General features: G+C 41.9%; 1 protein-coding gene across 1 annotated transcript; it reads left to right on the top strand.

The window, feature by feature from the left end:
• The first annotated feature begins 28,740 nt into the window (after nt 1–28,740).
• On the top strand, nt 28,741–37,653 carry LOC129653632 (pregnancy-associated glycoprotein 1-like). Its single transcript, XM_055583373.1, has 9 exons — nt 28,741–28,841; nt 29,913–30,063; nt 31,048–31,165; nt 31,264–31,382; nt 32,581–32,774; nt 33,698–33,814; nt 35,490–35,631; nt 35,716–35,814; nt 37,504–37,653. The coding sequence occupies exons 1-9, from the start codon at nt 28,741–28,743 to the stop codon at nt 37,651–37,653; spliced, it is 1,191 nt and encodes a 396-aa protein (XP_055439348.1).
• Nucleotides 37,654–72,089: the final 34,436 nt, after the last annotated feature.

Consider the following 72,089-nt stretch of genomic DNA (forward strand, 5'->3'; position numbering starts at 1 on the left):
ATGACCAACCTAGATAGCATATTCAAAAGCAGAGACATTACTTTGCCAGCAAAGGTCTGTCTAGTCAAGGCTATGGTTTTTCCTGTGGTCATGAATGGATGTGAGAGTTGGACTGTGAAGAAGGCTGAGCACCAAAGAATTGATGCTTATGAACTGTGGTGTTGGAGAAGACTCTTGAGAGTCCCTTGGACTGCAAGGAGATCCAACCAGTCCATTCTGAAGGAGATCAGCCCTGGGATTTCTTTGGAAGGAATGATGCTAAAGCTGAAACTCCAGTCCTTTGGCCACCTCATGCAAAGAGTTGACTCACTGGAAGACTCTGATGCTGGGAGGGATTGGGGGCAGGAGGAGAAGGGGACATCAGAGGATGAGATGGCTGGATGGCATCACTGATTCGATGGACGTGAGTCTCAGTGAACTCCGGGAGTTGGTGTTGGGCAGGGAGGCCTGGCGTGCTGCGATTCATGGGGTCGCAAAGAGTCGGACATGACTGAGTGACTGATCTGATCTGATCTGATCTGAATCTATCAGATCATAGACTTTCAAGGGACTTGTGATCTATACTGTTACTGTGTACTGTGGCTTAGGTCCCAAACTTAGATTGGTAGTCAAAAAAGCACCTAGCCTCGCTAGAAATAGAAAGTTTGAAAGGTAGATGGAGCTCCGGCTCCAAGGACATCTATGAGGTTAAAGGTTACTCAGATTGAGACCACAATGGGTGTTTTCCTTTGGTAACGCTGGCTCTTAGTGGACCGGAGGAAGCTCTTAATACTGGTGTGGTGATGCTTGGAAAAAACATTTAAGTTTTATGTTCATATCCATCTTATTGTGGTCAGGAATATACTCAGGGTCGTGAACAGGCACTCAGGTGATGAATGATTCCCCCAGCGGTCTTAGCTTGGGAGGCATTCTGGAAGGTTACTCTGATTACACCCCGGGTGACATCAGAGACAAGCAAGATTAATGGTGAAGAGCTGGATGTCAGGTAGGGATGCTATCAGGTCTACCCCTGGTATATCCTTACCCCGTCTCAGTGGTAGAACCTGGAGGGATGAGGACAGCGCCTGCATTGGTAAGGGACAGACTAAGTCCGACCAAGAAGGAAAAGCTTTTGGTGTAAAGTCTGTGTACACCTCCATCTAGAGCAGGAAGGGACACCTGTGATAAAAAGCTGGCCCTGGTCGCTTTTTTTCTCTCTTACAGATGGGAACTAACAACTCCAGCCTCACTCCTTTGAGCTGTATCCTGAAAAACTGGGATAGATTTGATCCCCAGGGCTTAAAGAAGACACACCTGGTCTTCCTATGTGATACTTCATGGCCACGGTATCCATTGGAGGATGGCAAATGGTGGCCAGTTAGAGGGTCTCATAAGTATAATACTGTTTTACAATTAGACCAGTTCTGTAAGGAACAAGGGAAAAGTGATCTTAAAAGATAGATTTCTCACTCAGCGGGCTCCGGATATCCTCTGTAAGCTATTAAAACAGGCGTGGACCAAATCAGTCTTTAGATACTCTGTTACAACTGTCTCAGGCAGTCTATTATGGTAAGGAATATGAGGAAAAGAAAGAAAGGCAAAAAAAGACAAAGGAAAAGGCAGAAGCCTTCACAATGGCTATGAAAAACTTTCTTAAAACAGCCTGAGAAAGATGCCCAGAGGGACCTAGGTAAAAAGGGATGGGCTTGCTATTACTGTGGAAAGGAGGGGGCACGTGGGAATGCCCTCAGGCATCTAAGCAGCCCCCAGCTCCATGTCTGGTCTACAAAGGACCACACTAGAAGAGAGACTACCCCCAGAGGCGTAGGTCTCTGGGGTTGGACTCTCAAGAAAATCAGGACTGAAGGTGCCTGGGGGTCCCCACACAAGCTCCCATCCTAATTACACCTGAGGAACCCCGGGTATTAATAATTGTGGGGGGCCAGTCCATCGATTTCCTTTTAGATCCTGGGACAACTTTCTCTGTGCTTAGTGAAGCCCCTGGCCCACTTTCTTCCCGATATGCTTCCATAATGGGACTGTCTGGACGAGACAAAAGGTACTATTTCAGTTATTCTTTATCTTGCAACTGGGATTCTGTGCTATTTTCACACGAGTTTCTGATCGTACCAGAATCTCCTTCACCCTTTTTGGGGACGGATATACTGAGCAAGGTCCATGCCTCAGTTTTCATAAATATGGAGCCCTCCCTTTCTCTCCCTTTAGTTGAACAAAATGTAAATCCTAGAGTATGGGCTGATGGAAAATCTGTGGGTCAAGCACAAAATGCTATTCCTGTAGTTGTCAAGCTCAAAGATCCACACTTATTTCCACATAAGAAGCAGTATCCACTGAAAACTGAGGTTAAGGAAGGGTTAAAACCCTTCATCAAAAATTTAAAGGAACAGGGGCTATTAATTCCCTGTAACAGTCCTCACAACACTCCTATTCTGGGTATAAAAAAATCAAATGGTAAATAGAGACTAGTTCAAGATTTATGTATAATAAATGAGGCTCTAGTTCCTTTTACACCCAGTGGTGCCTAATCCTTATACTCTATTGTCTGAAATTCCTGAATGAGCCAAATATTTCTCAGTAATTGATTTGAAAGATGCGTTCTATTCAGTGCCTTTGGCGGAGAATAGTCATTTTCTATTTGCCTTTGAAGACCCTACACAGCCAGCTTCTCAGTTAACCTGAACAGTTTTGTCCCAGGGATTTCGTGACAGTCCTCACTTATTTAGACAAAGTTTGTCACAGGATCTACAAAATTTTAATAGCTCTGAAGTGGTGGTGTTACAATATGTAGATGATATTTTGCTCTGTGCTGAGACAGAGGAAGCTTGTTTGCGAGCCTCAGAAGATTTCTTAAACTTTCTGGCAGGCTGTGGTTAAAAGGCATCAAGAGAAAAGGCTCAGCTTTGTCAACAATCTGTTAGATATCTGGGCCTAATCATATCAGAAGAGACTAGGGCCATAGGCCCTGAGAAAACTAAACCTATGCTAAATCATCCCCTACCTATGACTTTAAGACATTTGAGAGGATTTTGGGGAATCACAGGTTACTTTGGATTACATTTGGATTTTGGTTACATTTGGATTTTGGTTACATTTGGATTCTGGGTCATGGGGAACTTGCCCCGCCTTTATATAAACTTATAGCTAAAACTCATCAGACCCAAACTGACAAACTGGTTTGGTCTCCAGAAACTCAAAAGGCTTTTAAGGTTCTTCAGCCTGCTCTCCTACAAGCTCCAGCTCTGAGCTTGCCCACAGAGTCAGAATTTAATTTGTTTGTCACTAAAAGAAAAGGTATGGCCTTGGGAGTTTTGACACAACCCTGAGGGCCTCCCCAGCAACCTATTGCTTATCTAAACAGAAAATTAAATGTAATTTCACGTGGGTGGCCCCACTGCCTAAGAGTAATTGGGGCAGCAGCTTTATTAACACCTGAAGCTTTAAAAATAATTAATGGAAAAAAATCTTGTGTACTGACTTCTCATGATGTGAGTGGAATCTTAAATTCTAAGGTTAATATTTGGATGACAGACAGTAGGCTTCTTAAATATCAGTCATTGTTGTTAGAAGGGCCAGTAACTAAGCTTAAAGTTTGTGAAAATTTAAATCCTGCCACTTTCCTTCCTGAGAAGGAAAATGAAACACGTGATCACGATTGTCCCCAATTCCTAACTTTAAACTATGCAGCTTGGGAAGATCTAATGGATACCCCATTAGACAATCCTGACATGGAAATATTTACAGATGCAGTTCTTTTTTTCAGGATGGGAAGGGTAAAGCAGGTTACTCCATGGTGACTGCTGAACAGGTTTTGAAAGCAAAATCTCTCCCCCAGGGAACCAGTGCTCAGTTAGCAGAGCTTGTGGCTGTGACCCGAGCTCTAGAGTTAAGCAAAGGGCAGTGGGTAAATATCTACACGGATTCTAAGTATGCTTATTTGACTTTACATGCTCATGCTGCATTATGGAAAGAAAGACAGTTTAAAACAACAGGAGAACCTATTAAACATTTCAAAGAGATCGAGAGACTTTTAACTGCTATATATTGACCTAAAAAAGTAGCTGTTATGCATTGTAAAGGGCACAGCAGGGATGAGAGTAAAGTAGCAGAAGGTAATCAGTTGGCTGACTGTCAAGCCAGAAAACCTGCTCTTTATGAAACCCCTTCAATGCAGACACCTTTGATCCAGACAGGTCCTGTGAAACAAGAAAAACCACAATATACTGAGAAAGAATTAGAAAGATATGAGAAAAGAGGAACAAAGATTACTGATAAAGGATAGTTACAGTCCGAGGATGGACGATTAATAATTCCTGAAAATGCTCAGTGGAAAATTCTTAAGGGTTTACATCAGAGTTTTCATTTGGGTGCAGAGAGTACTTACCACATGGCTTCTCATTTGTTTGAAGGTAAAAATGTAATAAAAACTTTAAAGAATATTATCAAAACGTATGAGGTTTGTCAGAAAAATAACCATAAGACTGAAAAACTAACAAAGTCTGGATTACAACAAAGTGGGAGGTATCCTAGAGAGGACTGAGAAATTGATTTTACTCATATGCCAAAAGCTAATGGATATTCTTGCAAGTTTGGGTAGATACTTTTACTGGATGGATTAAGGCTTTTCCCTGTTGTAGTGAACAGTCTAAGGAGGTTATAAAGATTTTAATTCATAAAATTGCTGCCACAGAGCCTTCAGAGTGACAATGGCTCTGCCTTTAAAGCTGCTGTAACTCAGTGGGTATCTAAAGCTCTAAGAATAAAATATCACTTATACTGTTCCTGGAGACCCCAATCCTCAGAAAAGGTTAAAAAAGCTAATGACATTATGAAAAGACATTTGTGCAAATTAACTCAAGAGACGCAGGACAATTAGATTAAAGTCTTACCCATAGTTTTAATGAGGGCTCAAACTGCCCCCCAAAAGGAGAGACTGTCCCCCTTTGAATGTATTTATGGAAGGCCTTTCTTATGCCCAGACATTGTTATAGACCCTGAAGCCTTGAAATTAACTAGTTATGTAACTCGGCTCTCAGCTTTTCAACAAGCATTAACAGAATTCCGAGAGACGACTCCTGATCCAGCCTCTGAGTCAAACAAGCCTCTATTTGAGCCAGGAACCAAGGTCCTCATAAAAACATCAGGATCTAGGGGCCCATCCCTCGAGCCTCTCTGGGAAGGCCCTTACCAGGTTATTCTTTCTCTCCCACAGCTGTCAAAGTGCCAAAAATTGATTTGTGGGTACATCACACTCGAATTAATAGGTGGCACCCTGACCAAAACTAAGTGACTTCATTTTATGTCTTTACTTTCTATGCTCTGACTTTGTACTTTTCAGATGGGCCTGATAATCTATGTGAGCCTACTTCTGCTGACTCCAAAAATTCTGAGTCTGCCATTTGATCCTCAGGACAGTGCCTTCCTGTCCTGGGCTCACTCCTACGCTACATTCCACAATCAGTCTAACTGCTGGGTCTGTGGAACAATTCCCCTCTTCATTAGTGGAAGGCTTCCCATGGTGGACATCTCCACTTCAAGGAAAAGACTTTCTCCTAGTCTGTAAATACCTTCGACAACAATCACATGCGATACCTCTTCTTCATCTGATGACATCTACCAACCCTAAAATAGACTGGTGCAACACGTTACACTTTAACTATGGACATAATGTGACTTTTAATTTTGATTTTATTTTGTTTTAATGACTATGTTGACTTACATCTGTAACTGTGTAACTAGATTTGTTTCTAGCCACATGAAAGCTTTTAAGTTACAAATGGTTGCTCAAACTCCTGCTACTGCTGCAGCTTGCTCCAACTACTATTTGGGGCTCCTGGATCAGATATCCTTAATATGAGGATTAGGAAAGTATGTTGCCTCACCAATTTAGGGACAACACTGCTTGTCAGCTCAGAAACAGTTATGGAATGAAAACGACGCCCTTTTCCCCTAGACAACATAATTCTCCTAAAAGAAAAGGGGGGAATGAGAGGGTAACAGGCAGGAAAGCCAGGGGTATCCAAACGGAAGAAATAGCCTGCAAGTCTCAGACATTTTTATCTCTCTTAAGTGGCATGAGGAAACAAACTAGCGATACTTTTTCGTTCTCTATACAAATTTAAAAGGAGGTTTCTCTTAAAATACTGTGTTGCCATAATGACACCTGGTTTCACCTGAAGTTAACTATTCGCAAACCTAGAGATAACCAATACATTTGTCTTATGAAAATGTTTATCTTAAGCTATGCTAATGTACTACGCATTTACCCCAACCTCTGTCTTCAAGTCGGTTCTACCTCTTGGCTCAGAACCTACTTGACAAACCAGTATGTTATATTCAGATACTGTTCCCCAAATCTATGTAGACAAAACTATTTGTATGGTGATCTGCCCTTCTTCAAGATTCAAGTTATTCATTTTATGGCCCAGGATGAACCATTTGGTGCCAAGATTATCCCAAAATACATCTTATGGGTGAGGGGCCTTGTGCCATTCTGAGTTTTAAGACATTCCTTTCTTTCATTAACAGACTGCTAGTGACTATATAACATCCAGCTGAAGACTAGCAGTGAGGTACTCTTTCTGCCCCTTTCTGATGCCTATGTCAGAAGATTTATCTTCTTTATACTTTAATAAAACTTTATTACACCAAAGCTCTGAGCAATCAAGCCTGGTCTCTGGCCCCGGATTGAATTCTTCTCCTCCGGGGACCAAAAATCCTGGCATCTTTGTGTGATTCAACAACCTTTCAGTTTTCAATTTTATTTATCCTCTCAAAGAACCAGCTTTTGGCTTTGTTGATTTTTGCTATGCTCTCTTTTGTTTCTTTTGCATTATTTCTGCCCTAATTTTGAAGATTTCTTTCCTCTACTAACACTGGGGTTCTTCATTTCTTCCTTTTCCAGTTACTTTAGGTGTAGAGTTAGGTTATTTATTTGACATTTTTCTTGTTTCTTGAGATATGCCTGTATTGCTATGAATCTTCCCCTTAGCACAGCTTTTTTGCAGGGTCCCACAGAGTTTAGGTTGCTTTGTTTTCATTTTCATTCGTTTCTATGCATATTTTGATTTCTTCTGTGATTTGTTGGTTATTCTTCAGCGTGTTGTTCAGCCTCCCTATGTTGGAATTTTTAATATATTTTCTCCTATAATTGAGATCTTATCTTACTGCACTGTGGTCAGAAAATATGCTTGGAATGATTTCAATTTTTTTGAATTTACCAAGGCTAGATTTATGGCTCTGGCTGTGATCTATCTTGAAGAAGGTTCTGTGTGCACTTGAGAAAAAGGTGAAATTCGTTATTTTGGGGTGAAATGTCCTATAGATATCAATTAGGTCTAACAGGTCTATTGTATCATTTAAGTTTGTGTTTCCTTGTTAATTTTTTGTTTAGTTGATCTATCTATAGGTGTGAGTGGGGTATTAAAGCCTCCCACTATTATTGTGTTATTGTTAATTTCCCCTTTCATACCTGTTAGCATTTTCTTACATATTGTGGTGCTCCTATGTTGAGTGCATTTATATTTATAATGGTTATATCTTCATCTTGGATTGATAGTTTGATCATTATGTAGTGTTCTTCTTTGTCTCTTTTCACAGCCTTTGTTTTAAAGTCTATTTTATCTGATATGAGGATCACTACTCCTGCTTTCTTTTGGTCTCTGTTTGCATCTAATATCTTTTACCAGCCCTTCACTTTCAGTCTGAATGTATCCCTTGTTTCGAGGTGGGTCTCTTGTAGACAACATATACAGGGGTCTTGTTTTTGTATCCATTCAGCCAGTCTTTGTCTTTTGTTTGGGGCATTCAACCCATTTACATGTAAGGTAATTATTAATAAGTATTATCCTGTTGCCATTTACTTTATTGTTCTGGGTTCGAGTTTCTACACCCTATCTGTGTTTCCTGTCTAGACAAGATCCTTTAGCATTTGTTGGAGAGCTGGTTTGGTGGTGCTGAATTCTCTCAGCTTTTGCTTGTTTGTAAAGCTTTTGATTTCTCCTTCATATTTGAATGAGATCCTTGCTGGGTACAGTAATCTGGGCTGTAGGTTTTTTTTCTTTCATCACTTTTAAGTATGCCCTGCCATTCCCTTCTGGCTTGAAGAGTTTCTATCGAAAGATCAGCTGTTATCCTTATGGGAATCCCCTTGTGTGCTATTTGTTGTTTTTCCCTTGCTGCTTTTAATATTTGTTCTTTGTGTTTGATCTTTGTTAATTTGATTAATATGTGTCTTGGGGTGTTTCACCTTGTGTTTATCCTTTTTGGGACTCTCTAGGTTTCTTGGACTTGCATGACTATTTCCTTCCCCAATTTAGGGAAGTTTTCAACTATTATCTCAAGTATTTTCTCATGGTCTTTCTTTTGGTCTTCTTTTTCTGGGACTCCTATGATTCGAATGTTGGGGTGTCTAACATTGTCCCAGAGGTCTCTGAGATTGTCCTCATTTCTTTTAATTTCTTTTTCTTTTTTTCCCTCTGTTTCATTTATTTCCACCATTCTATCTACTACCTCACTTATCCTATTTTCTGCCTCCATTATTCTACTCTTCATTCCCTCCAGAGTGTTTTTGATCTCATTTATTGCAGTATTCATTATATATTGACTTTTTTTTTTTTTTTTTAACTTCTAGGTCCTTGTTAAACCTTTCTTGCATCTTCTCAATGCTTGTCTCCAGGCTATTTATCTGTAATTCCTTTTTTGTTTTCAAGATTTTGGATCATTTTCACTATCATTATTTGGAATTCTTTATCAGGTAGATTCCCTATCTCTTCTTCTTTTGTTTGGTTTGGTGGACATTTATTCTGTTGCTTTACCTGCTAGGTATTTATCTGCCTCTTCATCTTGTTTATATTGCTGTGTTTGGGGTCGCCTTTCCATATTCTGGCAGTTTGTGGAGTTCTCTTTATTGTGGAGTTTCCTCTCTGTGGTGGGATGGACGGGTGGCTTGTCAAGCTCAGGACTATGTTCCTGTGTTGCTGGAGAATTTGCATGGTATGTCTTGCTCTGGAACTTGTTGGCTCTTGGGTGGTGCTTGGTTTCTGTGTAGGTATGGAGGCGTTTGATGAGATCTTATTGATTAATGTTCCCTGGAGTCAGGAGTTCTCTGGTGTTCTCAGGATTTGGACTTAAGACTCCTGCTCCTGGTTTTAAGTCTTATTCTTACAGCAACCTCAAGACTTCTCCATCTATACAGCACCAATGATAAAACAGCTAGGTTAAAAATGAAAAGTTTCTCCACAGTGAGGGACACCCAGAGAGGTTCACAGAGTTACATGGAGAAGAGAAGAGCTAGGAGGGAGATAGAGGTGGCCAGAAGGATAAGAAGGGGAATCAAAACAGGTCAGGGCAAGTTCAGTTCAATTCAGTTCATTTCAGTTGCTCAGTCATGTCCGACTCTTTGCGACCCCATGAATCACAGCACGCCAGGCCTCCCTGTCCATCACCAACTCCCGGAGTTCACCCAGACTCACTTCCATCGAGTCAGTGATGCCATCCAGCCATTTCATCCTCTGTTGCCCCCTTCTCCTCTTGCCCCCAATCCCTCCCAGCATCAGAGTCTTTTCCAATGAGTCAACTTTTCACATGAGGTGGCCAAAGTACTGGAGTTTCAGCTTTAGCATCATTCCTTCCAAAGAACACCCAGGCCTGATCTCCTTTAGAATGGACTGGTTGGATGTCCTTGCAGTCCAAGGGACTGTCAAGAGTCTTCTCCAACACCACAGTTCAAAAGCATCAATTCTTCAGGGCTCAGCTTTCTTCATAGTCCAACTCTCCCATCCATACATGACCACTGGAAAACCCATAGCCTTGACTAGATGGACCTTTGTTGGCAAAGTTTTGTCTCTGCTTTTGAATATGCTATCTAGGTTTGTCATAACTTTTTTTCCAAGAAGTAAGCGTCTTTTAATTTCATGGCTGCAGTTACCATCTCCAGTGATTTTGGAGCCCCCCAAAATAAAGTCTGACATTGTTTCTACTGTTTCCCCATCTATTTCCCATGAAGTGATGGGACCAGATGCCATGATCTTAGTTTTCTGAATGTTGAACTTTATGCCAACTTTTTCACTCTCCTCAAACTAGCCAGTAATCACTTCCTTATGTCCTCTCCACAGTCTGGATCCCTCAGGGTTGTTCACAGAGTTCCACAGAGAAGACAAGAGGGAGGGTGGAGATAGAGGTGACGAGGAGGGGAAGAGGGGGAATCAAAAGGGTAGAGAGCAAGCTAGCCAGTAATCACTTCCCTGTGTGCTCTTTATAGTCTGGATCCCTCAGAGATGTTCACAGAGTTACACAGAGAAGAGAAGAGGGAGGGAGGAGACAGGGGTGGCCAGGGGGATAAAGAGGGGAATCAAAAGGAGAGAGACAGATCCAGCCAGTTATCAGTTCCGGAACAGTCTGGAACACACAAAGAGATTCACAGATTTGGGTAGAGAGAAGGGGGAGGGAGGAGATAGAGGCGACCTGGAGGAAAAAAAGGAGGTCCAAAGAGGGAGACAGCAATCAGGCCAGTAATCTCACTCCCAAGTAAAAATGGTTACTGAAGATTGGGTTCTAAAAGGTACAAAATTGCTAAGCAATATCAAAAAGCAAAGATTAAAAATCTAAAGTAGATGTTAGATCTAGAGTAGATGTTGGATTCTCAAAAATACAATATTAAAGAAAAAAAAAACAAAGCCACAAAAATTATATTTATATATATAAAGTTTGCTTTAAGAAATAGGGTCTTTTTTTTTTTCCAAAGTAATAGTAAGTTATATAAATGAAAATTAAAGGAGTAGTAGAGGCCTTAAAAATAAAAAAAAAAATAAATAAATTTAAAGAATGAAAATAGTAAAAATATATCTAGGACTTTCTCTGTTGTTGTTGTGGACAGTGTGGGGTCAGTTCACTTTCAGATAGTTTCTTGATCCAGCTTATACTTCTCAAGATCTATAGGTCCCTTCATATGTAGTTGGTGCTAACTGCAGGGTTTTAATCTATTGCACCTGTCACTTCCAGGGCAGTTGCCTCTGTTGTAGCTTCTTCTGTTTGCTGGTCTCTTCAGTGTCATATTTCTTTCCTGACCCAAGGGGGTGGTGGTGGACAATTTTTTAGGTTCACTTGTTCAGTCGTGCTGTGGGAAGGGAGGGACATTGCTAACAGATAACACTGGCGTGTGCTCTCAATACTTCGGCCACACTGAGTTTGCCCCCGCTCACGGCGTATATGCTTTCCCTGTCTACACTGCTCAGGCTCAAGGTTGCTCTGCCAGGAACTGTCTGAGGCGGGCACTGGGTTGCATGCACTTCCCAGGTCTAAGCCGCTCAGGTTCAGGTACTCGGGTACTCCTCAAAGACGAAGACTCGGTTGGGACTGCGTTTTGTGTCCTTCCCAGGCTTGAGCTGCGCAGGTGACCAGGTGTTTGGTGAGCGTGGTCACTGCGATATATTGCCTCTCCCGGCCCTGCTGCTCGCTTTTCTGGGTGTACAACCAGTGCACCTTCTCAGGCGAATGTTAACTGTCCAGAATCCCAAGAAATCTTGGTTAGCAATGAAGCCTGCTTGCATTTTGGTAGATGATGCCTCTCTGGGGACATGATTGCCCTCTTCTGGCCCTGGCTGCCCTCGCTCCCCATGGCCGGTCTGCTGCTGGCTAGCTCTGCTCAGTCCTTTGTTCTGTGAGCAGGCCTGGTGGTGTCTTAGTTTAGGGCTTTTCAAAAGGGTAGCTATCCCAGGGCATGGTTTGCTATCAGATTGCCCTTGGGGCATTCAGGCCAGGTCCTTACTCTAAGCAATGCAGCCTGCACCTCCCTGCCCAGCCCCCGCTAGCCAGTTGCAGATGCAGGTGTCTGTGCTGCTTCTCCACTGGGAGTTACCATTGGGCATGTAATCTGTGGGTTTAATTTTTTTATTTATTTTCCCTCCCACTTATGTTTCCCTCTGAGGTTTCAAGGCTCACCATAGACTCACCAGTGAGAGTGTTTCCTGGTGTGTGGAAACTTCTCTCTTTTTAAAGACTCCCTTCCAGGTACGGATCTCCATCCCTACCTCTTTTGCCTCTCTTTGTACCTTTTACATTTTTTCCTACCTCCTTTTGAAGACAATGGGCTGCTTTTCTAGGTGCCTGATGTCCTCTGCCTGCATTCAGAAGTTGTTTTGTGGCATTTACACAGAGTTCAAATGTTCTTTTGATGAATTTGTTGGAGAGAAGGTGGTTTCCCTGTCCTATTCCTCCGCCACCTTAGGACTACCCAGGAAATTACTCATAAATTACATTAGATCAATAAGGCCCTGATGACAATATTGTCTTGCTAGTTGGGAGTAGTAGACCTGGTCTAAAGGCTGGTTTCCTCCCAGCTTAAAAAACGTTACAGCAGTTGCTTCATTTGCTATTATTTTCTCCCATTCTGAAGGCTGTCTTTTCACCTTGCTAATAGTTTCAAATCCAATACAGTTATGTAAAGTTTAAAAATAAAATAAAATTAAAAAAAAAAAAACAAAAAAAAAAAACAAAAAAAAAACATTACAGCAAGCCTTCAAAAAATGCAATTATTTCCAAGAAATTAACAGTGTTTGAAAATGGTTAAAAGAATGATTTATAAAAATTAAAAAAGTATCCAGCATCCAAAGGTAAAGTGAGCAGATCCACAATCCAATTTAAAATTTCCATATAAATTGTGAAAGTATTTGTCATAGTTTCATCTCAATTTTGTAAGTAATTATCCTCTGATTAAGATAAATAAACAAATTTAAAAAGAAAGAAATCCAGATATGTAAAGAAGCAAGAAAAATCCATAATGAGGGAAAAATCAATTAGTAAAAACAAAAGTAAAATATATATTACATAATTATCAGGGAAGGACATTAAAATGCTTACTACATCAATAATCATTATATTCATGAAGCTGAAGTATATTGAGTATGTTAAATAGAGACATGTAAAATAGAAATGCAAAGACTGTGGGAAAAAATAATTGTGCATCAGAGAGCTTTGAAATAACTTTAAGAGTGCTAAAGTATATGTAAATGGAACCCCACAGGAAGTGAAAGACAGGAGAATAGAGCAAATAACTTCATAATTACTGGCTGAAAAGTTTCCAGGAATTATGAAAGCTTTAAAACCATTAACACATAAGCTCAATTAATTCAAGGACTAGAAATATGAAAACTATACAAAGGCACATCATAATTCATGGCTTAAGACAATCAACCAAAGAAATGTAACCAGAAGGAAAAACAGACACAGTTGAACAAAAAATGAGGATGACAGCAGATTAGGCAAATGAAACAAGGTTAGCAGAGGACAGTGGCACCACATCTTAAATGCTGAGAGAAACATAATTGACTCAGAATTCTATACCCAAGAAAAATACATATCAGAAACAATATAACATACTTTCTCACACATACAACAGCTACAAGACTGCATCACCACCAACAGATCTTTTATAAAAGGTCTCAAGTCTGAAGGAATTTAAAACCAAGTGAAAATCTGGATCTACAAGGGGAATGAACAGTACCCAAAATGATAAACATGTAATATGTATTAAAAGGTAAATATAGGGACTTCCTTGGTTGTCCAGTGGTTAAGGATCTGGTTTACAATGCAAAGCATTTGCAAATGGCAAAGATTTGTTCCTTTGCCAGAGAACTAAAATCCCACATGCCACTGAGCAACTAAGCCTGTGTGTCTCAAATAGAGTTTGCACGCTGCAAGTACGGAGCTTGCCCTCCTCAAATAGAGAGTTCCTACCACAAGGAAGATCCTGAATGCCACACTAAGACCCCAGTACAGAAAATTAAATGATAAATAAATATAATAATTTAATAATTATCATAATTAATAATGATAGATTGGCAAGTTAAAGATGCATCCCATGGATCTTAAAACTACTTAAAAAACAGTTACAGTTTAAAAAGTGACAAAGGATATAAAAGGGAATCAGAAAAACTACTCAGTCACAGAGAAGTCAAGGATAAAAAGAGACATGGAAAGAAAGAACATGGGACAAACTGAAGATAAAGAGCAAGATGATGAAATTAAACCCAACTAGAGTTAACCCCTCAGATGTGAACCCAGACTGAAGATATAACCCAGGGCCCAGATGACAGCAGATCTTCATACACTGCACTGTGCAGCCGAAACAGAGCCTGCCAAGGTCCAGAGCCCCATGTGCCTGGGCACAGAACAGCACCAAAAGTTTATATGGAAGAGTAAATTAGAAGACTTCAATCATACAAAGTACAACCTCTGTTTATAAAGAAATGGCATTAGAAATCAATGCTCACTGGACAGAAGAAGAATAAGGTGCTAGCATAGTGTGGACCTTCCCTCTTTTACAACTCTAATTCTGCTCAGGAAGAAGCAGATAAATTGACAGGACTTACATCTCTTCAATACTAGACATACTTGACATATATCGATAATACTAGACATTCATGTTTGATTTTCACGGTTCAGTCCCCTTTCTTGCTCATCCTTGGCAAGAGGGACTGCTCCTCTAAACCACAGCTCAATCACTAAACACAAAGCCGGCTGATATTTGCTGAGTCTTTCACATAAACCAGTGAAAACTTGTTTCCTCCTATTTCACACTCCTGGCTCTTTTCAACCAAGCATGGCTCTTGTCCTACTTCCTGGGATTCTGGTCCTCTGTCACTATCAGCCATGTTCCCATACACTAGGCGTCAATTACACCCAATGAAATTCCTATGCAGAGTGGCCATAATACACACAAAGAGGGAAAGAACAGGCAGCTCCTTACTCTCCTCTCTTGTTCCTTCACTACATACATTCACTGAAAACCTATGTAGCAAGTTTGTTACATACAAACGTTCAAGTTGAAAACTTTCAAACATGTAAAAGTGAATTTGCATGTGCAATCACATCAGTTAGTTCACAGATCTGACACACATTGTCATGGGCATATCCAAGACAAGTTGGTGTGCATTTGTATACTTTACTGTACAGAACGGTATGGAGTACAATAGTGCAGGACTTTTATTTCAAGCCTACGCTGTCTGAAAGGAAGCATAAATGTAGTGGTAATGTACAGGGTACTACTATTCTATTTTTAAAGGTGTGCTTAGTTGCTCTGCATATAAGTTAAATAAACAGGGTGACAATATACAGCCTTGACGTACTCCTTTTCCTATTTGGAACCAGACTGTTGTTCCACGTCCACTTCTAACTGTTGCTTCCTGACCTGCGTACAAATTTCTCAAGAGTCAGGTCAGGTGGTCTGGTATTCCCATCTCTTTCAGAATTTTCCACAGTTGATGGTGATCCACAAAGTCAAAGGCTTTGGCATGGTCAAGAAAGCATAAATAGATGTTTTTCTGAAACTCTCTTGCTTAAAGCTCAACATTCAGAAAACGAAGATCATGGCATCTGGTCCCATCACTTCATGGGAAATAGATGGGGAAACAGTGGAAACAGTGTCAGACTTTATTTTTCTGGGCTCTAAAATCACTACAGATGGTGACTGTAGCCATGAAATTAAAAGACGCTTACTCCTTGGAAGGAAAGTTATGACCAACCTAGATAGCATATTCAAAAGCAGAGACATTACTTTGCCAACAAAGGTCCATCTAGTCAAGGCTATGGTTTTTCCTGTGGTCATGTATGGATGTGAGAATTGGACTGTGAAGAAGGCTGAGCCCTGAAGAATTGATGCTTTTGAAATGTGGTGTTGGAGAAGACTCTTGAGAGTCCCTTGGACTGCAAGGACATCCAACCAGTCCATTCTGAAGGAGATCAGCCCTGGGATTTTTTTGGAAGGAATGATGCTAAAGCTGAAACTCCAGTCCTTTGGTCACCTCATGCAAAGAGTGACTCATTGGAAAAGACTCTGATTCTTGGAGGGATTGGGGGCAGGAGGAGAAGGGGACGACAGAGGATGAGATGGCTGGATGGCATCACTGACTCGATGGACGTGAGTCTAGGTGAACTCTGGGAGTTGGTGATGGACAGGGAGGCCTGGCGTGCTGCAATTCATGGGATCACAAAGAGTCGGACATGACTGAGAGACTGATCTGATCTGATCTGATCTAGTTGCTCAGCTGTTTCTGAATTTTCAACATATGGACTGCAGTCCACCAAGCTCCTCTTGCCATGGGGATTCTCCAGACAAAAATACTGGAGTGGTTGCCATGCCCTATCCAGGTACTGCAAGATTAAAAATGTTTATTTTATTGTGTTTGTTTTTTATGTATTACTTGTGTGAAAAGTATCATAAAGCTATTAAGCTACAGTAATATACATACAATTGTCTTAGTCGGCTACCTAAGTACCTTTGCTGGATTTATGAAGAAATTGGGATTTTTGAACACCCTTTTCAAATGTAACTTGTTCATATACAGGGGACTTACTGTTCTGCTAAGACCTGTGGATCCAAAAGTGAACACATCCACTCCAGGTCCAAGGAAGTCACATTCTTGGTTGGGATTTACAGGAAACGTGAGATCTCCATAATTATAGCCATTTCAGTCTTTTCAAAATACCTTGATCAGGACAAACAAGTACTAAAGTAGAAATAGTCATTGTGTTTCTACCCACTACTAGAAAGTGTTGCTAAGTTCTCAATACTGGATGTTGTAATGCTGGTGGACTAGATGGAGAAGTGATGTGAACAGAAATAAGGAAGGTGAGACAGGTAGTTCAGAATGTGAGGTAACAAAGACAAGGTACTTAGAAGCTGAAGAATTGAGAGAGATTTGGGACTTGAGTTGGAAAAGCAGGTTTCAAGCCAAATTGGGTCATGTGGTATGTGTAATCCTCACTTCAGTCACTAGAAGATCTCTACTGACAAGCCTGCCTCTATTTTCTGGAGCACAGTTCAGATCCATCTAGCTATTTCTCATTGCTGTTCCTTTCTCCTGGCTCCCACACTGTGCCCAGCTGTTCAGCCTATTCTATTCTTTTGTTGTTGTTGTTGTTCTTTAAGGCAGGTGCTGCAGGCTACCTACAAAATGATGTATTCTCTGCCTCTTTTTCAAAACCGAAAATAGTTTGTTATATAGCCATGAAACCAGTAGCTACAGGACTGCACTTCCTACCCACCTGTGCTCTTAGTCATGACAGGTGACTTAGAGATGCAAGCAGATCTGTAAGAGGGATTTCTTGGAAGACTGCTTTTAAGGAGCTGATTTAGCTGAGAGATGGGACTCTTCCCTTCCACACCTACTTCCTAACTGTTGTCTTGATTTTAGTTGTGATGGCTGGAGCTCCTGCAGTTGTATTGGACAATCATGTAAGCTTGGAGATGTACAGCATCACCTCCAGCTTTGTTTCAATGGGAGAGAAAAATCAAGTTTATCTTGCTTGAAGATATAGTTGTTTTAGTTTTATGCAATGTGCATCCAAACTTAATCCTGATACTGCTATGTGTTTAAAATAATATAGATTTATTATTTTGTTGGGTTTAGTGAATATATTTATATTTTACATTTCTCTTATTTTGTATTTTATAAATTGATTCATCAACCATTATACCTAAATTGTATAAATGCAAAGTTATGATTATAAGCACACTTTACTTTATATTTTTCATTTGTATACTTTCTTATCTTCTTTCATTTCTTGTTTTCTCCATATTTGTACAGCCTGGGCCATGTCCTCTCTTATAACCTCATCCATATCCATATCTACAGGCCAAAAAAGGGCTGTGTGGGGAGAACCAAAGAAGAAGGAATTACAAGCACATGAATGAAGGCTGGTGGCCCTTGTTACTCATTATGTATGTTCTGAAGTAGGATCACATTCCCCTGACCTTCTGTGTGCCCACCACCCCCAGGTTTGCCATGAACATGGAAGATACTTTGGCCAGTGGAATTTGAGTAGAGGTGATATGTCACTTCCAAATGGAAGTATCATTTTCTTTCCCACTAGCTGGAATGCAGATATAATGACAGGAGCTGGAGCAGCCATGTTAGACCAGAGGTAAGTAGCATAGGTGGAAGATATGACAAGAAAAAGTGGGCCCTCATCTCTGTGGAGAGACCTGCACTAACATTATATGACAGAGAATTGAAATTCAGTTCAGTTTAGTTCAGTCACTCAGTCATATCCCACTATTTGCGACCACATGAATCGCAGCAAGCCAGGCTTCCCTGTCCATCACCAACTCCCAGAGTTCACTCAAACTCATGTCCAACGAGTCAGTGATGCCATCCAGCCATCTCATCCTCTGTAGACCTCTTCTTCTCCTGCCCCCAATCCTTCCCAGCATCAGAGTCTTTTCCAATGAGTCAACTCTTCACATGAGGTGGCCAAAGTACTGGAGTTTCAGCTTTAGCATCATTTCTTCCAAAGAAATCCCAGGGCTGATCTCCTTCAGAATGGACTGGTTGGATCTCCCTGCAGTCCAAGGGACTCTCAAGAATCTTCTCCAATACCACAGTTCAAAAGCATCAATTCTTTGGCACTCAGCTTTTTTCACAGTCCAACTCTCACATCCATACATGACCATGGAAAAACCATAGCCTTGACTACACGGACCTTTGTTGGCAAAGTAATGTCTCTGCTTTTCAATATGTATCTAGGTTGAAATTATAGTGTATTTAAGACAATGTTATTAAGGTTTGATTACAGTCGTTAAACCTGTAACCTAACAGTCATAATAAAATAACTGCTCTTTGTGTTAGCCTTGTCTTGACATTAGGGTCTGAATGAGACAATATCTACTAATGCATACTTACAAGTGAGTCAAGTGACAGCCGTGCCCTCTGGAAGCTGTGCTGTAGTGTGGGATTCAGAAACTGAAGCAAGACAAAGCCACATGGCAGGAGAGCTTCAAGATCCTGTAGGAACCCTTGGGAGGGGAACCTCAGTCAGTCCTGATCTCAGGAGGTTGCTTGAGGCAGGGACAATCCTCTATCAGTCTCCTCGTAAATAGGTCATGGTGCCAAGTTTCATGTAAAAGTGATTTATTTCAAATTCCTTCCAGAGTGTTTTCCCTTTTGATCCAGTGCTTAAGATATGCATTTAAGACCTGGTTTGGGAAGATTGCAAATGCCCCAGGGCAACTAAGCTGGTGGGCCACAACTACTGAGCCTGAATACCCTAGAGCCTGTGATTTACATCAAGAGAAGCATAGGATTGAAAAGCCAGGGCACTGAAATTACAGAGTGGCCCCTGCTCGCTGAAAATAGAAAAGTCCTGAACAGCAATGAAGACCTGCTGCTGCTGCTAAGTCACTTCAATCGTGTCCGACTCTGTGCGATCCCATAGAAGCAGCCCACCAGGCTCCCCTGTCCCTCGGATTATCCAGGCAAGAAGAGTGGAGTGGGTTGCCATTTCCTTCTCCAATGAATGAAAGTGAAAAGTGAAAGTGAAGTAGCTCAGTCCTTTCTGACTCTCGGCGACCCCATGGACTGCAGCCTACCAGGCTACTCCATTCATGGGATTTTCCAGGCAAGAGAACTGGAGTGGGTGCCATTGCCTTCTCCACAATGAAGACCTAGTGCTGCAAAAAAAAAAAAAAAAAAAAAAAAAAAAAAAAATTCTCCCAGAGAAACCAGTGAGGTCTCAGGGGAAGCAGTACATGAAAAAGGATGAAATAAATCTGGGTCTGATATCAAGAAAGTCATGGAGAGAGAAGCTACATCCTGTTTTCACAGGGAACTTGGGATATAAGTTGTGTTTCAAATGTGCCCCAATCCAAGGCTATGGACCTGTGATTTCACTGTCCCACTAGCGCCTCGCTGTAATCCTTCAACTAAGACCCAGCTGGTGTCTACAAGCCCTTGTATTAGATCCTCCAAAGACAAATCATAGGTGACACTAGAAGCAAAAGACAGCACAGCTCAGGAAAATTCAACCTCAGATAATGTCTGTATTTCTGCACCCAGCCTGCCTTCTCCAGCATCATATCTGAAATCCTGCGAGTTGAAAGAACTCCATGAGTCTCTACATGTAAGCATTTTTTAACAAAAATTCAGGTTTTAATTTATATAAGAGTGTAGATGATTTACAGCATTATATTAATATTAGTTGTATGGGAAATTAATTCCCTTATAAATACACATGTACCCATTGTTTTTTAGATTCTTTTCCTATACTGGATGTTACAGACTATTGCACAGAATTCCTGTGCTGTACAGTAGGTCTTTGTTGATTATCTATTAATAAAGTAGTATACATATATTAATCTCAAACTCTCAATCCTCTCCCACTTTTCCCCTTTGTTAACTATAATTATTGTTTTGACAGAGGGAAGCGTCTAGCAACTTTCTGGATGAGGATCTGTGCTTGTGAGAGTGCAACAGCCAGGAAAAGAAAGCCTGAGAGAGACTCATTTGAGATGATGCTAAATGTTGAGAAGGACCCGGACATGCAAAAAGCTGGGAGAAAAAAATTGTAGATGTGGGAAGTAGCCCCTGCTAAAGACCAAGGTAACCAAGTTTAATAAATGGCTACCCTTCCATTGCCAGTATTCCTTCCATGCTTGGAACTTGACCAACAGGTCAACCACCATGACCTCATCCCATGTTTCAGTTGTGAGTTAACAGCAATGAGGCATGTCAGCCTTCCCAAGAAGGGAGAACCTGGGGCTATCACGAGGCTGAATATGCTCTGGACTCAGGGATGTGTACACAAACTGGTTATCACCAGGAGCATCAGGTGCCAGGGGCACCACCAATGCCTCTGACTATCTCCATGTACTTGTTCTCAGAGTAGAAACGCCAAGGAAAAAATAGAGCAAAGATAAAAGTCATGACTCTTGTTTCATCTTGCCCCGTGTGATTCCCATGGCCCTTTGACCACACTGCTCTCTGCCCAAAAACTCTTTCCTCTATTCCATCTTCAAAGGTGGCTTGTGAATAACATCAGCACCTGACTGTGAAGTCTGGTGGCTGGAACTCAACTCCGAGTCAGCTGGGACAGTTCAGTCTTGTCCTGTGTTGCTGTTATTTTTCTCCAACCAGATTCATAAAGCAAAGTCCCTACAATATATGAGGGTGATTATAATTCTCTCAAGGCCTTTGAATCTCCAAAGTCTGTTTGAAGCATCAAAGAGAGAACACATTCCTTGCATCCAAGCTAGTCTCAGACCCCGACCTCGCTCAGCCAGTGGTTCCCTGAAGAAACATAAGGCACATATCTAAGTTGCCAGAAGGCTGAGAAAGGAATGCTTCTCGCTGTGAATGCAGGTTCATGTTACCCAGTCAGCCAAGGGTCTGTCTTGTGTGAAGGAGGAGCGGGAGCTCTGGGGATCTGAATTGGGAATGAGTAAGTCACCAGCTGTACGACTACCTCCTAGGGTCACTACAGCTGGGGCTCTCCCACTGTGCCTGGAACCCAGAAGAAACAGCCCTGAATATTGCTTTCCTGCTGCTACATGGAGGCAGGTCTGCTGATAAAATAGGAATCAGACTTGAGGGGCAATGGGAAAGAAACTTCCACTCTGGTGCTTGCAGACATCTGAGAGTTACCCAGCAGTGGGTGCAATTGAGATTTCTTTCATCATATCCTTCCTGGAAGTCTCCTAGCCTGGGAACCAGAGTTCCTGGGTCCCAAGTCTTTTCTAACTTACCTGCAGCTAAGGTGAGTCATACACGCCAGGGTTCAGTTTCCCATCACTTGGATGAGGGAGAGTGGACTTTTTCCAGAACACTTGTTTCAGACTGAGGCTCAATTCCAGGCAGTGAACAAGTGGCTCAGAGGTGCCTGTTGCTAAGCATGCTGAGTTTGCCTCTGGTGGGCAGGGGGCTGTAACTGTCTGGTGATGTTCAAGGGTTCTGGGCTCAGGACTGGGAGTGGTAGACAACTTGGCACACAGCTTCTGTGACACAGAGGACCTTAGAGGCCTTGCCCACTGGAACTTACCATCATTTGGGTTCTTTGGGATGAGATCAGGTGGTTATAAGTCAGAAGTTACCAATGGGGAAAATTGTAGATTCCTCAACAGAACCCAAATTAGGCTAACAAATCATCTCTTATAAAAGACTCTGGGAGCAAGATATTCCAGGACTCATAGACACATTTTGTAGTATGTTAAATATTATTTAAAGTAGGTCATCTTTTGGATGAACTGCCATTTGCTCTCTGGCTTGGGATGATATCCACAGTAAGAATGGAATCAATGGGTCTCTGGGGAAGGCTGTCCCTCTCCCTGTGACTTATTAGCAGTCAGTACAGCCCTCTCTCCTCCATATCTGGAGCATGAATTCAAACAGGAAGGAAGTGGCCTCCAAGTTTAACTGGAAGACTCAAGAAGGTCTGGACCTCAGTCAGTCAGACAGCTCAGTTGCTCAGTCGTGTCAGACTCTTTGAGACTCCATGAATCGCAGCACGCCAAGCTTCCCTGTCCATCACCAACTCACAGAGTTCACTCAGACTCACGTCCATCGACTCAGCGATGCCATCCAGCCACCTCATCCTCTGTCGTCCCCTTCTGCACCTGCCCCCAATCCCTCCCAGCATCAGGGTCTTTTCCAATGAATCAACTCTTCACATGAGGTGGCCAAAGTACTGGAGTTTCAGCTTTAGCATCATTCCTTCCAAAGAAATCCCAGGGCTGATCTCCTTCAGAATGGACTGGTTGGATGTCCTTGCAGTCCAAGGGACTCTCAAGAGTCTTCTCCAACACCACAGTTCAAAATCATCAATTCTTCAGCCCTCAGCTTTTTTCACAGTCCAACTCTCACATCCATACATGATCAGTGGAAAAACTATAGCCTTGATTAGACGGACTTTTGTTGGCAAAGTAATGTCTCTGCTTTAGAATATGCTATCTAGGTTGGTCATAACTTTCCTTCCAAGGAGTAAGCGTCTTTTAATTTCATGGCTGCAGTCACCATCTGCAGTGATTTTGGAGCCCAGAAAAATAAAGTCTGACACTGTTTCCACTGTTTCCCCATCTATTTCCCATGAAGTGATGGGACCAGATGCCATGATCTTCGTTTTCTGAATGTTGAGCTTTAAGCCAACTTTTTCACTCTTCTCTTTCACTTTCATCAAGAGGCTTTTTCATTCCTCTTCACTTTCTGCCACAAGGGTGGTGTCATCTGCATATCTGAGGTTATTGATATTTCTCCCGGCAATCTTGATTCCAGCTTGTGATTCTTCCAGTCCAGCGTTTCTCATGATGTACTCTGCATATAAGTTAAATAAACAGGGTGAAAATAGACAGCCTTGACGTACTCCTTTTCCTATTTGGAAACAATCTGTTGTTCCATGTCCAGTTCTAACTGTTGCTTCCTGACCTGCATTCAGATTTCTCAAGTGGCAAGTCAGGTGGTCTGGTATTCCCATCTCTTCCAGAATTTTCCACAGTTTACTATGATCCATACAGCCAAAGGATATGGCATGGTCAATAAAGCAGAAATAGATGTTTTTCTGGAACTCTCTTGCTTTTTCAATGATCCAGCAGATGTTGGCAATTTGATCTCTGGTTCCTCTGCCTTTTCTAAAACCAGCTTGATCATCTGGAAGTTCATGGTTCACGTATTGCTGAAGACTGGCTTGGAGAATTTTGAGCATTACTTTACTAGCATGTAAACTTATATGTATTATTTGTAAAGCCTCCTCAGATAGCCATTTTGCTTTTTTGCATTTCTTTTCCATGGGGATAGTCTTGATCCCTGCCTCCTGAACAATGTCACAAACCTCAGTCCATATTTCATCAGGCACTATCTATCAGATCTAGTTCCTTCAATCTATTTCTCACTTCCACTGTATAATCATAAAGGATTTGATTTAGATCATACCTGGATGGTCTAGTGGTTTTCCCTACTTTCTTCAATTTAAGTCTGAATTTGGCAATAAGGAGTTCATGATCTGGGCCAGTCAGCTCCTGGTCTTGTTTTTGTTGACTGTATAGAGCTTCTCCATCTTTGGCTGCAAAGAATATAATCAATCTGATTTCAGTGTTGACCATCTGGTGATGTCCATGTGTAGATCCTTCTCTTGTGTTGTTGGAATAGGGTATTTGCTATGGCCAATGAATTTTCTTGGCAAAACTCTATTAGCCTTTGCTCTGCTTCATTCCATATTCCAAGGCCAAGTTTGCCTGTTACTCCAGGTGTTTCTTGACTTCCTCCTTTTGCATTCCAGTCCCCTATAATGAAGAGGACATCTTTTTTGCATGTTAGTTCTAGCAGGTCTTGTAGGTCTTAATAGGACCATTCAACTTCAGCTTCTTCAGCATTACTGGTTGGGGTATAGACTTGGATTACTGTGATATTGAATGGTTTGCCTTGGAAATGAACAGAGATCATTTTTTTGAGATTGCATCCAAGCACTGCATTTCAGACTCTTTTGTTGACCGTGATGGCTACTCCATTTCTTCTGAAGGATTCCTGCCCGCAGTAGTAGATACAATGGTCATCTGAGTTAAATTCACCCATTCCAGTCCATTTTAGTTCGCTGATTCCTAGAATGTCGACATTCACTCTTGCCATCTCTTTTTTGACCACTTCCAATTTTCCTTGATTCATGGGCCTGACATTCTAGATTCCTATGCAATATTGCTCTTTACAGCATCAGACTTTGCTTCTATCATCAGTCACATCCACAGCTGGGTATTGTTTTTGCTTTGGCTCCATCCCTTCATTCTTTCTGGAGTTATTTCTCCACTGATCTCCAGTAGCATATTGGGCCCCTACTGACCTGGGGAGTTCCTCTTTCAGTATCCTATAATTTTGCCTTTTCATAGTGTTCATGGGGTTCTCAAGGCAAGAATACTGAAGTGGTTTGCCATTCCCTTCTCCAGGGGACCACATTCTGTCAGACCGCTCCACCATGACCTGCCCGTTTTGGGTGGCCTCATAGGCATGGCTTAGTATCATTGAGTTATACAAGTCTGTGGTCCTAGTGTGATTAGATTGACTAGTTTTTTGTGAGTATGGTTTTAGTGTGTCTGCCCTCTGATGCTCTATTGCTATACCTACCATCTTACTTGGGTTTCTCTTACCATGTATATGGGGTATCTCTTCACAGCTGCTCCAGCAAAGCGTAGCCACTGCTCCTTATGTTGGACGAGGGTTTTCTCCTCACTGCCACCCCTCTTGACTTTGAACGTTGAATAGCTCCTCTAGGCCCTCCTGCGCCTGTGCAGCCACGGCTCCTTGGACGTGGGGTAGCTCCTCCTGGGCTCCATCCCTGGCCTCGGGAGTGGGGTAGCTCTTCCTGGCCGCTGCCCCTGACCTCAGACTGGGGTAGCTCCTCTTGGCCGCTGCCCCTCAGGCTAAGTGCTACCTCAGGTAGGCACTATTATTTTCCAGTGCTTCTTCCTTCCCTCCTGGTTCCTGTTCAAGTGGCCCATCTCTGCATTACTGGGTTTTGAATTCCTCCTCCCTTCACTTGTAGATATCTAGGCAGTCCCACTTGTGGCTCCATCCCTACCCATGCCCAATCCCTCACTTGCAGATGGAACTAAGAAGGGAAAAAAGACAGGTCTTCCCAGTTCATTCTTTCTAAAAATGTCTGCATTCCTTCTGCTTCCAGATCATGTCTTGAATCATCAACATCTCCAGCTAGATGACACAGCTTAGCAGAGGAATGGAGATACAGATGGGGGAAGGGGCGGTAATGGTGTGAGGTGTGGAGGACAGTTTTCAATGACAAGAGATGAGTTGGAGTAAGGAGCATGTGGTCCTCCAACCACTCAGTTTTTGGGGACCTGCCTGAATCTGTTATCTTGGGATCCTCAGGGTATCACTAAGACAGAAACTTCAAAATGGACTTTCTATAAACCTCTTACTGCAAAACAATTTCAAACATAACAGATATAAGAAACAAGAGTGTCATGAACCCTATATTTCATCATTCGGCATCAATAACTACAAAACTAACCTCTTAGTCTCACAGGTTGTCATCAGATCAGATCAGATCAGTTGCTCAGTCATGTCCGACTCTTTGTGACACCATGAATCGCAGCACGCCAGGCCTCCCTGTCCATCATCAACTCCCGGAGTTCACCCAGACTCATGTCCATCGACTCAGTGATGCCATTCAGCAATCTCATCCCCTGTTGTCCCCTTCTCTTCTTGCCTCCAATTCGTCCCAGCATCAGAGTCTTTTCCAATGAATCAACTCTTCACATGAGGTGGCCAAAGTACTGGAGTTTCAGCTTTAGCATCATTCCTTCCAAAGAAATCCCAGGGCTGATCTCCTTCAGAATGGACTGGTTGGATCTCCTTGCAGTCCAAGGGACTCTCAAGAGTCTTCTCCAACACCACAGTTCAAAAGCATCAATTCTTCGGCGCTCAGCCTTCTTCACAGTCCAACTCTCACATCCATACATGACCACAGGAAAAACCATAGCCTTGACTAGACGGACCTTTGTTGGCAAAGTAATGTCTCTGCTTTTGAATATGCTATCTAGATTGGTCATAACTTTCCTTCCAAGGAGTAAGCGTCTTTTAATTTCATGGCTGCAGTCACCATCTGCAGTGATTTTGGAGCCCAGAAAAATAAAGTCTGACACTGTTTCTACTGTTTCCCCATCTATTTCCCATGAAGTGATGGGACCAGATGCCATGATCTTCGTTTTCTGAATGTTGAGCTTTAAGCCAACTTTTTCACTCTCCACTTTCACTTTCATCAAGAGGCTTCTTAGTTCCTCTTCACGTTCTGCGATAAGGGTGGTGTCATCTACATATCTGATGTTATTGATATTTCTCCCAACAATCTTGATTCCAGCTTGTGTTTATTCCAGTCCAGAGTTTCTCATGATGTACTCTGCATATAAGTTAAATAAACGGGGTGACAATAGACAGCCTTGATGTACTCCTTTTCCCAAGCTCTATACAGTCAGCAAAAACAAGACTGGGAGCTGACGGTGGGTCAGATCATGAACACCTTATTTCCAAATTCAGACTGAAATTGAAGAAAGTGGAGAAAAGCACTAGACCATTAAGGTATGACCTAAATCAAATCCCTTATGACTATACAATGGAAGTGAGAAATAGATTTAAGGGAATAGATATTATAGAGTGTCTGATGAGCTATGGATGGAGGTTCATGACATTGTACAGGAGACAAGAATCAAGACCATCCCCAAGAAAAAGAAATGCAAAAAAGCAAAATGGCTGTGTGAGGAAGCCTTACACAGAGCTGTGAAAAGAAGGGAAGGAAAAAGCAAAGGAGAAAAGCAAAGATATACCCATTTGAATGCAGAGTTCCAAAAAATAGCAAGGAGAGATAAGAAAGCCTTCCTCAATGGTAAATGCAAAGAAATAGAGGAAAACAATAGAATGGGAAGGACTAGAGATTTCTTCAAGGAAATTAGAGATGCCAAGGAAATATAGTTGTTGAATATAGTGTCAGATTTATTTCCTTTTTATTTTCTTTTGGTTTTCTTTGGTTCTGTTTTTCATGGGCAGTATTTTTGTTTTCCTTAGAAGATATTCCACTCTGAATGTAGAGTCATAAGTCTGAAATTTAAAGCCAATTAAGTAATGGGTTGTTATAGGTAGCTAGTCAACAACTTGATGCAATTAGATTTATTAATCTTTGTTCTCAATTTGTTCAGTTCAATTCAGTCCTTCAGTTGTGTCCGTCTCTTCGCAACGCCATAGACTGCAGCATGCCAGGCTTCCCTATCCATCACCAACTCCCGGAGCTTGCTCAAGCACATGTCCATCGACTTGGTGATGCCATCCAACCATCTCATCCTCTGTCTTATGCTTCTCCTCATCTCTTCAATCTTTCCTAATATCAGGGTCTTTTCCAATGAGTCAGCATGTTTAGTATGCATTCAGGTCTTTTAAAATCAACCAACATGAATTAAATTCCTCTCTGTCCCCACTGCACTCCCAACTCTAGGCCAGAAACAAAAACCTGCAGACTGAAGGCTGATTCCAGCACATTGCTGTGGAGATTTCATTCAAAATTTTTTTTCGGGTAAAAAAAAATTAGTTGCTGACATTAAAATCAATAGATTGTACATAAATACCCAAACTCCTGATTCTCTTGAAAACATGGCCAACTGGCCTGCTTTCCAGCATGGGTGAAGTGGAGGAAAGGCTGCTCCCAGAGGTAAGGCCTGTGCTGCTCAGATTTCAACATGGCCACCTAGTCATAGTATCATATCTCCTGCCTCCTGGGCCCTTGAGTTTGTGAGAACTAGACTTCTACTTCTCTTAAGATAAAGACTACTTTTGTCTTGATCAACTTTGACTTTGAAGCCTTTAACCCAGAGCCTAGCACACAGTTCTTCCTTGTACAGTTGCTGTATGATATAAAGTATCTTGTGGATGCATATGACATTTCTTCCAATACTGAAACCATGCAATTGAGGTACTGCTCTGTCCTAAATCATTGATGCATCATAAGTGCCCCTGATGTCTGCAATTAGACCCACTACCTAAGCCAGTTGTATGTTCCTGGTTTGCCCCTGAAGTCTTCAGTTTGCCATTTGACAACTTATCCTCCTAGCAGTCTCCTCTCCAACAAAGACAGCAATGCATATCTCATGAAGTGCCTAGGAAGATGACATGAAACCACACGTGTTGAGCATGGCCACCAGTATCCATTTTCATGATGTTCTTAGCAGTTTATTCTCCAAGTAGGCAAGGTTCTCCATCTTCTTAGATGTCCATGCAGATTAGTTTGATTTTCCAGCCAAGCTTCAAGGAAGAAATTACAGTTAAATTCTCTATATTCTGAAAAACTTCAAAGGCCACTCTCCAAGGACAATGGTGAAGGTAAAGATTTTATCGACACCTTTGTTTTTCTCAGATCTTTTAATGGCCTAAAGGGGAATACTAGGGTAGGTCAGAGCATATATAACTAGAGGCTCCCGGTCACCACTACATGCTAAGAACCCAAACGTCCCTGAGTACTTGGAGCCAGGAAAGAAACATGAAGTGGCTTGTGCTCCTCGGGCTGGTGGCCTTCTCAGAGTGCATAGTCAAGTAAGTATGGGGACTGTAAGTCACATCATATTCCTTTCTCGGATTTTTCTTTTCATCTGATTATTCTTCCACCCATGAGGTTTAGCAGGGAATGGAATATTTCCCTAAGAGTCTTAAAGTTCAACTCTTACTTACTGATAAGTAACTTGCCAAAGGAGCTGTGCATCCCAAGGTCTTGGTGTGGATTTGGGTTGCACAAATCTTGGGGTTCAGTCATGTCATGACCTATTGAAAATGCAGCTCCTTGCAACTATTCAGTGCACAGTCTGTGAGATGTCGATGTGGTCCTGTGGAAAAGCACTTTTCTACATTTTATTCAACATGTCCTCTTATTTCCGTGTCTACTTAAGTGTGTATATGTCTATGTCTGCATCTCTGTATCACTGTCATTTATCTCTCCATCTCTTTGGAAGTCACTGGGAGTGTATTTCTCTTTGTGTTGTTTTCTTTTAATTTTTCTTTGACTCTTACTTCCTTCACAAGCCTCTGAATTTCTCTTACTTGTTCCCTATATCTTGGATTCTTCTTTCAACTCTCTGTCCTCTTTAAACTTGGAGAAAGATACACTGTTTTACACTGTTTTATATCAGACAAGCAGTGTGAACAGGTCAACTCAGAAACCTCTTGCATTTCAAATTGCTCCCTTGTAAAAGAGGATAAGAGTCCCCCTTCTACCTTATTCCTTGTGGTTCTATGAGAAGGAATGTGTGTGATGGCAACAACAATGCTAATGGCTCTCATTGTTGAGACTTCCTATTATCAGGTACCTTATATCCATCACTTCACTTATCCCCAAGATATTCTATTTGTAGGGTTTGTATTGTGACATTCCACCATTTTACCAAAGGGGAGAGTGAGACACCACATGGTCGTTTGTCTTACCCAAGATTGCAGAAAAGAACCTGTATTCACCTGTATGTCTTTGCCATGGTATATGCATAAAATTCTGATAATAATGTGCCTCGTAAAAATGATTAGAATATACACAGGACCATTACAATGACAGTTATACCTTCACACTGATGGCTAATTGTAGCATCTTTGCTTTCTTTGTCAAATGCTTGGTGAAAGAATACCTCTAAGGAGAGTGAAGACCATGAGAAATACCGTCAGTGGAAAAAACATGCTGAACAATTTCCTGAAGGAGCATGCTTACAGACTGTCCCAGATTTCTTTTCGTGGCTCAAATCTAACTAGTCACCCACTGAGAAACATCAGGGATGTGAGTATTTTGGGAGGATGGTGCTCCACAGTGCCCCCTGGTGCTCTAGCCTAGCACTGGGGCTCATCTGGAGGTCCCAGGTGGGATGTTGGGGTTGGGGTTCCTGCAGGAGGCAGAGACAGTGGAAAAGAGGGACTGCACCTAGAGGAGAAGGCACTCTCATTCTCAACTGTTGGTCTTTGTGATTGGGCCCGGCAATTACCAGGTGGCAGGTAAACATCCATGTCTGTGTCAAAGATGTGTCATTAGTTTGAGGGTGATTGTTCCTTCTGAACTAAGTGAGCCACTCAGTTATAGATGAAGAGTGAACCAGCACTGATCAAAAGGTAGAACCAACTGCAAAGCAATTGCAAATCCCCAGGTAGAGGAATTTCTGTTTCCACAGATGCAAGAATGACAGCAGTAAAAATTTACTGAACCTCTATTCTGAGTATGGACATAAGAATCACTGTGGTTCCTGTTTTTAGATTAGAAAATGGGCTTATTTTGTCTTCAAGATGTCTTCAAAAATGCCCATGCCAGCCTGAGAGACAGGCAAAGAGTAAATACATGTCAAATGAAAAGGTCAACTGTGTGCTGTTGATTGGATGTGGTCTGAGTTTAGATGGAGTGGCTGGGGTTGATCAAGAAAGACCTCCTGGAGAAGCGGGTGCTAAGGCTGGGTTTGAAGAGACTACAGAGCTTCTCAAATGAAGGCAACAGGACTTCCCTGGGTATCCAGCTGTCCTGGAGGCCCAGTGGTTATGCCTCTGGGCTTTCCATGCAGGACGTACCACTTCATCTCCTGTTCATAGAGTCAATATCCTGCATACAATGTAGCACAGGAAAAATATATCAAATGCAGATATGTGTGACCAAAGTCTGTGAGCTGCACGGTGCTCAGAAAGTGATCTCAAGAGATATGTGACACCCAGAGGGAGGCATCAGTTTGGGAATAGAGTGTAGCCAGTTCTGCACTAACCCACTCCCTCCTTCTCTGTTTAGTTGTTCTACGTGGGTAACATCACCATTGGAACACCCCCTCAGGAATTCCAGGTTGTCTTTGACACAGGCTCATCTGACTTGTGGGTGCCCTCCATATTTTGCAACAGCTCAACCTGTTGTGAGTACAGACACCCCCTACCTGGACCATCTTTCACTTGCCCTGCCACCCTGTTTCCACCCTTGGCACCTGATGACACTCATCTCTTGTGTCTGCAGCTACACACGTTAGGTTCAGACATCTTCAGTCTTCCACCTTCCGGCCTCCCAATAAGACCTTCAGGATCACCTATGGATCTGGGAGAATTGAAGGAGTTGTTGCTCATGACACAGTTCGGGTAAGAGTGTAACAAATGCTGAGTCAGAACTGGCTATGGAATGACCATTGCTTGCAAAACAGATGCAGAACCATCTGGCAGGACCCTTCCTAGCATAACTCCCATAGATATTGGCCATCTTATCCACAGGATCATGTCTCTGGGGAGGCAGTGCCCATGGTGACACATGAGCAAACAAATTATCTAATCCAGGGAGTGGCTTGAGGTTTGGACTTGAAGCTCCTCTGCCCATGAGCAGTTCAAGGTTCATTTTGCTGGGAGTGAGAAGAAGGGATAAAAGCACCCACTTTTATATTCACAGACTGTTCCAGGCACTTTCAGCTGATAACTGGTTTAATCCCACAACAACCTCACACAGCAGTTACTCTGATTAGCTCATGAGACATATGAGGAAACTGAGGTGCAGACAGCAAGGGCTTTGCTGAGGGCACACATGTGGTAAAATCTGGAGTTAGGCTGGCATTTCAGGACTGAAGTTGTTGTGGGGTGTTTGAGGGCAGGATAAAACTGATCTTGGGACCCTGGGAGTAGTCAAGAGCTTCAGGTATCCAGAGTGGGAAACTGGAGGCCTGAGAAATCAAGGGGCCTGATAAATGAGTTCTGACTCTAGACGACCCTTGAGAGTCTGATAAACCTTTGGCCTGCCTCCCCCAAAATACTTGAGTAGTTCCCCTTCTCTCTTTCTCTCTCATACACACTCACAGAAATATACACATATCCCTAAAAGTGAATTCCCCAGACAGTAATTTCATAGAACCCTACAAGCAAGATTGTGTTTTTGGCTTCTGTCTTCCTGGACAGATGCAGAATCCTCAGTATATTACATAGAATGCAGTCCATTCCCGTGATTATGTCACAGTGATGCCAAAGAGAAGCCTTTCTTGCTCTTGATTGTTTTGTCCCTAAGGTGGCACCTATGGGACCTGGCCTGATTCTTGGTTGCCCCACCTGGACAGAAGCCATGAGGCCAATTTGACTCACCTAGATGGTGTTTTTCAGAGGGGTAGATGTTTTAAAATCCAAAGCCTCTCTCAAATGGAACCCAAATTCCCCTCCCAGCTTGATCTAACTGTCTGTGGGCCACCGAAGATAGAGCCCAGCCTCAATTCGTCTCTGAGGAACTAATGGCAATGCACCCCAGCCCAGTCCTAGCCCCACTTCACGTATCTGTAAGTGGCAACATTCTTCTCTCCCACAGATTGGGGACCTTGTAAGTACTGACCAGCCATTCGGTCTAAGCATGGCAGAATCGGGGTTTGAGGGCATAGCTTTTGATGGCGTCTTGGGCTTGAGCTACCCCAACAGATCCTTCTTTGGAGCCATCCCCTTCTTTGACAAGCTGAAGAATCAAGGTGCCATTTCTGAGCCTGTTTTTGCCTTCTACTTGAGCAAGTAAGTCTAAGATGGACAATCCCTTTCTCCAAATTAGCTGTAAGATGCTTTCAGGTGCATGAAAATTATAGAACACTTGATAAAGAAGTATCCTGAGAGATAATCTAACCCAGGATAAATATGGCCCCAGGGCCCAACTGGCTTCACCCCTGCCTTTTATAAATAAAATTTTATTGGAATCCAACCCTACTCCTGGGCTCAAGATCAGTAACATGGTCTAGGGGAGTGAGTGAGGAGGAAGGCTAATGGAAGGCAACAGAAAACAAGTTGAAGGGAAAGGCATTAGGATTTGCTTATGAATTTGTTCAGGAAGGAAGGAGAAGGATGGTGGATATCTTTCCTTCCTCATTAGCATTTCACTGGGAACCCAGGACCAGCTACCCAATTTGTAGGAGCCAGTGAGAAATGAAAGTGTGGGACACAAAAGTGTGGGACCCCTTGTTCAAGAAATATGAGGCATTTCAAGACAGAGAGAGCAGAGATGGGGTCTCTTCTGAGTGTGGGGTCCTTTGGACAGTAGAGGTCACAGGCCAGTGAAGCCAACTCTGGGTGACCTGAACCCACACCCTTAGAACTCCCAGGCCTTGATTTTCCTGAAAAATGACAGGGTGGACAAGGGGGAAGCCAAAACACTTCAGTACTGTGTCCTCTGAGGGTGTCTGAACACTTAGGTCACTGGAGGTCCAGGGTGTCTTCAGAAGACATAGTGGGTGGAGCCCAGCCAAGTGATTCAGCTTCTAACCTCCTCTGTGCCACTCACTAGCCAGTAACGGACCTCAGTCTGGATCTCAATCTCTCCTAGATGCTATTTCTGCATCTGTATATGGGGACCTTATTAGGGCTTTGATGGGTGAACAACCACAGCTCTCAGACTGTGCTGTTGTTACTGTCCTCCAAGGATCCCCCCTCACTTCTCTCTACAGAGACAAGCAGGAGGGCAGTGTGGTGATGTTTGGTGGGGTGGACCACTGCTACTACAAGGGAGAGCTCAACTGGGTACCATTGATCCAAGCGGGTGACTGGAGTATACACATGGACCGGTAAGCCTCTCCCTCTGAGGGTCAGCCCAAGTGATGCTCCCACTACTGTACATGGACACAGGCAGACACACACAAATACATTCTCAGACACACAGTCACACAGACATATACACCACTCACAACAACACAGTCAGACACACAGACACGTGGAAACACACAAGCAGACACATATAAACCTACACAGAGACACATAAAACATGCATAGCTAGTCAGTGACACACAAGCACACACAGAGACACATAGAATCACACATACAAATAAACACACAAGCACATAGATACACAAACAACCTATGGGTTCATAATCCCCAGGCCTTCTGAATATGGCTCTGACCAGCGTCCTAAAAGGGTCCAGAGAGGTCTGTGCAGCTGGGAGAGGGCTGCTCCCACTGCCCTTTGAGGTGGGGAGCATGGTTAGAGGACTCTACAGTGTGATGAACAGAGGATCAGGGAGAATTTCTCCAGCCTGAACAGAATTATGATAAGATGACCAACTGTCCAGGGATACCTAGGACATAGGAAGTTCTCAGTACAGATAAATGTCATTTTAAAAACAGGGACAGTCCTGAGAAAATGCGGAAAACTGGTCTTATTAGGGAGCAGCTACCCAGCAGTGGAGAGAGGTTGGCTGAAGTCTTAAGATTTGAAAGCAACTAATAAAAAGGCCACCCCACATTCTTGGGCACACAGTGGGACAGGGGCTGTAACAGAGAATCAGGAAGGTGGGATCCAGGAGTGACCTAAGGACAAGAGGCATAATTGATAGGATTCTGTGTGATACCTTCAGACAAAAGCTGACCTGTCCTTTGGAGTTTCTGTGGGTTAGTCATGTATTTCCTGGCAAGGGTCTCAGGGTCTGAGCTGGTTGTAGGAGCAGTGCTGGCAGACACCCTCTCCCAGAGGAGCCCCTCTCTCTTCCTACTGTGAGAATCTGCTGCCCCTGCAAATCTCCATCTTCACTCTGTGTGTGACCTGTTATTTGTCCCCCATCAGATACAGCTTTCTGGAGGTTTCTTATTTTCTCAGTCTTCATTCTCTCATTGAACAGAAAAGCATTGGGCGTCCACTGTGTGCCAGGCACTTTAGGGAGGCAAGGAGAATAAAACTCGCCCTCACATCTAAGAAGGCAGATGTACATGAATTGACTCTCCCACATAGTGAATTGTGTCTTAGGTATATGCTAGACATGAGGAGGAGAAGGCATTGGCAACCCATTCCAGTACTTTGCCTGGAAAATCCCAGGGACAGTGGAGCCTGGTGGGCTGCCCTCTATGAGGTCCCACAGAGTTGGACATGACTGAAGTGAGTTAGCAGCAACAGCAGCAGCAGACATGAGGAAGGGTCTACAGAGAGAGACCAAGATAGGAGACTGATAAAGACCGGGGGAAAGACTTCCTGAAAACAATACAATTAAGTTGGAATCTGGAAGATCGGAAGAAATTTGCTAGTCAAAGTGGAGTGGAGTCTTCTAGGAAGGAAGACCAGCTTGTGTCAAGGTACAAAAGATCCTGGTGTATTTAAGTACTGCATTCGAGGATGTCAAGAAAGGTGCTGTGTCGAGATTAAAGGAAAAGAGGGCAAAAGACAAAGGGCTGTTTATGAGATAGTCGGGAAGGGGGAAACTCTGGGGAGACTCAGAGTGACTTTGATGCCCACTTTCTTCCATTGTCTCTCAGCATCTCCATGAAAAGAAAGGTTATTGCTTGTTCTGACGGCTGCGAGGCCCTTGTGGACACAGGGACATCACATATCCAAGGCCCAGGAAGACTGGTCAATTACATACAGAAGCTCATCGGTGCCACACCACGGGGTTCCAAGGTGAAGGGTCATGCCCCAGGGTCACTGCCAGTCTCCACACACAAGGATCTCCAGGGCCAACCTCTCTCCCTCTCTCTCTAACAGCACTATGTTTCATGTTCTGCGGTCAATACCCTGCCCTCTATTATCTTCACCATCAACGGCATCAACTACCCAGTGCCAGCTCGAGCCTACATCCTCAAGGTGAGGGAACAATACTGAGGGTTGGTTCTCAAACTGGAGCTTGCAAGAACCCTTGGGCTCTTGCTGGGAGGAGGGCGCCCTCTGGAGGCCATGCCGCACAATTGCAGATGCTGCTGAACCCTGTGGCTGGGCCAGTGCCTCCCACAAAACCAATCACTTGCGAAGTAAGGGCTGTGTGGGACACTGATCTTTCTGAGATAAAGGTGGAGATGCCACACCATAGGGCATGGTGGGAGTACAAGGAGAGGGGAACAGTAAGGTCCTCAGTCCTCAAAGAGCTTCAATTCAATCTGAACCTGTAGATGCATGAACATGAAATTCAGCTCTAGCAGTCCCTGAAATAGGCCATGTTACAAGGAGAATGGCTGGGGACAGTCCCAGTGTGATGTCCCAGCATAAGTTAACAGTCTCCATTCCCTTCTCAAACTTTTCCTGGTTTGGATGATAAATTACATGGTCAGCCTAGTTCTTGGCTGCATGTTCCCATTGCTCTGGCCAGGTGCCCCTGTTGTGAGTTGAGGTTCCCGACCCCTCAGTGGGGAGGTTGGATACTAAGATGAATAAAGGGTGCACAGTGGCTGCTCAGCCCCGGCACAGGGTGCAGGTTTCATGTCAGCTCCCTGCGAGAGTTCAGAGCAGGGTGATGAACTCAAAGAAGACTTTGAGGAAGAGAGGGAATTTCAGGAATTCTAAAACCACAAACTCATTGATCCATATGGAGGGTTGCTTGATTCTAGGCAAAACTGCACTGGATTCCATGCAAATGGCATCTCAAGGTGGTCAGCACTGGGGTATTGGGGACTTACGAGGGGTGACGAGGGCTAAGGACTGATTGGTGGGGATGGGGAACCAGAGTACGTTACCCAACCAAGCCTGGAGTGGCCAAAGAGGTGAGTGTGGGCCAAAGGAGGCTTCTCAGAGTTCCTGAGTTAAGTCTTCAAGAACATGTTGTGGGTACTAGTCTATTTAAGATGGAAAACCAACAATGAGTTACTTTGTAGCACCGGGAACTCCACTCAGTTATATGACAGGCTGGATGGGAGGGGTATCCTTGGGACCAGGATACCTGGATACATAGGGCTGAGTCCCTTTATTGTCCACCTGAAACTCAGAATATTGTTAATCAGCTCTACTCTGAAAAAAAAAAGTTTTTAAATACAGTATGGATTGTGGGGACACAGGTGGAGAACCAGAATTCTCTGCATAGAAAACAAGGAGCAGGAGACAGAAGAAAAGAAACAGGGAGTGAGGGGAACTATGGACACACTTGTTCTTTTCTAAAAAATTATTTGAAGTGTGGCTAATCTTTAGTGTTGCATTAAGTTCTGCTGCACAACAATGTGACTCAGTTATACATATAAAATGTATTTTCTCTTATTCTTTTTTCATGTGATTTAACACTGAATATTGAATACAGTTCCTTATGCTCTACAGTAGGACTTTGTTGTTTTTCATTCCTTTATTTCCCCAACTCCCAGTCCTCCATTCACCACACCCCTCCTCATGGCAACCTCATGTCTTGGCCCTCTTTGGTTTTGGATGAACTCTCACATCCCCTGCTGCTGAGAAAACCCCTTGATACTTACCAAAAGAGGGAAATAAGACAAAGAATTGCGCTGGGTTTGGATATTGTGGGGGAGTCACTGGTAAGGGCTCATGCTTACTGGTGTGTGTCTCTGACTCCCCCAGGATTCTAAAGGCCGCTGCTATGCCACCTTTAAAGAGCACCGGTTGAGTTCATCTACAGAGATCTGGTTCCTGGGTGACGTCTTCCTGAGGCTGTATTTCTCGGTCTTTGATCGAGGAAATGACAGGATTGGCCTGGCACGGGCAGTGTAAATGCTTGGAGTGGTTCAGGAATCAGTAAGGCTGCTCCTAACACACACTCACTCACACTTTGGGCACTCCTGCCCAGGATGCTGGTGAGCTGTATTTGGTGGTATGTACACCCTATTCTCAGTAAAGAATAAAGGGTTTCACTCTTAATGGTGCTGAAACAAATGGTTGCCTCTGTTTGTGTCTGGGAGTGAAGGATCTAGAACCAAGTCTGAATCAAAATTGAGAGGAGCCCTACTCCAGCTGGCTTCAAGGAAAAGGGAGACTCATTGCAATGATTCTGGGAATCCAGGACAGAAGAATCAGAGCAAATACAAAAATCTCAGTGACTGTGCCCAAGAAATCAGAAGGCATCCATTCTCTCACATTCGCTCTTTCCCTTCAGTCTACTTTGATGGTCTTAGCCTGGCAACTTTTTTCCTTAAGGCTTCTACACCTAGTCAGGGAGTTCAAGCTACCTGCCCTAGGGTTTTAAATCCCAAAGGCATCACCTAGTAAGGAAAGAAGATTGCAGACATCAGAGTTCAAGGGTGTTCTCTGAACGACCCACCTCAGATCACATGTACAGCCCTAGATCAGCCATCCTGGCAGGGACATGGGGTCTTACGACTGGCTTTTCATGGTTTTTGGCTCTGATCCAGCAGCACACATGATTGTAAATTTCATCCAGAACTACATGACTGAAGCTGGGGAGAGCCAGCCCCAAGGATAGTGACTGGCAGATGGTCTAGGCCAGGGAAGAGTTTGTGGTGACCCACCAACTCCACCACTTCCTCATTCACGGGAATTATAAGAGATAATGAAATAGACTCTCTTTGTCCCATGTCAGATGATCTTATCACTGGGCTTCTCCTCCAGGGGGTTTTGGGTGAGGTACTTCATGCAGAGCTGGTTCCCTCTTGTTCCCAAACCCCAGTCATCAGCTCTCTGCCACATATGCCTGCTCTGTCCTTTACTTGTTCTACTTGGTAAGTGGTGGCCCCAGTGGATCCCTGAGCCATTCCCCTCCTCTAGGGCCCAGAATGCCCCATCTTTGCCTCCAATGCTGCTGGGGAGAAAACAACACATGTATCAGGGGACCCAGTGTACACATTGACTTCAGCCTTTCTAAGCTTCCTCCAGGGGTGTGCTACAAACTATTTGCTTGGAGCTGCCATGGTTAGGGACTTTCTCAGTGGAAGCATCCATTCTTTCCAACTGGAGGCCCCCAGTAGATCCCTCAGCTGAGTCAGCAGGGGTCACAGATTGATTTCTTTTCAGATTGACTGGTTTGAAGTCCTTGTTGCATAAGGGACTCTCAAGAATCTTCTCAAGCACCACAGGTTTCAAAAGCTCAATTCTTTGGGATTCACCTTTTCTTATGGTCCAGATAGCACATCTGTACATGATTACTGGGAAAATCATAGCTCTGACACTGCAGACCTCTGTAGCAAAGTGAGTCTCTGCTTTTTAATACATTGTGCAGGTTTTTCATAGCCTTTCTTCCTTCCAAGGAGCAAGTGTCTTTTAATTGTGTGGCTGCAGTCAAGGTCCATAGTGGTTTGGGAGCCCAAGAAAATAAAATCTGCCACTGTTTCCACTTTTCCTTCATCTATATGTATGAAGTTGTGGGACTGGATGCCATGAATGTTGAGTATATTTTTGTGAATAGTGTTTTGAATGTTGAGTTTTAAGCCAGTTTTTGCATCTCCTCTCCTCACAAAGAGGCTCTTTAGTTCTTCTTTGCTTTCTGACACTAGGGCAGTGTCATCTTCATATCTGTAGATGTTGATATTTCTCCCAGCAATCTTTATTCCAGCTTGGGATTTATGCAGTCCAGCATATCGAATGATGTATCCTGTATAGAAGTTAAATAACTAGAGTGAGAATGTACACCTTTTCTTGCTTCTTTCCCAGTTTTAAATCTTTCAGTTGTTCTGTGTCTGATTCTAACTGTTGAATTTTGACCTAAATACAGACTTTTCAGGAGACATGTAAGGTGATCTGGTACTCCCATTTCCTTAAGAATTTTCCAGTTTGTTATGGTCCACACAGAGAAAGTTTTTAGCATAGTCAGTGAAGCAGACAGAAATGTTTTCTGGGATTCCCTTGTTTTCTCTATGATCCAGTGGATGTTGGCAATTTTATATCTGGTTCCTCAAACCAGTTTCTACATCTGGAAGTTCTCAGTTCATGTAGTGTTGAGGCTTAACTTGAAGGATTTTGAGCATTACCTTGCTAGCAAGTGAGATGAGCACAATTGCATGATATGTTTAACATTCTTTGGAATTGCCTTTCTTTTGGATTGGAATGAAAACTGATCTTTTTCAGCACTGTGGCTACTGCTGTGTTTTCCAAATTTTGCTGACATATTGAATGCATCACTTTTACAGCCTCATTATTTAGGATTTTTGAATAGCTCAGCTGGAATTCCATCACCTCTCCTATCATTGCTTGTAGTGATGCTTCCTAAGGCCCACTTGACTTCATATTCCAGTATATCTGGCTTTACATGAGTAACCCAAACATCACCCCTATCCCAGTCACTATGACTGTTTTTGTACAGTTCTTCTGTGCATTCTTGGCACCTCTTCTTAATCTCATCTGCTTTTGTTAGGTCTTTGACTTTTCTGTTCTTTATTGTGCCCAACCTTGCACGAATGTTCCTCTGGTAGCTCCAATTTTCAAGAAGTGATCTATACTCTTTGCAATTCTATTATTTTCCTCTAATTCTTACAGTTTTCACTTATGAAGACTTTCTTCTCTCTCCTTACTATTCTCTGGAAGTCTGCATTCCATTGGGTATATCTTTCCATTTCTCCTTTGCCTTTCACTTCTCTTATTTTCTCAGCTGTTTTAAAGGCCTCCTCAGGCAACCCCTTTTCATTCTCACATTTGTTTCTCTTGGGGATGGTTTTGGCGACCACCTCCTGTACAATGTTACAAACCTCCATCCATAGTTCTTCAGGCTTCCAGACCAAATCCCTTGAATCTATTTTTCATTTCCACTATAAAATCATAATGGAGTTGATTTAGGTCATAGCTGAATGTTCTACTGGTTGTCCTTAGTTCTTTCAATTTAAGCCTGTATACTGCTTGCTTCTGCCTAAGCATTGGTGCCAGATCACCACCCACCACTACCAGTGAGTGTGGAGCAAAAACACACAATTTGAGGACTGTTACCCTGGGTTGTTGCTTGGCTTTTCACATGCTTAGCTGTGTGACATTGATCAAACCCCTTAACCTCAGTTTTCTCATCTGGACAATGGGCACCATGATGATAATTCCACCTCTGGATGCATGCATGCCTGCTAAGAACAAGTGGCCTCAGAGGGCTTTCTGGGTTCCTGAGACTGGAACAAATATGAATTATTCTGCCACCTGGGGAGAAGGAAATCTTCTGTTCAGAGGTTATGGGTGCCATCCCCAAGGCTAAATATTGATTCAAGCCAAATGACATCTATTTCTGAACCATGACCCAGAATTCTGACTGAGGTGATGCTTCTGTTTTCTGGGCCCCAACAAGAGCTAATGATTACTGTCTCAGATTGCTCCATTACCAGCCTTACTTCTCAGCCTTTCCTTGTCAACTACTAGCCTGAAATCACACTGCAAGGAGAGTTGTAAGGCTTTTGGTCTCTTTAACGTTTCCCACATCTCCAGTGTAGCAAGAAGTAGCTGTTATGCTTACTTGTCATAGCAACAGCTATGGCAACCTGTACAGTCCAATCTCAGTCTGTTAAATGAAACTGTCCCCATTTGGCCCCTCATGTTTACATTACCTACGATTGCCTTAGAAGCCTTCCTATGCTTGCTGTTTAATGATCAATATGTGTGGACTTGATCTAGATTACTTTCCCAAGCATGATTCTAACCATGCAATGAAGTAACCAGACATTTAGTCATCTAACTACCCACAGGAATTGATAAAAGCAAACTACCCATCCATTTCTTGCTTGCCGCAAACAACATTGAAGTGATCTGCTGAAACAATGTGATATATTGTTTCCAAAAGGGACACTTTTTCTGGATCCATTTTCCACCTAGTGCAGAATGTCTACCACAAGCCTCACCCTGCAGCAGCTGGTCACCTGGTTTTTGCAGACTCAGCCCACTCCACATCCCTTCAACATCCCTCAGTAAAATCTAGAGAACAAACTCAGTCAAAGCTCTCTCTCCTGCAGAAAACAGTTTTTTGTTTTTTTTAGAAAACAATGTTTGGTAACACATTCAAAATATTGTGCTCCTTGTCTTGGATTCAAGGACCTGCACCAGAGGATGGGAAGCCTCCCATTCCAACTAAATCTTTCTCCACTCCAACCAGAACCAGACACTTCACTGGACCCTGTGTCCTCATTGGTATCGTTCAGTTGCTAAGTCATATCTGACTCTTTGTGATTACCTGTTTGGCAACAAAACAGGATCCCTGTCTTTCACTATTTAGTGTAGTTTCCTCAAACTCATGTCCTTTGAGTAGGTGATGCCATCTCACAATCTCATCCTTTTATTCCCTCTCCTTCTGCCCACATTCTTTCCCAGCATCAGTGTCTCTTCCAATGAGCTGGGTCTTCACATCATTGGCCTAAGTGTTGGAGCTTCATCTTTATCATCAGTCCTTCCATTGAATATTGCTCTACCACTTCCAAAACAACACTCATGTTTCTAATCACCTAAGAATATTGACCACTGATAAAGTTTGACAGAAGAGGGATCTAGTCCTCTGGGAAATCCCAGCACTGCCATCCTGCTTTTCTCTCCACCTGGCATAGAATTGTTTCCCTACAGCTTCTCCAGCTTGAAGTGGCTTGCTGACCCAAAATTGTCAGCTGTCAATGAATTGTTCCTTCTTCCTTTCTTAAAGACTTCTTCCTGCTTCCTGATTGTCCTCTGTAATCAGTTCAGTTCAATCTCTCAGTCATGTCCAACTCTTTGCTATATCATGAGTGCAGCATGCCAGGTTTTCCTGTCTATCACCAACTCCTAGAGCTTGCTCAAACTCATGTTCATCAAGTTGATGATGCCACCCAACAATTTTGTCTTCTGTCTTCCCCTTTGCCTCCTGCCTTTAATCTTTCCCAGCATTGGGGTCTTTTATAATGAGTTAGTTCTACCCATCAACTGGCCAAAGTAATGGAGGTTCAGCTTCAGCACCGGTCTTTCCAATGAATATTCAGGACTGATTTCCTTTAGGGTGGACAGGTTGGATCCCCTTGCAGTCCAAGGGACTCTCAAGAGTTGCCCAACACCACAGTTCAAAAGCATCAGTTCTTTGGTGCTCAGCTTTCTTTATGGTCCAACTCTCACATCCACTCATGACTTCTGGAAAAACCATAGCTTTGACTCTACAGACCTTTGCTGGTAAAGTAATTTCTCTGCTTTTTAGTATGCTGTCAAAGTTTTTCATTGCTTTTCTTCCAAGGACCAAGTGACTTTTTTTTCCCCCCACAGCTGCAGTCACTATCTGCAGTGATTTTTGGAGTCTGGGAAAATAAAGTCTGTCACTGCTTTCATTGTTTCTCCATCTATTTGCCATTAAATAATGGAACTGGTTGTAGTGATCTTTGTTTTTTGATCTGTACATACTTCATCAAGACCATACCCAAGAAAATAAATGCAAAAAAGCAAAATGGTTGTCTGAAGGTGCCTTAGAACTAACTTAGAAAGAAGAGAAGCAAAAGGCAAAACAAAAAAGAAACACAAACCAATCTGAATGCAGAGTTCCAAAGATAGCAAGAAGAGATTTGAAGAAAGCCTTCCTAAGTGATCAGTGCAAAGATATAGAGGAAAACAATAGAATGGGAAAGACCAGAGATCTGCTTAAAAAAATTAGAGGTAGGGAAGGATTATTACATGCAAAGATGGGCCTAATAAAAGACAGAAATGGCATGGACCTAAGAGAAGCAGAATATATTAAGAAGAGGTTGAAAGAATATATAAAAGAACTATACAAAAAGAATATTAAGGACCCAGATAACCACGATGGTGTGATCACTCGCCTAGACCTTAGACATCCTGAAATGTGAAGTCAAGAGGGCCTTAAGAAGCATCACTACGATTAAAGCTAGTGGAGGTTATGGAATTGCAGTTGAGCTATTTCAAATCCTAAAAGATGATGCTGTTAAAGTGCTGCACTTAATAAGTTAGGAAATTTGGAAAACTCAGCAGTGGCCCTGGGACTGGAAAGGTCGTTTTCATTGCAATTCCAAAGAAAGGTAATTTCAAAGAATGTTCAGTTACCACACACTTGCACTCATCTCACATGCTACAAAGTAATTTCTGCAAGCAAATCTTCAACAGTATTGTGAATTTCCATATGTTCAAGATGGATTTAGAAAAGGCAGAGGAACCAGAGATCAAATTGCCATCATATGTTGGATCATAGAAAAAGCAGGAGAATTCCAGAAATATACCTACTTCTGCTTTATTGACCATCAAAAGCCTTTGACAGTGTGGATCACAACAAACTGTGGAAAACTTACTGAGATTGGAATACCAGACCATCTTACCTGCCTTCTGAGAAATCTGTATGCAAATCAAGAAGCAACAGAACTGAACATGAAAGAGCAGACTGGTTCCAAATCAGGAAAGGAATAATCAAAGGCTGTATATCGTCACCCTGCTTATTTAAATTCTATGCTGAGTACATCATGCGAAATGTCGAACTGGATGAAGGACAAGCTGGAATAATGGTTGCTGGGAGAAATATCAATAACCTCAAATATGCAGATGACACCACCCTCATGGCAGAATGTGAAGAGAAACTAAAGAGCCTCTTGATGAAAGTGAAAGAGGAGAGTGAAACATCTGGCTTAAACTCCACATTCAGAAAATGAAGATCATGGCATTTTGTCCCATCACTTCATGGCAAATAGATGGGGAAACAATGGAAAGGGTGAGAGACATTATTTTTGGGGGGCTCCAAAATCACTGCAGATGATGACTGCAGCCATGAAATTAAAATATGCTTGTTTGTTTGAAGAACGTTATGACAAGCCTAGCAACATTTTTAAAAGCAGAGACATTACTTTGCTGAAAAAGTTCAGTATAATCAAAGCTATGATTTTTCCAGCTGTCATGTATGGATGTGACAGTTGAAAGTAAAAGAATGGTGAGTAATGAAGAATTGAAGGTTTTGAACTGTGGTGTTTGATAAGACTCTTGAGAGTCCCTTGGACACAAGGAGATCCAACAAGTCCATGCTAAAGGAAATCAATCCTGAATATTCATTGGAAGGATAGATGCTGAAGCTGAAACTCCAGTACTTTGGCCGACTGATGTGAAGAACTTACTCATTAGAAAACATGCTATTACTGGGAAAGATTGAAGGCAAGAAGAGAAGAGCATGACAGAGGATGAGATGGTTGGATGGCATCACTGACTCGATGACATGAGTTTGAGCAAGATCTAGGAGTTGATGAAGGACAGAGAATCCTGGTGTGCTGCAGTCAGAGTTTCAAAGAGTTAGATATGACTGAGTGACTGAACTGAATTGAACATACCCCATAGCAAATGCCAGTTGTAATTGTCATGTTTATCCAGCAAGACAGGGCTCCCCAAAGCCCCAACATATATCCCTAGTTAGTCTGCACCCATGCACAGAAGTCACTGCCTAGCATTCACAAGGCATTCAGTGAGTTCTGATTGCAGGGGGACCTTCATTTTGGTAGATATAGAGGAGCAAAGGACACATTTATCCTCCTGTCTAAAACAACTTGAAAATAGAAGAGATAAATGAAAGAGCAGTTTTTTACATCAAATGTCAAACATCAGAGAATGGATTCCTGAGGCGGGGAGCAAGCAAGGTGAGTTTTACAATTGCCCCAACTCTAGAAATAGTTTCCAACACATACATGGAAGGGCTATCTAGGCAGAGACAAACAGTCTCCCCAAGAAAAGAGATTTAAAACTCTAGATAGTTAGAGTTCAATGGAAAGAGCTACACACAGAGAACTGTGCAAGTGTACAGGTGATACCCTTCCAGTTTTCAGCAGAGAGTTGATAGTACTTGTCAGGATTATAGGGAACAATCCTTGAGACGCAAATTGTGCCAAGTCTAATGGTGTCCCCACCCACAAGTATGTAAATTACTCATTATTCCCATGACATCACTATGGCCATGAAGACAATATTGCCTTACTAGTGGGGAATAGTAAACCTGGTCTAAAGATTGGTCTTATATCAGCTAAAAAACCTGAACAGCAAGCCTTCAAAAAATACAATTGTTTCCAAGAAATTAACAGTATTTGCAAACAGTGCCAGTAATAATTTATAAAAATTTAAAATATCCAGCATCCAAAGGGTAAAAAATTGCCATATCCATACATCTGTGTCTCTTTTGCTGTCTCGCATACAGGGTTATCTTTACCAATTTTCTAATCCAATGTCCAATTTAAAATTTCCATATGAACTGGGAAAATATTTGTCCTAGGTCAATCAAAATATTGTGAAATAATTATACTCTAATTAAAATAAATACATAAATTTAAAAAGAAAAAAATTTCCAACGTGTAAAGAAGCAAGAAAATATCCATAATGAGGGAAAATCAAGTAGTAAAAAAAAAGCAAAATATGCATTACATAATTAGCAGGGAAGGACATTAAAATGCTTCCTAGAATAATAATCTTTATAGTCATGAAGTTGAAGAATATTGAGTGTGTTAAATAGAGACATGGAAAATAGGAATGAAAAGACTGTGGGAAAAAATTCATTGTGCATCACAGAGATTTGAAACAACTTTAATAACACTGAAATATATGAGAATGGAATCCCACAGGAAGTGAAAGAAAGAGAATAGAGAAAAGAATTTCATAATTACTGGATGAAATTTTTTCCAGATATGATGAAAGCTTTAAACCCATTAACACAGAAGTTCATTTAATTCAAGGACAAGAAATAGGACAACTATTCAAAGGTGCATGATAATTCATTGTTTAAAACAATCAACCAAAGAAATGTAACCAGAAGGAAAAACAGACACAGTAGAACAAAAAATGGGAACAACAGCAGATTAGGCATATGAAACAATGTTAGCCAGAGGACAATGGCACCACATCTTAGAGTGCTGAGAGAAATAGAATTGACTCAGAATTCTATACCCAAGAAAAATACATATCAATGGCAAGATAAAATACTCTCTGAGACGTACAACTATGAGACTGCATCACCACAAACAGACCACTCTAACAAGAAATATTTTTTAAAAGGCCTCAAAATAAGATCACTATAATTCTAGCCATATCAGCCCTTCAAAAGACTTTGATCAGGAGAAACTAATATTAAAGTAGAAATAGTCGTTTTGTTTCTACACACTTCTAGAAAGTGTTGCTAACTCCTCAGTATTGAATCTTGCAATGCTGGTGGACTAGATGGTGAAGTGATGTGAACAGACGTAAGGAAGGTGAGACAGGTAGGTCAGAATGTGAGGTAACAAAGACAAGGTATTTAGAAGCTAAAGAATTGAGATAGATTTGGGACCTGAGTTGGAAAAGCAGTTTTCAAAACAAATTAGGTCATGTGGTATGTATAATCCTCATTTTAGTCCTTAGAAAATCTCTACTGACCAGTGTGTCTTTTTTTTTTTTTTCCCCCAAGCACAGTTCAGATCCAATCAAATGTCTCACATTGCTTCTTCTTCCTCCTGGCTCCCATACTGTGCCCAGCTGTTCAGCCTAATATATCCAGAAAAGGTTTGTTCTTTAAGGCAGACACTGCTGGCTGCCTACAAAATGATCTATTCTCTGCTTCTCTTTCAAAACTGAAAATAGTTTGTTATATAGCCATGAGCCCAGTAGCAACAGGACTGCATTTCCTACCCACCAGTGCTCTTGGTCATGACTGGTGACTGGGAAGCAAGCAGACCTGTAAGAGGGATTTCTTGGAGACTGCTTTCCATGAGCTGATTTAGCTGAGAGATGAGTCTCTTCCCTTCCCTACCTTCTTCCTAACTGCTCCCTAGATTTTAATTGTGATGGCTGGAACTCCTGCAGTTGTATTGGACAATCATGTAATATTGGAGATGGATACCACCCAAGCTCTCACTGGCTCACCTCCAGCTTTGTTTCAGTGGGAGAGAAAAATCAAGTTTATTTTGCTAAAGTTATGGTTGTTTTAGTTTTTTGCAACGTGCATCCAAACTAATCCTGACAATACTATGTGTTTAATATGATAGAGCCTTATTATTTTGTTGGTTTTAGTGAATATATTTATATTTTACATTTCTCTTATTTTTATTTTATAAATTGATTCATCAACCACAGGTATATCTAAATTTTATAACTGCAAAATTACGATTATAAGCATATTTTCCTATAGATTTTGCATTTTTATAATTTCTTATCTTCTTTCGTTTCTTGTTTTCTCCATATTTGTACAGCCTGGGCCATTTCCTCTCTTACAACCACATCCATATCTGCAGACCAAAACAGGCTGAAAGCTGTGTGGGGAGAACCAAAGAAGAATGAATAACAGGCACATGAATGAAGGGTGGTGGCCCTTGTTACTCATCATGAGTGTTCTTCAGTAGGATCACATTCCCTGCCCTTCTGTGTGCCCACCACCCCCAGGTTTGCCATGACCATGGAAGATACTTCGGCCAGTGGAATTTGAGTAGAGGTGATATGTCACTTCCAAATGGAAGTATTATTTTCTGTCTCACTAGCTGGAATGCAGATGCAATGACAGGGGCTGGAGCAGCCATGTTAGACCAGAGGTAAGTAGCACAGGTGCAAGATGTAACAAGAAAGAAGTGGGTCCCCATTTCTGTGGAGAGACCTGCACTAATATTATATGAACAAGAATTGAAATTGTATTGTATTTAAGACAATGTTATTTAAGGTTAGATTACAGTAGTTGAACCTATAACCTAACACTCATAATAGAATAACTGATCTTTGTGTTAGCCTTGTCTTGACATTAGAGTCTGGCATAATGAGACAATATCTACTGACGTATACTTACAAGTGAGTCAAGTGACAGCCTTGCCCTCTGGAAGCTCTGGTTTAGTGTGGGTTTCAGAAACTCAAACAAGAACAAAGCGACATGACAGGGACAGCTTCAAGATGCTGTAGGAACACTTGGAAGGGGAACCTAAATCAGTCCTGGTCTCAGGAGTTACATGAAGTCGTGGACAATTCTCTTTGTCTCCTTAAAAATAGGCCATGGTGCCAGTTTCATGTAAAAGTGATGTATTTCAAATTCCTTCCAGAGTGTTTTTGATCCAGTGCTTCAGATATGCATTTGAGACCTGGCTTCGGAAGATTTAAATGCCCCAGGGCAACAAAACCGGTGGACCACAACTACTGAGACTGATTGCCTTAAAGCCTGTGATGTGCATCAAGAGAAACACAGGATTGAAAAGCCAGTGTACTGCAATTACAGAGTAGCCCCAGCTCATTGCAAATAGAGAAGTCCCGAGCAGCAATGAAGACCTAGTGCAGGCAAAAATTATCTATCTATCTATCTATCTATCTATATACATATATATACACACACACACACACATATATAGGGAAATTAACAAAAACACAAGAATTGTGGGAGACTTTAATATTCCACTCACACCTATGGATAAATCAACTAAACAGGAAAATAACAAGGATACACAAATTTTAAATGATACAATAGACCAGTGAGACCTAATTGATATCTATGGGACATTTCACCCCAAAACAATTAATTTCATCTTTTTCACAGGTGCACGTGGAGACTTCTCCAGGATAGACCACATCCTGGGGCATAAATCTGGCCTTGGTAAATTCAAAATAACTGAAATAATTCCAAGCATCTTTTCTGGCCATAATGCAGTAAGATTAGATGTCAATTTCAGGAGAAAAACTATGAAAAATTCCAACATATGGAGGCTAAACAACATGCTGCAGAATAACCAACAGTCCACAGAAGATATAAAAAAAGAAATCAAAATATGCACAGAAACGTATAAAAATGAAAACACAACAACCCCAAAACTATGGGACACTGTAAAAGCAGTGTTAAGGAGATGGTTTATAGCAATACAGGCTTTCCTCAAGAAACAAGAAAAACGTCAAATAAATAACCTAACTCTACACCTAAATCAACTAGAAAAGGAAGAAATGAAGAACCCCAGGGTTAGTACAAGGAAAAAAAATCTTAAAAAAATAGGACATAAAGAAATACAAAAGAAACAAAGGAGACCATAAGAAAAATCAACAAAGCCAAAAGCTGGTTCTTTGAGAGGATAAATAAAATTGACAAGCCATTAACCAGACTCATCAAGAAACAAAGGGAGAAGAATCAAATCAACAAAATTAGAAATGAAAATGGAGAAATCACAAAAGACAACACAGAAATACAAAGGATCATAAGAGACTACTCTCAGAAACTATATGCCAATAAAATGGACAACTGGGCAGAAATGGAAAATTCTTAGAAAAATAAACTTTCCAAAACTGAACCAGGAAGAAATAGAACAGCTTAACAGACCCATCACAAGCATGGAAATTGAAACTGTAATCAGAAATATTCCAGCAAAACAAAAAGCCCAGGATCAGACGGCTTCACATCTGAATTCTACCAAAAATTTAGAGAAGAGCTAAAAGCTGTCCTACTCAAACTCTTCCAGAAAATTGCAGATGAAGACAAGCTGCCAAACTCATTCTATGAGGCCACCATCACCCTAATACCAAAACCAGACAAATATGACACAAATAGGTCAATATCATTTACGAACATAGATGCAAAAATTCTTAACAAAATTCTAGCAAACAGAATCCAACAACACATTAAAAAGATCATACTTCATGACCAAGTGGGCTTTATCTGAGGGATTCAAGGATTCTTCAATATCCACAAATCAATCAACATAATACACCACATTAAAAAATTGAAAGATAAGAACCATATGATTATCTCAATAGATGCAGAGAAAGCTTTTTAAAAAATTCAACATCCATTTATGATAAAACCCTCCAGAAAGCAGGAATAGAAGGAACATACCTCAACATAATAAAAGTTATATATGACAAACCTACAGCAAACATTATTCTCAATGGTTAAAAATTTAAAGCATTTCCCCTAAAGTCAGGAATAAGACAAAGGTATCCACTCTCATCATTACTATTCTACATAGTTTTGGAAGTTTTGGTCACATCAATCAGAGCAGAAAAAGAAATAAAAGGAATCCAGACTCAAACAGAAGAATTAGAACTCTCAATGTTTGCAGATGACATGATCCTCTACATATAAAACTGTAAAGATTCCACCAGAAAATTACTAGAGCTAATCAATGCATATAGTAAATTTACAGGATATAAATCAACACACAGAAATCCCTTTCATTCCTATACACTAATAATGAGAAAATAGAAAAGAAATTAGGAAACAATTCCATTCACCATTGCAATGAAAAGAATAAAATACATAGGAATATATCTACCTAAAGAAACAAAAAACTTATATATAGAAAACTATAAAAACACTGGTGAAAAAAAAATCAAAGAGGACAGTAATAGATGGAGAAATATACCATGTTCATGGATGAGAAGAATCAATATAGTGAAAATGAGTATACTACCCAAAGCAATCTATGGATTCAATGCAATCCCTAGCAAGCTACCAACAGTATTTTCCACAGAACTAGAACAAATAATTTCACAATTTGTATGGAAATACAAAAAAACCTCGAATAGCCAGAGCAATCTTGAGAAAGGAGAATGGAACTGGAGGACTCAACCTGCCTGACTTCAGGCTCTAATACAAAGCTACAGCCATCAAAAACAAAGTATAGTACAGGCACAAAGACAGAAATGTAGATCAGTGAAACAAAATAGAAAGCCCAGAGATAAATCCACGCATCTATGGACACTTTATCTTTGACAAATGATGGAAAAATACACAATGGATAAAAGACAATTTCTTTAACAAGTGTTGCTGGGGAAAGTGGTCAACCATTTGTAAAAGAATGAGACTAGATGGCACCCCACTCCAGTACTCTTGCCTGGAAAATCCCATGGATGGAGGAGCCTGGTGGGCTGCAGTCCATGGGGTCACTACAAGTCCGACACGACTGAGTGACTTCACTTTCACTTTTCACTTTCATGCATTGGAGGAGGAAATGGCAACCCACTCCAGAATTGTTGCCTGGAGAATCCCAGGGACGGGGGAGGATGGTGGGCTGCCGTCTATGGGGTTGCACAGAGTCGGACAGGACAGAAGCGACTTAGCAGCAGCAGCAGCAGCAGAATGCTTTCTAACACTGTACACAAAAATAAACTCAAAATTGATTAGATATCTAAACATAAGACCAGAAACTATAAAATTCCTAGAGGAAAACAGGGAAAACACTCTCTGACATAAATCACAGCAGGATCCTCTATGACCCAACTCCCAGAGTATGGGAAATAAAAGGAAAAAGAAACAAATGGGACCTAAATAAACTTAAAAGCTTTTGCACAAAAAATAAAACTATAAGCAAGGTGAAAAGACAGTCTTCAGATTGGGAGAAAATTATAGCAAATGAAGCAATGGACAAAGAATTAATCTCAAAAAATATGCAAGCAACTCATGCAGCTCAATTCCAGAAAAATAAATGACCAAATCAAAAAATGGGCCAAAGAACTAACCAGAAATTTCTCCAAAGAAGATGTACAGATGGCTAACAAACACATGAAAAGTTGCTCAACATCGCATATTATCAGAGAAATGCAAATCAGAACCACCAAGAGGTACCATTTCAGGCCAGTCAGAATGGCTGCTATCCAAAAGTCTACAAACAGTAAATGCTGGAGAGGGTGTGGAGAAAAGGGAACCCTCTTACACTGTTGGTGGGAATGCACACTAGTACAGCCACTCTGGACAACAGTGTGGAGATTCCCTAAAAAACTGGAACTAGAATTGCCATATGACCCAGCAATCCCACTGCTGGGCATACACACCGAGGAAACCAGAATTGAAAGAGACACGTGTACCCCAGTGTTCATCCCAGCACTGTTTATAATAGCCAGGACATGGAAGCAACCTACATGTCCATCACCAGACGAATGGATAAGAAAGCTGTGGTACATATACACAATGGAGTATTACTCAGCCATTAAAAAGAATACATTTGAATCAGTTCTAATGAGGTAGGTAAAACTGCAGCCTATTATACAAAGTGAAGTAAGCCAGAAAGAAAAACACCAATAGTCTACTAAAACATATATATGGAATTTAGAAAGATGGTAATGATAACCCTATACGCAAGAAAGTAAAAGAGACACAGATGTATAGAACAGTCTTTTGGACTCTGTGAGGGAGGGCGAGGGTGGGATGATTTCGCAGAATGGCATTGAAACATGTATATTATTATATGTGAAATGGATTGCCAGTCCAGGTTTAATGAATAAGATAGGGTGCTTGGGGATGGTGTACTGGGATGACCCAGACGGAGGTGATGGGGAGGTGGGTGGGAGGGGAGTTAAGGATGGGGAACACATGTACACCTGGGGCAGATTCATGTCAATGTATTTCTTTGTCAAGGCTACGGTTTTTCCAGTGGTCACGTATGGATGTGAGAGTTGGACTCTGAAGAAGACTGAGCGCCGAAGAATTGATGCTTTTGAAGTGTGGTGTTGGAGAAAACTCTTGAGAGTCCCTTGGACTGCAAGGAGATCCAACCAGTCCATTCTGAAGGAGATCAGCCCTGGGATTTCTTTGGAAGGAATGATGTTAAAGCTGAAACTCCAGTACTTTGGCCACCTCATGCGAAGAGTTGAATCATTGGAAAAGACTCTGATGTTGGGAGGGATTGGGGGCAGGAGGAGAAGGGGACGACAGAGGATGAGATGGCTGGATGGCATCACTGACTCAAGGAACGTGAGTCTGAGTGAACTCTGGGAGTTGTTGATGGACAGGGAGATCTGGCCTGCTGCAGTTCATGGGGTCGCAAAGAGTTGGACACGACTGAGCGACTGAACTGAACTCATGGCAAAACCACTAACATATTGTAAAGTAACTAGTCTCCAATTAAAGTAAATCAATTTATATTAAAAATTATGCTCATAGAGAAATCAGTTAGGTCTCAGGGGAAGCAGGACATGAAAAAGGATGAACCAGTCTGAGTCTGATATCATGCAAGTCGTGGAAAGGGAAGCTACAGCCTGTTTTCATAGGGAACTTAGAATATAAGTTGTGCCTCAAACATGCCCCAACCCAAGACTAGGGAGCTGGGATTTCACTCTCCCACTAGCACCTCCCTCTCATCCTTCAAAGAACAACGAACTTGTATCTCAGTGACTTTGTATTAGATCCTCCAAAGACAAATCAAAGGTGACACTAGAAGCAGAAAGACACCAAAGCTCAGGAAAATGCAACTTCAGAAAATGTCTCGATTTCTGCACCCAGTTTGCCATCTCCAGCATCATATCTGGAATCCTGTGAGTTTAAAGAACTCCATGAGTTTCTAGACATAAGCATTTTTCAAAGTTCAGCTTTTAATTTATATAGGAGTATCTTTATTGTACAGTATTGTATTCATATTAGTTGTATGGGAAATTAATTCCCTTATACATACACAGATATCCATTCTTTCTTAGATTCTTTTCCCATACAGGTTATTACAGACTACTGAGCAGAATTCCTGTGTTGTACAGTAGGTCTTTGTTGATTATCTATTAAATAAAGTAGTATACATATATTAATCTCAAACTCTCAATATATCCCTCTCTCACCTTTCCACTTTGGTAACTATAATTATTGTTTTGATGGGGGGAAGTGTCTATAGGCACTTTTTGGATCAGGGTCTGTGCTTGTGAGAGTGCAGTGGCCAGGGAAAGCAAGGCTGAGAGAGACTCATTTGAGATGATGCTAAATGTTGAGAAGGACCTGGCCATGCTAATGCTGGGAGAAAATCATTGTAGATGTGGGAAGTAGCCTCTGCTAAGGACCAAGATAACCAAACTTAATAAATGGCTACCTTTCCACTGCCAACCTTTCTTCCATGCTTCAAACTTGGCCTACAGGTCAGCCACCATGACCTCATCCCATGCTTTATTTGTGAGTTAGCAGAAATGAGGCATTTCAGCCTTCCCAAGAAGGGAGAACCTGGAGCTATCATGAGGCTGAATATGCTCTGGACTCAGGGAAGGTCCACAAACTGGTTTTCACCAGGAGCATCAGGTGCCAGGAGCACCACCAATGCCTCTATTTCCAGGTACTTGTTTTCAGGAGTAGAAACACCAAGGAAATGATAGAGCAAAGAAACAACTAATGACTCTTGTTTCATCTTGCCCCGTGTGATTCCCATGGCCCTTTGACCACACTACACTTTGCCCCAAAACTCTTTTCTCTATTCCTTCTTTAAAGGTGGCTTGTGAATAATATCAGACCTGACTTTAAAGCCTGGTGGATGGAACTCAATTCACAATCAGCTGGGACCAAGAGATGTTCAGCCTTGTCCTGTGTTTCTGTCCTGTTTATCCAACCAGATTCATAAAGCAAAGTCCTGAAAAAACATAAATGTGATAGTAACCCTCTCAAGGACTTTGAATCTCCAAGGTCTATTTTGAGCAGCAAAGAGGGAACACATTCGTTTCATCCAGGCTAGTCTCAGACCCCAGCCTCACTCAGCCAGGGGTTCCCTGAAGAAACATAAGACACTTATCTATGTTACCAGAAGGCTGAGAAAGGAATGCTTCTCGCTTGACTGCAGGTGCATGTTATCCAGTCACCAAAAGTCTGTGTTGTGTGAATGAGGACCTGGAGCTCTTTGGATTCTGAGTTGGGAGTGAGTCAGTCACAACCTGCAGGACTGCCTCCTGGGGTCACTACAGCTGGGGCTCCCCCACTGTGCCTGGAACCCAAAAGAAACAGCCCTGAATATTGCTTTCCTGAGGCTACATGGAGGCAGGTCTGCTGATAAAATCAGAATCAGACTTGAGGGGCAAAAGGAATGGAACTTCCACTCTGGTGTTTGCAGACATCTGAGAGCTACCTAGCAGTGGATGCAATTGAGCTTCCTCTCATCTTTCCCTTCCTGGGAGTCTCCTAGCCTGGGAACCAGAGTTCCTGGGTCCCAAGTCTTCACTAACTTACCTGCAGCCTTATGGTGAATCATACACCCCAGGGTTCAGTTTCCCATCTCTTGGATGAGGGAGACTGGACTTGCTCCAGAACACTTGTTCCAGACTGAGGCTCAGTGCCAATCAGTGGACAAGTGGCTCAGAGGTGGGTGTTGCTGAGGATGCTGAGGCTGCCTCGGGTGGGCAGGGGGCTGTAACTGGTGATGTTCATGGGTCCTGGGTTCAGGACTGGGAGTGGTAGACCACTTGGCACACAGCTGCTCTGACACTGAGGACCTTAGAGGTCTTGCTCCCTGGAACTTACCATCATTTGTGTTCTGTGGGATGAGATCAGATAATTATAAGTCAGAAGTTACCAATGGGGAAGCTTATAGAATTCTCAGCAGAACCCAAATTAGGATAACAAATCATCTCTCCTATAAAACACTGGGAACAAGATATGCCCAGACTCTTAGACGAATTTTGTAGTATTTTAAATACTATTTAAAGTAGGTAATCTTTTGGATGACCTGCCATTTGCTCTCTGGCTTGGGATGATATCCACAGTTAGAGTGGAATCCAAGGTCTCCTGGGGGAGGCTGTCCCTCTCCCTGTGACTCATTAGCAGTGAGTACAGCTCTAGCCCCTCCACATCTGGAGTAGAAATTAAAGCAGAAAGGACACAACCTCCAAGTCTTATAGGAAGATTCAGGTATGTCTGGCCCTCAAGTAGGCACTATTCTTTTCCCAATGCTTCTTCCTTCCCTTTTGGGACCTATGCAAGCTGCCCACCTCCTGGTTATTGGGTTGTGAATTCCTCCTTCCTTATCTTGAAACTATCCATGCAGTCTATCTTGTGGCTTCCTCTCTTCTCAGGCCCTATCCTTCACCTGCAGATGGCAATAAAGAAGGGAACACCAAGGAGGGGTCTGCCCAGATCATTCTTTCTAAAAATATCTGCATTCATTCTCCTTTCAGACCCTGTTCTGAATCATCTAGATTTACAACTAGATGACTCAGTAGCTTAGCAGGGGAGTGGAGACGCAGATAGGTTTGGAGGTAAGGTTGTCAGGTATGGGGGGGATGGTTTTCAGATGGCAAGAGAAGAGTTGGAGTAAGAAGCATGTGGTTTTCCAAACACTCACTCATTAGGGACCTGCCTGAATCTGCTATCTTGGCCCCTCAGTGTATCATTAAGACAGAAACTTCATTCTATAAACTTCTTACTACAAAATGATTTCAAACATAACAAATATAAGATAGAAGAGGACCATGAACCCTATATTTCATCATTCAGCATCAATAACTACAAAACTAACCTCAGTCCCACAGGTTGTCATAGAGTGCAGACTGTGCAATATCAAAGTGGTGGAGAATTGAGTTCCCGGTGAAGATATTCTTGACTTGCATCAGGTGTTTCTCTTCTTGCTATGTTCTCACTTGCAGTGGGGGAAGGGAAGGAGGAAGAGGGAGAATAAGAGAGAAAAAGAGTGAGAGGATAATCCCATCATGAGGACCACCATCACAACCCCATGTCAACTTGCGTACCTCTCAAAGGCCCTACTTCCTAATACCATCACATTGGGAGTCAACGGTGGACACAGTTCAATCCATAGCAGCTATGCAGATCTGTTTTTAAATCAAAACAGACTGTCATTTCATTCTCTCTTTTACTCCTTATTCATTTTTCCTGAAGTGTTTTAGGGACAAGATGAACATTTCACAAAATATACATAATGATGATTTGGGATAAAATGATAGCATGTGAAAAAAAAATGCTCATGTGTTCCCAATGACATTAACATCTAATAACAAGTCCATGTACAAATTTCCCTGATTGTCAAAAAGCAGTTTTCATAGTTTATTGAAAGAATGTAGTCATATGTTGCACTTGGTTGTTCTCCTTTAAGACTAAATAGCTGTTCCTCTCCCAATTTTAATGCCATTTATTTGTTCAGAAACTGGGTGGAAGCAAGGTGGTTTGTCTTACAGAATGTCCCATTATTGGGTTTACAGCAGGAGTCCACAATACCAGCACAGTGAGTGGTTTAGAGCAGGAGTCCACAGTACCAGCACAGTGGGTCAGGACCAGTACCAGTCCTTGGTCTATTAGGAACCAGACCTCCACAGCAGGAGGTGAGCCACAGGCCAGTGAGTAAGGCTTCATTTGTATTATAGCTGCTGTACATCACTCTCTCATCACACCCAGAAGGGACAGTCTAGCTTGTTTTCCTGGAAATGTTTGTAGTTACATAACTTATGCTTAAAAGAATAAAAAATAGCATAAATGTTGATGATAATTTTCCTTCCTCAGTGCTCAGAATCATGAGTTGGTGTCCTAGCAATCTATCGCAGTGACAAATTAGATGTTTCCTATTAAAATTTGGACACATTCAGCCAGCTTAAAATTGAATATTAAAAAACTAAGATCATGGGATCCAGCCCCATCCTTCATGGCAAATAGGAGAAAATGTGGAAGCAGTGACAGATTTCTTCATCTTAGCCTCTAAAACCACTGTGGATGGTGCCTGCAGCCATGAAATGAGAGGATGTTTGCTTCTTGTCATGAAAGCTATGAGAAACACAAACAGTGTGTTGAGAAGCAGAAACATCATTCTGCCCAACAAACTGGTAGATGTTTGGCCTTTTCATTTGGATTCCTAAACTGTCTGTCCAGTCCCCATTGGGCTTCGAAGTGCCTTAGCTTTCTGGTCCTTCATGATTCCCAAGATTATTTTGTGCATTTCTTTACCCAGTCCTGAAATCAGCCATGTCTTTAAGAATCCATGCATTTTCTGATGGGAAATGTATTTAGAAGCTAGATGTTAGACCTCAGAATAGTCACTGTTATCAAGTTGTCATTGCTTGTAGGCTTTACATTGGTCAGAGTAGGAAGTACACATTTTCCTTAAAAAATAAAATGAAAATAAATATAACTAGTTGGTACAAACTTATGCTTTCAGTTAAAGATTTAAGACAGCAGGGTTTGAATTAAACTTCTTTATGTTATGTGTAAAGCTCTTCTTCTAGCCACTGAAAGGATTACTTCAGAACATTAGTATTAATTATTGTCTTGCTTTTACCTGTTAACACGCATATGATTCTGTCACAATAACAGAAGCAATATGAGGAACAATAAGTTGTTGAATATAGTTTCAGATTTCTTTCCTGTTTTTCTTTTGATTTTCTTAGGTTTTGTTTTGAATGGGCAGTATTTTTGTTTTTCCTTAGAAGATATTCCACTCTGAATGTAGTCATAATTCTGAATTTTAAAGCCACTTAAGTAATGTGTTGTTATGGGCAGCTAGTCACCAGCTTGATGCAATTAGATTTATCAGTCTCTTTGTTCTCAATTTGTTAAGTTCTGTCTGGTCCTTTCAGTCGTGTCCATCTCTTTGCAACGTGATGAACTGCAACATGCCTGGCTTCCTCATCCATCACCAACTCCCTGAACTTACTCAAGCTCATGTCCATAGACTTGGTGATGCCACCATCTCATCCTGTCTTCCCCTTCTTGTCCTACCTTCAGTCTTTCCTAACAACAGGGACTTTCCCAATAAGTCAATTCTTCCCATCAGGTGGGCAAATAATTGGAGCTTCAGCTTCAGCATCAATCCTTCCAGTGAATACTCAGGACTAATCACTATTCAGTTACTGGAGTATAACATGGACCATTAAGCCTCTCCCTCTGAGGGTCAGCCCAAGTGATACTCCCGCTACTGTACATGGACACAGACAGACCCACACAAATGCATTCTCAGACACACAGTCACACAGACATATACACCACCCACAACAACACAGACAGACACACAGACACATGGAAACACACAAGCAGACACACAAAAACATACACAGAAATACATATAAACATGCATAGCTAGTCAGAGACACAGAAGCACTCACAGAGACACATACAAACACACATACAAACACATATACAAATAAACACACAAGCAGATAGATATGCAAATAATCAATGGGTTCATAATCCCCAGGCCTTCTGACCAGGGCTCTGACCAGGGACCTAAAAGGGTCTGGAGAGGTCTGTGCAGCTGGGAGAGGATTGCACCCACTACCCTGTGGGGCGTGGAGCATGGTTAGAGGACTCTATAGTGTGGTGAACAGAGGATCAGGGAGTATTTCTCCAGCCTGAAGAGAGATATAAGATGACCAACTGTCCAGGGCTACCTCGGACATAGGAAGTCCTCAGTACAGATAAATGTCAGGGAAAAAACAGGAAAAGTCTTGAGAAAATCGGGAGAACTGGTCTCCTAAGGGACCAACGACTGAGAAGTATAGAGAGATTTGCTAAAGACTTAAGATGTGAAAGCAACTAATAAAAAAGACACCCCATGTTCATGGGCACACAGTGGGGCAGAGGCTATAACAGAGAATCAGGAAAGTGGGATCCAGGAGTGACCTGAGGACAAGAGGCATAATTGATAGGATTCTGTGTGATACCCTCAGACAAAAGCTGACCCATCCTTTGGAGTTTCTGTGGGCTAGTCATGTATTTCTTGGCCAGGGTCTCAGGGTCTGAGCTGGTTGTAGGAGCAGTGCTGGCAGACACCCTCTCCTAGAGGAGCCCCTCTCTCCCACCACTATGAGAATCTGCTGCCCTCACAAATCTCCATCTTCACTCTGCGATTGACCAGTTGTTTGTTCCCCACAAGATACAGCTCTTTGTATGTTTCTCATTCATTATTTGCACAGTCTTCATTCACTCACTGAACAGACAAGGCTTGGGCATCCACTGTGTGCCAGGCACTTTAGGGAGCCAATGAGAATAAAATTCGCTCTCCCATCTAAGAAGGCAGATGCACAGGAAATGAGACACACACATAGTGAATTGTGACTTTGGTACATGCTAGATATGAGGAAGTGTCTACAGAGACTGTCAAGAAAGGAGACTGATAAACACTGGGGGAAAGACTTCCCTGAAACCATGACAGTTAAGCTGGAATCTGGAGGATGAGAAGAACTTTTCTAGTCAAAGGGGAGAGGGCTGCTCTAGGAAGGAAGACCAGCTTGTGTTCAGCCTGGCATATTATATTACTACTTTCAAGAATGTGAAGGAAGGTGCCATGTTGGGAGCAAAGGAAAAGAGGGTAAAAGACAAAGGGCTGTTTAGAAGACAGTCGGGAAGGGGGCAGCTCTGGGGAGACTCAGAGTGACCTTGGTGTCTGCTTTGTCAAACTGTCTCTCAACATCTCCATTGAAAGAAAGGTTATTGCTTGTTCTAGCGGCTGCGAGGCCATGTGGGCACTAGGACATCACTGATCCTTGGCCCAATAAGATTGTTCAATAACATCGAGAAGCTCATAAGCACCACGCTACGGGGTTCGGAGCTGAAGGGTCATGCCCAAGGGTCACTCCCAGTCTCCACACACAAGAAGGATCTTCAGGGCCAACCTCTCTCCCTCTCTCTCTAACAGCACTACGTTTCATGTTTTGCAGTCAGTACCCTGTCCTCTATTATTTTCACCATCGATGGTGTCAACTACGCAATCCCAGATCAAGCCTACATCCTCAAGGTGAGGGGAGAACTCTGAGGGGTGGTTCGCAAATAGGAACTTGCAGGAACCCTTGGGCTGCTGCTGGGAGGAGGGTGCCCTCTGCAGGCCATCTCGCACTATTGTGGATGCTGCTGAGCCCAGGGGCTGGGCCAGAGCCTCCCGCAAGATGAACCACCTGAGCGTAAATGGCCGTCTGGGACACTGATCATCCTGAAATAAATGTGGAGACACCACGCCATTCTGGCATGGTGGGAGTCACAAGAAGAGGGGAACACTCAGGTCGTCAGTGTTCAAAGAGCTTCAGTTCAATCTGAACCCTGAGATGGATGAACATGGAAGGTCAGCTCTAGCAGTCCTTGAAATAAGGCCTGTGACAAGAAGAATGGCTGGGGACAGTCCCAATGTGCTGTCCCACCATAGGGATTAACGGTCTCCCTTCCCTTCTAGCAGTTTTCCTGGTTTGGATGATAAATTACATGGTCACCCTAGTTCTCAGATGCTTCTTCACCTTCCTCTGGTCGTGTGCCCCCTTTGTGAGTTGGGGTACCCAACCAGTCTGTGGGGAGTCTGGATGCTAATATGAAAAAATGGTGCACAGTGACTGCTCAGCCCCAGCACAGGGTTGAGGCTTCATGTCAGCTCCCTAGGGGAGTTCAGAACTGGCAGATGGGCTCAAAGAAGACTTTGAGGAAGGGAGGGAATTTCAGGAATTCTAAAACTGTAAACTCATGGACACATATGTAGGGTTGCTTAGTTCTAGGACTGGACTGGATTCCATGCAAATGGCATCCCAAGGTGCTCTGCATTGGGGCGCTGGGGACTTACTCAGGGTAATGAGGGCTATGGATTGACCGGTGGGGTTGGGGAACCAGAGTACATTACCCAACCAAGCCTGGAGTGGCCAAAGAGGGTGAATGTGGGCCAAAAGAGGCTTCCCAGAGTTCCTGAGTTAAGTCTTCAAGAACCTGTTGTGGGCACTGCTCTATTTAGAATGGATAACCATCAACGAGTTACTGTGTAGCATGGGGGACTCTGCTTAATTATATGACAACCTGGATGGGAGGGGTATTTTGGGACCAGGATACCTGGATACATTTGATTGAGACCGTTTTCTGTCCACCTGAAACTCAGAATATTGCTAATCAGCTATACTCCAATACAAAATAAAGGTTTTTAATAAAGTACGGATTGTGGGGACACAGGAGGATAGCCAGCATTCTCTTCAGAGAAAACAAGGAGCAGGAGTCAGAAGGAAATAATCAGGGGAGGGGAGAACTATGGACACTTTTTCTTTTCTAAAAATTTTATTGAAGTGTGTTTAATCTTCAGTGTTGCGTTAAGATCTGCTGCACAGCAATGTGACTCAGTTATACACATACAGAAATATATATTCTTTTTCTTATTCTTTTTCATGTTGTTTATGGCCAGATAGTTAATATATTTCCTTATGTTCTTTAGTAGTACTTTGTTGTTTATCATTCCTCTGTATCTTGAACTCCCAGTCCTCCCCTCCCACACACCCTTCCTCATGGCAACCTCATGTATTGGACCTTTTTGGTTGTGGATAAACTCTCATATCCCCTGCTAATGAGAGAATCCCTTAATACTTACCAAAAGAGGGAAATAAAACCAAGAATTGTGCTGGGTCTGGATATTTGTGGGAGTTGCATTTAAGGAATCAGTTTGACTGGTGTGTGTCTCTGACTCCCCTAGGATTCTAGAGGCCACTGCTATACCACCTTTAAAGAGAACACAGTGAGGACATCTGGAGAGACCTGTATCCTGGGTGACATCCTCTTGAGGCTGTATTTCTCAGTATTTGATCGAGGAAATGACAGAATTGGCCTGGCACAGGCAGTATAAATGTTTGGAGTGGTTCAGGAATCAGTAAGGCTGCTCCAAGCAAACACTAAATCACCCTTAAGTACTCTTGCCCAGGATGCTGGTGAACTGTATTTGGTGGTCTGCACACCCTATTCTCATTAAAGAATAAAGGGTTTCACTCGTAATGGTGCCAAAACAAACAGGTGCCTCTGTTTGTGTCTGGGAGGTGTACAGTGATTGGGAAGGATCTAGAACCAAGTCTGAATCACAGTTGAGAAGAGCCCACCTCCAACTGGCTTCAAGGAAAGGGGAGATTCAGTGATGTGATTCTGGGTATCCAGGACACAAGACTAAGAGCAAATACAAATATTTCAGTGACTGGACCCCAAAAATCAGAAGATATCAGTTCTCTGTTTCACACTCTTGCTCTTTCCCTTCCCTCTTCTTTGATGGTCTTATCCTGACAACTTTCTTCCTTAAGGCTTCTACACCTAGTGAGGGAGTCCAAGCTACCTGCCCTAGGGTATTATATCCTGAAGGCATCTCCAATAAGGAAAGAAAATATTGAAGACATCAGAGTTCAAGGGTGTTCTCTGAATGACCCACCGCAGATCACGTGTACAGTCCTAGCTCAGCCATACTGCAGGGCCACGGGGTCTTATGATTGGCTTTACATGGTCATTGACCCTGACCCAGCAGCACACATGATTGTCAATTTCCTCCAGAACTTCATGACTGAAGCTGGGGAGAGGCAGCCCCAAAGAAAGTGACTGGGAGATAGTCTAGGCCATGGAAGTGGTTGTGATGACCCACCAACTCCACCATCTCCTCATTCAGAGGAATTATAAGGGGCAATGAAATAGACTCTCTTCATCCCATCTCAGATGAACTTATCACTGGGCTTCTCATCCCAGGGAGTTTGGGTGAGGTACTTCATGCAGAGCTGGTTCCCTTTTGTCCCACACACAGTCACCAGGTCTCTGCCACATATGCCTGCTCTGTCCTGTCTAGTCCTACTTGGTAAGTGATGGCCCCAGTGGATCCCTGAGCCATCCCCCTTCTCCAGGGTCCACAATTCCCCTTTCTTTGCCTCCAGTGCTGCTGGGGAGAAAGCAATGCATGTATCAGGAGACCCAGGGTACCCAGAGCCTTAAGCCTTTCTGAGCTTCTCCATGGGTGGGGCTACAAACTGTTTGCTTGAAGCTGCCGTGGTTAGGCTGTTTTGCAGTGGAAGAATCTGTTCTTTCCCCCTGGAGGCCCTCAGTAGATGCCTCAACTGAGACAGCAGGGGTCAGAGGTTGATTTCCTTTCAGATTGACTGGTTTGTTCTCCTTGCCGTATAAGGGACTCTCAAGAATCTTCTCAAGCACCACAGTTCAAAAGCTCAATTATTTGGCGTTCACCATTTCTTATGGTCCAGATTGCACATCTGTATCTGATTACCGGAAAAACCATAGTTTTGACACTAAAGACCTCTGTAGCAAAGTGAGTCTCTGCTTTTTAATACACTGTGCACGTTTTTCATAGCCTTTATTCCTTCAAAGGAGCACGTGTGTTTTAATTTTGTGGCTTCAGTCAAGGTCCATAGTGGTTTTGGAGCCCAAGAAAATAAAATCTGCCACTGTTTCCACTTTTCCCTCATCTATATGTCATGAAGTGGTGGGACTGGATGCCATGAAGGTTGACTGTCTGTGAATAGTTTTTTGGATGTTGAGGTTAAGCTAGTTTTTTCATCTCCTCTCCTCATCAAGAGGCTCTTTAGTACTTCTTTGCTTTCTGCTATTAAGGTGGTGTCATCTTCATATCTGTGCATGTTGATACTTCTCCCAGCAATCTTGATTCCAGCTTGGGATTTATCCAGACCAGTATATTGAATTATGTATCCTACATATAAGTTACATAACCAGAGTGACAATGTATACCTTGTCATTCTCCTTTCCCCATTTTAAATCTTTCAGTTGTTCTGTGTCTGATTCTAACTGCCGCTTTTTGACCTACATACAGACTTGTTAGGAGAAAGGTAATGTGATCTGGTACTCCCATTTCCTTAAGAATTTTCCACAGTTTGTTGTGGTCCACACAATGAAAGGCTTTAACATAGTCAGTGAAGCAGATGGAAATGTTTTCTGGGATTCCCTTGCTTTCTCTATGATCCAATGGATGTTGGCAAGTTGATCTCTGTTTCCTCAAAGTAGTTTGCATAGCTGGAAGTTCTCAGTTCATGTACTGTTGAAACTTAGCTTGAAAGATATTGAGCATTACCTTGCTAGCAAGTGAGATGAGCACAATGGCATGATAAGTTAAACATTCTTTGAAATTGGCTTTTTTTTGCATTGAAAGGAAAACTGACCTTTTCCAGCACTGTGGCCACTATTGAGTTTTCCAAATTTGCTGACATATTGAATGCAGCCCTTTTACAGCCTCATTCTTTAGAAATTTTAAACATCTCAGCTGGAATTTCATCACCTTCCCTAGCTTTTCTTGTAGTGATGCTTCCTAAAGACCACTTGACTTCATACTCCAGTATATCTGCCTTTATGTGTGACCACAGCATCATCCTTATCCCAGTCATTATGACCATTTTTGTATAGTTCTTCTGTGCTTTCTTGCCACCTCTTCTTAATCTCATCTGCTTCTGTTAGGTCCTTGATTTTTCTGTCCTTTATTGTGTCCATCTTTGCATGAAGTGTTCCTCTGGTATCTCCACTTTTCTTGAAGAGATCTATACTCCTTACAATTCTATTGTTTTCCTCTAATTCTTGCACTGTTCACTTATGAAGACTTTCTTATCTCTCCTTGCTATTTTCTGGAAGTCTGCATTCCATTGGGTATATCTTTCCCTTTCTCCTTTGCCTTTCACTTCTCTTATTTTCTCAGCTATTTTTAAGGCCTCCTCAGGCAACCACTTTGCCTTGTCACATTTGTTTTTCTTGAGGATGGTTTCAATGACCACCTCCCATACAATGTTACAAACCTCCATCCATAGTTCTTCAGGCTAACAGACCTAATCCCTTGAATCTATCTTTCATCTCCACTATATAATCATAAGAGATTTCATTTAGGTCGTAGCTGAATGTTCTAGTGGTTTTCCTTACCCTCCTCAATTTAAATGTGAATATCATTTGCTTCTGCCTAAGCATTGCTTCCAGATCACCACCCACCACTCCCAGTGGGTGTGGAGCAAAAACACACAATTTGAGGACTGTTACCCTGGGTTTGTGCTTGGTTTTTCACATGCTTAGCTGTGTGAGCTTGATCAAGTATCTTAATCTCAGTTTTCTCATCTGGAAAATGGGAACCATGATGATAAGTCCACCTTCTAGATTGCATGTGTGCCTGCAAAGAACAAGTGGCCCTGAGAGGGCTTTCTGGATTTCTGAGTCTGGAACAAATATGAATTTTTCTGCCACCTGGGAGAAGGAAATCTTTGTTTAGAGATTATGGCTGCCATCCCCAAGGCTAAATATTGATTCAAGCCAAATTGTATCTATTTCTGAACCATGACACAGAACTCTGACTGAGCCGATGCTTCTGTTTTCCGGGCTCACACAAGAGCTAAAGATTACTGGCTCAGATTACTCCCTTCCTCAGCCTTACCAATAAGACTTTCCTTGTCAACTACTTCTCCCCCGAAATCACACTGAAAGGAAAGTCGCAAAGGCTCTTGCTCTCTGTCAGTTTCCCACATATCCAGCATAGCAACAAGTAGCTGTTATGGCTACTTGTCATAGCAACAACTATGGCAACTTGTACAGTCCAGTCTCCTCCTGTTAAATGAATCTTTCCCCATTTGGCCCCTCATATTTAAATTACCTATAGTTGCCTTAGTAACCTTCCTTTGCTTGCTGTTTAATGTTGAAATATGTGTTGGCCTCATCTAGTTTTCTTTCCCAAGCATAATTCAAACCATGCAATGAATTAACCAAACATTTAGTCATCTAACTACCCACAGGAATTGACAAAAGCAAACCACCCATCATGCATTTTTTGCTTGCCCCAAAACACCATTGAAGTGATCTGCTGAAACAATACACTACAGTGGCATGTACACTCTAGAAGGGAAACTTTTTCTCTGGATTTGTTTTCCATCGAGTGCAGAATGTCTACCATAAGCCTGGCCCTCCATCAGCTGGTCACCTAATTTTTGCAGACTCAGCCCACTCCGTATCCCTTCCACATCCCTCAGTAAAATCTAGAGAACAGACTCAGTCAAAGTTCTCAGTCCTGCAGAAAACAGTTTTTTTTGTTTGTTTGTTTTAGAAAACAATATTTAATAACACATTCAAACTACTGTGCTCCTTGCCTTGGATTCAAGGACCTGCACCAGAGGATGGGAAGCCTCCCTTTCCACCTAAATCTTTCACCACTCCCACCGGGGCCACAGGCTTGACTGGACCTGAAAGACTTCTGCCTGCTCCCTGGTGTCCTCTGTGCATCAGTTCAGTTCAGTCTCTCAGTTATTGTCCAGCTCTTTGCTATATCATGGGGTGCAGCATGCCAGGTTTCCCTGTCCTTCACCAGCTCCTGGAGCTTGCTCAAACTCATGTTCATGAAGTCGGTGATGCCACCCAACAATTTCATCTTCTGTCTTCCCCTTTGCCTTCTGCCTTTAATATTTCCCTGCCTCAGGGTCTTTTCTAATGTGTCAGTTTTTCTCATCAGGTGGCCAAAATATTGGAGGTTCAGCTTCAGCATTGGTCCTTCCAATGAATATTCAGGACTTATTTCTTTTATCATGGACTGGTTGAATCTCCTTGCAGTCCAAGGGACTCTCAAGAGTCTTGTCCAACACCATAGCTTAAAAGCATCAATTCTTTGGTACTCAGCTTTCTTTATGATCCAATTCTCACATCCAATCACGACTTATGTTAAAACCATAGCTTTGACTATACAGACCTTTGCTGGTAAAAAAATGTCTCTGCTTTTTAGTATGCTGTCAGGTTTTTCATAGCTTTTCTTCCAAGGATCAACTTTTTTTTTTCACAGTTGCAGTCACTATCTACAGTGATTTTGGAGACCTGGAAAATAAAGTCTGTCATTGTTTTCATTGTTTTTTACATGTATTTGCCATGAAGTGATGGAATTGAATTCCATGATCTTCATTTCTTTGATCTGTATATACCACATCAACCATCCCAAAGAAAAAGAAATGCAAAAAGGCACAATGGTTGCCTGAGGAGGCCTTACAAATAACTTAGAAAAGAGGAGAGGCAAAAGGCAAAGGAGAAAAAGAAAGACATACCCATCTGAATGCACAGTTCCAAAGAATAGCAATAAGAGATTTGAAAAAAAGCCTTCCTAAGTGATCAGTACAAAGAAATAGAGAAAAATATTAGAAGAGTAAAGACCAGAGATCTCTTCAAGAGAATTAGAGATAGGGAAAGACTGTTTCAGGCAAAGATGGGCACAATAAAAGAGAGAAATTGTATGCAGCTAACAGAAGCAGAATATATTCAGAAGAGGGTGAAAGAATACATAGAAGAACTGCACAAAAAATATATTGATGACCCAGATAACACTGATGGTATGACCACTCACCTAGAGCTAGACAATCCTGAAATGCGAAGTCAAATGGGTCTTCAGAAGCATCACTACAAGCAAAGCTATTGGAGGTGATGGCACTGCAGTAGAGCTATATCAGATCCTAAAAGATGACGTTGTTGAAGTGCTGCACTCAATATGCCAGCATATGTGGAAAACTCAGCAGTGGCCACAGGACTGGAATGGTTGTTTTCCTTGCAGTCCCCAAAAAAGGTGATTTCAAAGAATGTTCAACTACCACACAGTTGCACTCATCTCACATGCTACTAAAGTAATTTCTCTAAGCATGTCTTCAATGGTACATGAACTGTGAAATTCCATATGTTCGAGTTGGATTTAAAAATGGAGAGGAACAAAAGATCAAATTGTCAACATTCATTGGATCATAGAAAAAGCAAGAGTTTTCTAGAAAAACGCCTACTTCTGCTTTATTGACCATGCAAAAGCCTTTGACCGTATGGATCACAACAAACAGTGGAAAACTTACAGAGATGGGAATACCAGACCATCTTACCTGCCTTCTGAGAAATCTATATGCAGGTCAAGAAGTAACAGGTAGAACTGAACATGGAACAGCAGACTGGTTCAAAATCGGGAAAGGAGTATATAAAGGCTGTATGTTGCCACCTTGCTTATTTAACTTATATGCAGAGTACATCATGTGAAATGCCCAACTGGATGAAGCACAAGCTGGAATCAAGATTATTGGGAGAAATATCAATAGCCTCAGATATGCAAAAGACACCACCCTCACGGCAGAAATTGAAGAGGAACTAAAGAGCCTATTGATAAAAGTGAAATAGGAGAGTGAAACATCTGGTTTAAACTTCACATTCAGAAAATGAAGATCATGGCATTTGGTCCCATCACTTCATGGCAAATAGATGGGGATAAAATGGAAACAGTGAGAGACTTTATTTTGGTGGGCTCCAAAGTCACTGCGGATGATGACTGCAGCCATGAAATTAAAAGATGCTTGCCTGTTTGAAGAAAATCTATGACAAGCCAAGCAGCATTTTTAAAGGCAGAGACATTACTATAAACACTGCTGTGATGAACATAGGGGTACATGTGTCTCTTTCAATTCTGGTTTCCTCGGTGTCTATGCCCAGCATGGGATTGCTGGGTAGTATGACAGTTCAATTTCCAGGTTTTTAAGGAATCTCCACACTGTTCTCCAGAGTGGTTGTACTAGTGTGCATTCCCACCAATAGTGTAAGAGGGTTCCCTTTTCTCCACACCCTCTCTAGCATTTACTGCTTGTAGACTTTTGGATAGCAGCCATTCTGACTGGCGTGAAATGGTACCTCACTGTGGTTTTGATTTGCATTTTTCTGATAATGAGTGATGTTGAGCATCTTTTCATGTGTTTGTTAGCCATCTGTATGTCTTCTTTGCAGAAATGTTTGTTTAGTTCTTTGGCCCATTATTTGATTGGGTCGTTTATGTTTCTGGAATTGAGCTGCAGAAGTTGCTTGGGTATTTTTGAGATTAATTCTTTGTCAGTTTCTTCATTTGCTATTTTTTCTCCCAATCTGAAGGCTGTCTTTTCACCTTGCTTATAGTTTCATTTGTTGTGCAGAAGCTTTTAAGGTTAATTAGGCCCCATTTGTTTTCTTTTTGCTTTTATTTCCGTTATTCTGGGAGGTGGGTCATAGAGGATCCTGCTGTGATTTATGTCGGAGAGTGTTTTGCCTATGTTCTCCTCTAGGAGTTTTATAGTTTCTGGTCTTATGTTTAGATCTTTAATCCATTTTGAGTTTATTTTTGTGTATAGTGTTAAAAATGTTCTAGTTTCATTCTTTTACAAGTGGTTGACCAGTTTTCCCAGCAACACTTGTTAAAGAGATTGTCTTTTGTCCATTGCGTATTCTTGCCTCCTTTGTCAAAGATAAGGTGTCAATAGGTGTGTGGATTTATCTCTGAGCTTTCTAATTTGTTCCATTAATCTATATTTCTGTCTTTGTGCCAGTACCATACTGTCTTGATGAATGTGGCTTTTCAATATAGCCTGAAGTCAGTCCAGCTCCATTCTTCTTTCTCAAGGTTGCTTTGGATATTTGAGTTTTTTTGTATTTACATACAAATTGTGAAATTATTTGTTCTTGGTCTGTTAAAAATACCGTTGTTAGCTTGATAGGGATTGCTTTGAATCTATAGATTGTTTGGGGTTGTATACTCATTTTCACTATACTGATTTTTCCAATCCACAAACATGGTATATGCATCTATTAGCATCTTCTTTGATTTCTTTCACCAGTGTTTTATAGTTTTCTCTATATGGGTCTTTTGTTTCTTTAGGTAAATATAGTCCTAAGTATTTTATTATTTTCGTTTCAATGATGAATGGAATTGTTTCCTTAATTTCTTTTTCTATTTTCTTATTATTAGTGTATAGCAATGAAAGGGATTTCTGGGTGTTGATTTTATATCATGCAACTTTACTATATTCATTGATTAGCTCTAGTAATTTTCTGCTGGAGTCTTTAGGGTTTTCTATGTAGAGGATCATGTCATCTGCAAACAGTGAGAGTTTTACATCTTCTTTTCCAATTTGGATTCCTTTTATTTCTTTTTCTGTTCTGATTGCTGTGGCCAATACTTCTAAAACTATGTTAAATAATAGTGGTGAGAGTGTGCACCCTTATCTTGTTCCTGTCTTTAGAGGAAATGCTGTCAATATTTCACCATTGAGGATACTGTTTGCTGTGTGTTTGTCATATATAGCTTTGATTATGTTGAGATATGTTCCTTCTATTCCTGCATTCTGGAGGGTTTTATCATAAATGGATGTTGAATTTTGTCAAAGGTTTCTCTGCATCTATTGCAGTAATCAAATGGCTTTTATTTTTCAATTTGTTAATGTGGTGTATTACATTGATATCTTTGTGTATATTGAAGAATCCTTGCATCCCTCGGATAAAGCCCACTTGGTCATGATGTATGATCTTTTTAATGTGTTGTTGGATTCTGATTGCTAGTATTTTGTTAAGGATTTTTGCATCTATGTTCATCAGTGATATTGGCCTGTAGTTTTTTTTTTTTTTATAGCATCTTTGTCAGGTGTTGGTATTAGGATAATGGTGGCCTCATAGAATGAGTTTGGCAGTTTGTCTTCCTCTGCAATTTTCTGGAAGATTTTGAGTAGGATGGGTGTTAGCTCTTCTCTAAATTTTTGGTAAAATTCAGCTGTGAAGCCATGTGGTCCCGGGCTTTTGTTTGCTGGAAGATTTCTGATTACAGTTTCAATTTCCATGCTTGTGATGGGTCTGTTAAGATTTTCTATTTCTTCCTGGTTCAGTTTTGGAAAGTTGTACTTTTCTAAGGATTTGTCCATTTCTTCCATGTTGTCCATTTTATTGGCATATAGTTGCTGAGAGTAGTCTCTTATGATACTTTGTATTTCTGTGTTGTCTGTTGTCTCCATTTTCATTTCTAATTTTGTTGATTTGATTCTTCTCCCTTTGTTTCTTGATGAGTCTGGCTAACGGTTTGTCGATTTTATTTATCCTCTCAAAGAACCAGCTTTTGGCTTTGTTGATTTGTGCTATGGTCTCCCTTTTT

This window comes from Bubalus kerabau, chromosome 5 (genome assembly GCF_029407905.1).
Source record: "Bubalus kerabau isolate K-KA32 ecotype Philippines breed swamp buffalo chromosome 5, PCC_UOA_SB_1v2, whole genome shotgun sequence".
In the NCBI taxonomy this organism is placed as follows: Eukaryota; Metazoa; Chordata; class Mammalia; order Artiodactyla; family Bovidae; genus Bubalus; species Bubalus kerabau.

Excerpts from the sequence above, each read along its gene's own strand:
- LOC129653632 (XM_055583373.1), top strand. The coding sequence starts at position 28,741 with ATGCTAAGAACCCAAACGTCCCTGAGTACTTGGAGCCAGGAAAGAAAC. Across the intron at positions 30,064-31,047 it reads CACTGAGAAACATCAGGGAT|TTGTTCTACGTGGGTAACAT; the intron begins GTGAGTATTTTG and ends TTCTCTGTTTAG. Across the intron at positions 32,775-33,697 it reads TTTGCCTTCTACTTGAGCAA|AGACAAGCAGGAGGGCAGTG; the intron begins GTAAGTCTAAGA and ends TTCTCTCTACAG.